Source organism: Nicotiana sylvestris, chromosome 2 (assembly GCF_000393655.2).
Source record: "Nicotiana sylvestris chromosome 2, ASM39365v2, whole genome shotgun sequence".
NCBI lineage: Eukaryota > Viridiplantae > Streptophyta > Magnoliopsida > Solanales > Solanaceae > Nicotiana > Nicotiana sylvestris.
The window spans coordinates 10969606-11041694 of record NC_091058.1 but is presented as its reverse complement, the minus strand read 5'-3'; the positions used below and the strand labels follow the sequence as shown (position 1 = coordinate 11041694).

Sequence of the window (72089 nt, the reverse complement as noted above, 5' to 3'; positions counted from 1 at the left end):
TCTCAATTGGGAGAAATGCCACTTTATGGTGGAAGAGGGCATAGTTCTTGGGCATAAAATTTCAAAGCATGGTATTGAGGTGGACAAAACAAAAATTGACGTGATTTCAAGGCTCCCTCCCCTACCTCTGTCAATGGAGTTTGAAGTTTTCTTGGGCATGCGGGGTTCTACCAGAGATTTATCAAAGATTTTTCGAAGGTAATGAATATTTTATGCAAGCTATTGGAAAAATATGCCAAGTTCATGTTTGATGAAAAATGTATGCAAGCCTTCGAACTTCTCAAGCATAAGTTGACCACCACTCCTATCATTACCGCACCTAATTGGAGCCTTCCCTTTGAGCTCATGTGTGATGCGAGCAATGTTGTGGTTGGGGCAGTTTTGGGTCAAAGAGTGAACAAAATGTTTCATCCGATGTACTATGCAAGCAAGACAATGAATGATGCTCAAGTGAACTGCACGATGACCAAGAAAGAACTTTTAGCTATTGTGTTCACAATGGAGAAATTCCGGCCGTGTCTCATTGGTGCCAAGGTCATAATCCATACCGACCATGCTGCACTCCAGTACTTAGTGACGAAGAAGGATTCCAAAGCTAGACTGATGCGATGGGTTTTGTTACTTCAAGAGTTTGATTTGGAGATTGTGGACCGGAAGGGTATTGAAAACCAAGTAGGAGACCACTTGTATTGTTTGGAGGAGGAGGGGAGGCCTCATGATGGCCTAGAGATCAATGATTCATTTTCCAACGAACAACTCCTTTCGGTGTCGGTGAATGGTATGCCATGGTTTGCGGATGTTGCTAATTTTCTTGTGACTGGTATAATCCCGTTTGAGCTCTCTTCTAACCAAAGGAAGAAGCTTAAACGGGATAGTTTGGATTTCTATTGGGATGAGCCGTACTTGTTCAAGATTTGCACGGATGGTGTGATCCGAAGGTGTGTCCTAGAGGAAGAGCAATTGAGTATCTTGGAGGCTAGTCATTCCTCTCCCTATGGTGGCCATCATGGCGGGGCGAGGACGACTTCCAAAGTTCTTAGTTGTGGGTTTTATTGGACAGCTTTGTACAAAGATGCAAGTGAACTAGTAAAGAGGTGTGATGAATGTCAAAGAGCGGGTGAAATTTCGAAGAAAGATGAGATGCCTCTCAATACCATTCTTGAGGTTGATATTTTTGATGTATGGGGCATTGATTTTATGGGCCCGTTTGTTAGCTCGTATGGGAACACATACATTCTTGTGGCGGTGGACTATGTTTCAAAGTGGGTTGAAGTTGTGGCTTTCCCAACAATGAGGTCCGGAGTGTTGTTGCATTTCTCAAGAAGAGCATTTTTACAAGGTTTGGTACTCCTCGTGCAATCATAAGTGATGGGGGTTCTCATTCTTGCAATAGAGTTTTTGACACTTTGCTTGCAAAGTATGGGGTCAACCACAAAGTTTCTACTCCCTATTATCCTTAAGCAAGTGGTCAAGTTGAAGTCTCCAATAGGGAAATCAAGAGCATATAGTCAAAGACGGTCAATGCAAATAGGACCGATTGGTCAAAGAAGTTGGATGGCGCTGTATGGGCTTATAGGACTGCTTACAAGACTCTAATTGGTATGTCTCCGTATCGGTTGGTATTTGGGAAAGCTTTCCATCTACCGGTTAAGTTAGAGCACAAGGCCATGTGGGCTTTGAGGAAGCTGAATCTTGAATGGGATGTGGCAGCAAATCTTCGTATGGAGCAGCTTAATGAACTTGATGAATTCTGATTCCATGCCTACTCCAGTTCTTCCTTGTACAAGGACAAGATAAAGTACCTTCATGATAAATATGCTCGTAGCAAGGAGTTCAAAGTGGCTGATTTGTTTCTCTTGTTCAACTCTCGATTACATCTGTTTCCGGGGAAGCTTAAGTCAAAATGGAGTGGACCTTTTGAAGTGGTGTTTGCGACCCCGTTTGGTGCACTTGATTTAAAGAACAAAAATGGGGAAGTTTTCAGAGTGAATGGGCATAGGGTCAAGCACTACTTGGGAAAAATTGATGACAGCCACGTGGTGGCGCTTCTTCATCTCAAATGATTGATGGTAACTTGCGTCGTGCCGCGACATTAAATCAGGCGCTTCTTGGGAGTCAACCCATGTGTTTTTCTTCTAGTTTTTCTTTGATTTTTATTGTAGTGTAGGATTTACTTTTGCACTGACTGGTTGTGAGATGCTGTAGGATTGTGCAGATGCAGTGCAGGAAAAAGTTGGAAAATGACTACTCTCTAAAGATTGTCAATGCAGGCCGCACTGCCATTTTGTGCGGCCATAAAGACCTCAATACGGGGGCAAGAAATCAATGCGGACCGCACTGATGAATGAGCAAACTTGGAGGTTCTCTGAAGTTTACCACTGCAACCGCATTGCATTTGTGCGGTCCGCGGTGGTCCACTGCGGCTGCATTGCATTTTGTGCGGACTGCAATATTTGCCTTGTCTGAGTCCTATGACTTCGAGCAATGCGGACTGCGGTGCCATTTTGTGCGGTCCGCGGTGAGTAGGTGAGATGGGCCCCAGGACCTTTTTCTATAAATAGGACCCGAGGCCCTACATTTGAACTTTTCGAAATCTTTAATCTTAGAACTAAGAAAATACATTGTTCATCTTCCTTCTTGCTCGTAATTAGCTGCTAAGATTCGTTTATCTTCAGGACTTCTCACATATGGTAAATCTAACTTCTTCTTAATTACTTAATTTTGTTATTTTCTTTTACTTTTTCTATTTTTCTTTGTTCTTCTTAGTAGCTTTCGCGTAGTTCTTTCAAGATGGTATATTAGGTTAGTTAATCGTTGTTTAAAATTAGTTTAGGTAGTTAAATGATTGTATCTACACTTAGGGACCCTTCAGCAGGTGAAAAATGGACTTCAATTGAACATCCCATAAACCCTAGGTTGGTGCTGCTTTTTGGTACTCAGTGCGGACCGCGGTGGAATTTATGCGGTCCACGGTACACTAGTGCGGCCCGTAATGCCATTTGATGCGGACCACGATGAACTGATAGGACCAAACCTATTGTTGTATGTGAAAGTAGACAAAACAAAAGAAAGAAAAATCAAAAAGATATGAAAATATGATGCAAGCGCTTACATCGACATTCTTGTGATGTAAGCGCTTACCTCAGCAGGACATTCAAATGCCTATAAATAGGGGTCTACATTTTCATTTGTAGAACATCCCAAAACTTTTTCTTTCTCTCTTCAATTAATAAAGAGCTATTCTTTGTGTGGCCGTGGAGTAGGCAAAAATTGCCGAACCACGTAAATCTTGTCTTGTCTTGTCTTGTGAAATTTATTGTTTCTCTCCTAAATATCATTTTCCTTCTATTATCTTGAAACGCTTCCTCAACAACTGGTATCAGAGCACATATAGTGTAATTCAGGTAGAAAAGTACAGTATTGGTGCATGTACTATTCACAAGAATAGTGCAACACTATTGATCATCGTTACTATTCACAAGCACTATTCACATAAATTATTTTTGTGAAAAATGACATAGGAAGAAGGGAAGGTTAAGATTGACAAGTTCAATAGCAAAGATTTTGGATTTTGGAAAATGCAAATAGAGGACTATTTGTACCAGAAAAATTACACTTACCTCTGACCGAGGTGAAACCGGAGACTATGTCCAAAGCGGATTGGGATCTATTAGATCGCCAGGCTCTTGGTGTGATTCGTTTGACGCTAACACGAAATGTGGTGTTTAACATCATTAACGAGAAGAGCACTACAGGCCTAATGAAGGCGTTATCAAATATGTATGAGAAGCCATCTGCTTCAAATAAAGTCTATTTGATGCGTCGATTGTTCAACTTAAAAATGACAGAAGGTGGATCAGTCACGGAACATATCAATGAGTTTAATACAATAATAACTCAGTTGAGTTCTGTTAATATAACAATTGATGACGAAATCAGGGCGTTGATTCAACTATCATCTCTACCGGAGAGTTAGTCTGCAATAGTAACTGCAATTAGCAGTTCATCAGGAAGTACCAAACTCAAATTGAATGATATTAGAGACTTGGTTCTAAGCGAAGATATTCCCCGAAGAGAATCAAATGATTCCCTAGGATCTGCTTTTAGTACCTAAAGCAGGGGAAGAATCAACCAAAAAGGACAGAGTTATGGTCGTGGCAGATCAAAGTCAAGGAGAAGAGGACAATCCAAAAATTGCAAGGACATTACTTGTTGGAATTGCGATAAAAAAGGTCACTACAGTAGCCAGTGTAGAGAACCAAAGAAGAAGAAGGAAGAAAATTTAGCAAATGTAATTGCTGAACAAGTCGGTGATGCACTAATTTGTTGTGCAGACAGTCGAGTCGAATCTTGGATTCTGGACTCAGGTGCATCCTTTCACTCTACATCATGCAAGGAATTATTGCATAATTATATTGCTGGTAAATTTGGAAAAGTTTATCTAGCAGACGGTGAACCTCTCGACATTGCCGGAAAAGGTGAAGTTCATATAAAGACTTCACAAGGCACGCTATGGAAATTGCAAAATGTACGACATGTTCCTGGCCTCAAGAAAAATCTAATATCTATGGGTCAGATTGACGATGAAGGATATACAACAACATTCGGCAACGGATCGTGGAAGATAACCAAAGGAAATTTGGTTGTGGCACGAGGCTTCAAAAGGGGAACACTATATGCAACTGCAATAGAAAGAGATACAATAGCAACAGTTGATCATGGTCGTGATACAACATTGTGGCACCGGAGGCTCGGGCATATGAGTGAGAAGGGAATGAAGCTTTTGGCATCCAAAAAGAAGTCGTCAAACCTAAAACATGTTGAATTAGGTTTGTGCAAAGATTGCATTTACGGGAAACAAAAGAGAGTTAGTTTCTCAAAGGTGGGAAGGACGCCAAAGAAAGAGAAGCTGGAACTAGTGCATACAGATGTGTGGGGACCAGCTCCTGTAACTTCTCTAGGAGGCTCACGCTATTATGTCACCTTTATTGATGATTCCACAAGAAAGTTATGGGTTTATTTTCTGAAAAATAAATCTGATGTGTTTGTTACCTTTAAAAGATGGAAAGCTGAAGTTGAAAATCAGACAAGTCTAACGTTAAAATGTCTGAAGTCTGACAATGGAGAAGAGTATGATAGCCAAGAGTTCAAAGCATTTTGCTCGGAGAATGAGATCAGAATGATCAAGACAGTTCCTGGAACACCGAAACAAAATGGTATTGCTGAGAGGATGAACAGAACCCTGAATGAACGAGCCAGAAGTATGAGAATACATTCTAGATTGCCAAAGTATTTTTGGGCTGAGCCTGTTAACACAGCAGCTTACCTCATAAATAGGGGACCCTCTATACCGCTGAATTTTGAAATTCCTGAGGAGGTATGGACAGTAAAGGAGGTAACTCTCTCACATCTAAAATTTTTTGGTTGTGTTGCTTATGTGCATGTAAACTCTAATGATAGAGATAAGCTTGATCCTAAAGCAAAGAAATATTTCTTTATTGGCTATGGTGATGATAATTTTGGTTATCGGTTTTGGGATGATCAGAATAGAAAGATCCTAAGACACAAGAATGTCACATTTAATGAAAATGTGATGTACAAGGACAATCTTGAAGTAGAACCAACCAACACCAGCAAACAGACAATGTCTGAAACAGTTGAGTTAGAAGAAATCTCAGAAAATGAAATGGCTAGAGGGATTACAACTGATTCTGAAATTGAAGATGAAGAACCAAAAGCCGAATTTGAAGAAGAACTAGAAGGCGAACCTAAATCAGAACCAGAACCGGAACCAGAGATAGCATCAAATGCAGAATCAAATATGGAATCAGGACCTGGATCAAATTCGGATTCTGTTACTCATGAACTTACATTGAGGAGATCTAAAAGAGTCACGAATGCTCCAGATAGGTTAACTCTCTCTCTTCACTTTTACTTCTTACCGATGCTGGAGAACCGGATCATTTTGTTGAAGCAATACAGGTGATAGACTCTGATAAGTGGAAGCTAACCATGAAAGAAGAGATGAATTCTCTTCAAAAGAATAAAACATGGATACTTACGGAGTTACCAAAAGGAAAGAAGGCATTGCAGAACAATGGGTGTACAGAGTCAAGAAAGAGCATGATGGTAAGAAGAGATACAAAGCACGATTAGTAGTAAAAGGCTTTCAGCAGAAGGAAAGAATTGACTACACCGAGATCTTCTCTCCTGTAGTCAAATTAACTACTATCAGGTTGGTGCTAAGTATTGTAGCTGCATAAAATTTGCATTTGGAGTAGCTAGATGTTAAAATTGCTTTCTCGCATGGTGACCATGAAGAAGACATCTACATGAAGCAACCTAAAGGTTTTCAAGTTTCTGGTAAAGAAAACCTTGTGTGTAAGTTGAAGAAGAGTTTGTATGATTTGAAACAAGCTCCCCGACAATGGTACAAAAAATTTGATGGATTCATGCATAAAAATGGTTTCACACGATGTGAGATGGACCATTGTTGTTATATCAAAAATCTTGATGAATCCTATATCATTTTATTGTTGTACATTGATGATATGCTAATTGCAAGATCTAGCATAAATGAGATCAACTTGGTTAAGAAACAACTGGCGGAGGAGTTTGAAATGAAAGACTTAGGACCAGCTAAGCAAATGCTTGGGATGAGGATTAGCAGAAACAGTCGGAAGGAACCTTAAAGTTGTCTCAAGAAAAGCACATACAGAAGGTACTAAGCAGGTTCAGTCTTCATGATGCAAAGACCAGAAGCACTCCACTTGGAAGCCATCTAAATCTGTCAAAGGACCAATCACCTAAGACAAACGAAGAAAGGAAGTACATGTTCAAAGTTCCGTATGCTTCAGCAGTAGGAAGTTTGATGTATGATATGGTTTGCACTAGACCTGGCATAGCCCATGCTATTGGAGTTGTCAGTAGATACATGTCAGATACAGGAAAGGAGCATTGGGAAGGTGTAAAATGGATATTGCGATATCTCAAAGTCACCTCAGGTATGGCACTTTGTTTTAAAAAGAGCAATATTATCTTACAAGGTTTTGCTGATGCAAATTTAGGCGGCGATCTGGATAGTCGAAAAAGTACCACAGGCTACATGTTCACCTTGGGTGGTACTGCTGTTAGTTGGATGTCCAAACTTCAGAAAAGTGTTGCTCTATCTACCACTGAAGCAGAGTACATGGCAATCTCAGAAGCTAGAAAAGAGATGATTTGGCTTAAGTATTTTCTAAAAGATCTAGGTAAAGAGCAGGATAATTATGAGCTTTTCAGCGATAGCCAGAGTGTAATTCATCTTGCAAAGAATCCAGTGTTTCATGCAAGATCGAAGCATATCCAGTTGAGGTATCATCATATCCGAGAGTTGATAAATGAAGGAACTCTTTCCCTACAAAAGATACCAGGATCAAAGAACCCGTCATACATGTTGACCAAAGTTATCAGTGTTGATAAACTGAGGCTGTGCACTGCCTCAGTTAGCCTTCAAGACTGATAGAGTGAAGGCGCCACTAGAGAATAGCAAATATTTCTTTATTTTCTTTCTTGATGTAACATAGGTTTGAGGGGGAGATTGATAGGACCAAACCTATTGTTGTATGTGAAAGTAGACAAAACAAAAGAAAGAAAAATCAAAAAGAGATGAAGATATGATGCAAGCGCTTACATCGACATTCTTGTGATGTAAGCGTTTACCTCAGCATTCTTATGATGTAAGCGCTTACATCGGCATTCTTATGATGTAAGCACTTACCTCGGCAGGGCATTCAAATGCCTATAAATAAGGGTCTACATTTTCATTTTTAGAACATTCCAAAACTTCTTCTTTCTCTCTTCAATTAATAAAGAACTATTCTTTGTGTGGCTGTAGAGTAGGCAAAAATTGCCGAACCACGTAAATCTTGTCTTGTCTTGTCTTGTGCAATTTATTATTTCTCTCCTAAATATCCTTTTCCTTCTATTATCTTGAAATTCTTCCTCAACATGAACAATGTTCTGCATTTTGATAAGTGAGGATCGCAGCTGCATTGCATTTTGTGTAGTTCGCGGTGCCTCAATGCAGGCAGCAATGGCATTTTGTGCAGTCTGCGGTGCATTTATTCAGAGAGTGGGTAGTCTAAACCCCACCTCTGTGCGGACCGCGGTGCCATTTTGTGCGGTCCGCATTGGCCTCTTTGCGGTCGCACTGCATTTTGTGCAGTCCACACCCTGCTAGTTTAAAAAACTGTCTACAACATTTCTTTTGCAACTGTGAATTACAATGTCTTCTGGATACTAACAAGCATGACTGGATTTGTTTGCAGACAATAGTGAAATCAAGAGGCAATGGTGGTAAACAACCAGATAGAGGGGAGTCCTCCCAGGGTGGGAAATAAAAGATGATAAAGTTGACTCCCCAGGCCCGTCAAAACATAAATAACACAAGGAAACTCATCAGAGCTACTGATAAGGCTATTGATAAGTCAAGGAGTGAGTACGAGCCCTCTCGGGAGGCATCATCAAACTCCGTGCTAGAGTACATTACTGACTGGCCGGAGAGAAACAGACTGAGAGACACACCCCCAGTATCCCCCACTGCCCAAGCTTTGGTTCATGTATCTTTTGAGTCATCTAAGGGCTCAGCTGAAGGCATTGGAGATGAGTACTCCACCTCTCCCACAGCTTCATTATCCGGAGATGATGTCGTACTGGCGGAGGGGGAATAAGCACAAAGGGGTGAGCCCCAAGTTGGCGGAGTTGAGCGGACTAGGAACCCGGAGGCATGGGAGGACCGGTTCATCAGTGAGATTGCCTATCACAAGTTCAGAGAGTGGTGGCCAGAGAAGAGCTTGATTCCGGAGAGAAAAATCATTACCCGGGATCTTTTGCCTCACAATCCAAATGTGTTGAGGCAATTCAATGATAGAGCTAGATGGGAATACTTTATCGGGCAAGTGGATGATGCAAATGAGCATTTGGTGAAAGAATTCTACACCAACGTGGCCCACATCAAAAAACGTACCACAATCACCAAAGTACGGAACTTGAAAGTGAAGTTTGATGGCAAGACCATAAATGATTATTTGGGCTTCATAGAGGAGGATGAGTCCCTGTACCTTGACAAGAATAAATTGGGTGAAGAAACCCGTCCGTGGTTGGCGGAGTACCTGGCAATCCCAGGTACCACTTCCGATTGGCTGACTGCGGGGGTAAAAATATTGAGGAAGACACTGAATTTTGAGGCAAAGGGGTAGGAGACATTCATGTGTAGCAGGCTAGATCCTACCACCCATGACAACTCACTCCCACTTCACCGGGCAATCTTAGTTGCATAAATCATGGCAGGATACCCGATCAATGTCGGGAATGTTATGTCCCTGGTTATTTCACGGGTGGTGAGTGAGGGTGACAGGTCCTACCCATTCCCCAACTTCTTGACAATGTACTTCGAGGACCTCGAAGTGGAGAAGCGGGGATTTGATGTGAAGGTGCAAGCAAAGGCACCCTTCTCATGGTATAGCCTGCAGGGTGATGACAACCCTAAGGGCAAGGGCTCCAAAGGAAAATCCACTACTTTAGCTGGCCAGTCTGAAGAGCCAGTAGTAATGGTGACTACTCAACAGCCTCCCTCTACTTCAACAGACTTGCCCCCAGGTCCATCCACCTCCGCAGATCCTGACATTATCTCTACCACTGCCTATCCATTGACAGCCCACCGTTTGAACCAGGCCCTCACTAGCATCAACAACTGGATGCAAACAACTACTTTCAAGCTGTCTGTGTTATCTTCTACCATGGCAGCTCAGTCGGCACCTCTGCCTTCACAGGTCCCACAGTCTATTGAGGACGCTCTCAAGGATATTCTGGACAACCAGAAGAAAATCCTTGAGACTCAGAAATTGCTTACGGACGCTGTAGATTCACATGGGAAGGCTCTCAAGGAGCTTTTTAGGGAGGCCAAGACAATGAGGAAAACTCGGGCTTCCAAGGAGTCCGTAAAAGAGTTGCCGGTTGAGGTTGACAGGTTGAAGGAAGATCACCTGCCTTTGGATTTATTGCTACATGACCCGGTGCCAGCAGCCTATCCCCAGCCAGTGCAGTCAAAGAGGCCTCCCAAGAGGAAGATGATGATTCCCAGTTGAGATGATTCGGTTATCCAGTTGGCAAACCCACCGGAGACTTCCTCCAGTCAGCCACATGATGTTACCCAAGAGTTTGTCCAGGTCAAGGTCCAGGTCCCAGCAACAGAGCCACATGTCACAGAGAGCCAGTCTCGGGTTCCCGAGCATATTGAGGACCCATGGACCATTTAGGGCCCCATGCATACAGACGACCCATAGGGAGGTTCTGTATCCTTTTTCCTCTATTTTTGGTGCTTATTTTGTTTAGTTGGCATTGAGTACAATGCCAGTTTTCATTTGAGAAGGTTTGATGACTGTATATATATGACAGATTTTATTTCCTTCTTTTTTTTTCGTCTTAGGTATGTATATAATTTTAGCACTTCATTACGTTTTTCGCACTTTTACTTTGGGTCTGTATATAAAAGTTATGTTACATTGTATATATTCATCTTCCTTATTGTATATTCGATTAAACCCCCCTCTTGTAAATATTCATTTTACTTTTCGCAATTTCTCTTTCTTAGCTTCTTATTTGTGTTCATAGCTTCTTGTTTTGGATTTTTGCAATAAACCTTTGGTTTTCTTAATGCCACGATTTTTTCCAAAGGTGAAATTTTCTTTCTGTTTGCTTTCTAGTAGTTAGTGGTAAGGGTGCCTCAAGCAAAGCTTCACTTGGGCCTAGCACATTTGCCTTTGATCTTATGGTCAAAAATAAATCATTGTGTATAGGATGGTGAAAGTTGTGACCTTGAGACTCTTGTGTTGGACGATAATCATCAAGTGGTTTCTCGAGACCATTGTGTACTCAATATCTAAGGTTGTTGTGGGTCCTCGACTTTGTGTCTTTAGAGATCCCATAGCTTGTGTGGTGAGAAATTGCATTGCAAGTCCAAGTCCCGAGCCATTGGTCTTGAACTTGCCCTGAATGTTTGTCGAGGCAAAATCCTAAGTGAAATTTGACTTGAGACATGATTATAAACTCTCATTGATCCAAATGATAGCTTGAACACTTCCATAGCCTAACAATAATAAAATTCCTAGTCAACCCTTTTGAGCCTTAGACCTTTTTCCTTCATGAACCATAATACAAGTCTTTACCCGTTCTAAAATATAACCTCTCTTGGCACCCGATCTTTCCTTAGCACATGGAAAAAATATAAGTTTGGGGGGAGAGACGAGGATTGCAACAAAGTGGTAAAAAGGCACGAAATGAAGAAAAGGAAAAGCAATGAAAAATAAAGAAAAGCAAAAAGACAAAAAGAATGTTCAATATAGAAATGAATAAAGGGATTCAAGAAAAGCAAAGAATGAAAGGTGTGGAGAGTTGAGAAAGGAGAAAAGATTTGAAATGAACAAGAAATAGTGACAGTGAGTCTCTCTAACTCTTTATAAAGAAGTGAATGACTTAAAAAGTCAAGTGAATGTGTGCCAAAATGAAACAAAAGAAGTGCTTAGGAGAAGATGGAACCTACTTAGACCAAACATTTCCTATCCTGAACCAAAAGCCTTCACTATGACTCCACAAAAGCCCTATATGATGTCTAGTTAAATGAAGCTTACATTAGTGGTGACTCATATAAGGGGCAAACATATGGTACTTAGAGCCGGACTTGTGACTTTTCCTTGAAAGAGATGAGTGTATTTTCATTAACCTCGTTTTGAGTGCCATTATCCTAAAGGTGAGGTTTGCTTAGGGAGAGTTGAGGATGTGTGAGTTTGAGTTCCACAATGACCAAAGTAATAGAAAGGGTTCTTTGATGTATTGAGTTAACCCTTGATGCTCTTGTGTCGCACTTAATCCATAGTGTTTAAAAGAGTAAATGTTGTTAATGATTCATTTGTATTGAGGACAATTGTTAGTCCCAATTGATGCTAAATGAGGTTACTTTAGGACGACTGAATTTTCTTAGATTTTCTCTTAAGAGGTGGGTCTTATTTTGTTTGTTTGAGTACGAGCAAAAGCTTAAGTTTGGGGGAGTTGATAACTAGGGAATATGATGCATTCTACACTCCTTCTTACTCAAATTTTGATTAGAGTTGTGTACAAAATAGTCCCAAAGGCTCACAAGTTGTGCTTGATTGCAGGTTTAATCAACAAGGTGTCAAAACCCAACTCAAAAAGGAGTGAAATTTGCACAAGTACCAAGACAATACAAAGCTCAGTCAAACAGGGCCAGTGCGGCCGCACACCATTCTGTGCGGTCCGCACGAGTGAAGTTCAGAGAAGTTGCTTTTTAGGCCAAAAGGCAATGCGGTCACAAAGGGTTTTGTGTGATCCGTATTGAGTTCACCGCTAAAGCCAATGTTCAGAGAGGTGGTGTTTTGGAGGATAAAGTTCAATGCGGCCCGCGTTCCTTTTTGTGTGGACTACAATAGTAGCCACTGCGGCCGCACTCGACTTTGTGCGGTCCGCATTGCCCAAGTTCAGAGAGCTGATTATTCAAGCCCAGAGCCCTACTGCGGCTACACTCGATTTTGTGCGGTCCACACTAGCCTTGCAAGGGTATTTTTGTCCAATATTTTCAATCTAGTATAAATAGATTTTTTTCCCATTTTTAGGTCATCAGATAGTTTTGTATCAAGAGCTGCGCTCGTGACTTCGTTCCTGTTAGCTATTTCGAGTAATTTTAGCGTGATTTCAACATTAAATCTTTAAGTTTAATTTAGCAATTAATTATTATGAGTTTATCTTCATCTATTTCTTTGTTTTCTTCTCTAATTATGAGTAGCTAGACCCATAAGCTAGGGTTGTGGCTCAACCCTAGTATGGGTAATTGATGGGTCTTTTGTTTTGATGCTTAATTGTCTATGGGTGTTTGATATTTGAGCTAATTTAGGGTTTTAATTGTGAATTAGTGGTTGCAAACACTAGTTTATGCCTAGTAGACTTTGGCTCTTCTTGAGAAAGAGAGCCTAAGTCTATAAAATTAGTCCAACAAGGAATTGGGGCGTACTCAAGAGATTAATAGCCCTAATTAAAGGGTTAAACCTAGAAATAGTAATACCCGACTTGAACCTTGATTGCTTGTGCAAATTTGCATACCCAATTGGTCATGAGAAAGTCAATTCAGGCAAAATCACTCGAACTAGCGAGAGGTATAGAGTGAGTAGAATCGTGCAATGGTTATATCATACTCCCCAAATGTGACAATCTAACTTTAGACTCAAGAATCCGTCAATTGACCACCTAGGCAAAAGTCGCTACCTTAGTGCCTTTTAATCATTTGAACAACTCGCAATAGTTTAACCTTAGTCTTATTTAACTTAATTTACCATTGTAGCATTATAAAACTAGAATCAGAATCAAAACCAAAAATGTGTAGAAGTGCAATTAAGAGCAAATGCGCAACTCCACTTTAGATTGACACTCAACTCCAATATCTAGCTCCCTGTGGAAATCGATCCCGACATCATCGGGTAAAAGCTGCTTCGACCTCTCTCGCTACTCAATAGTAGTGCAGGGTTGGCCTTGATCAAAGACCCGTCTACACCCAATTCTTTTATAACTTTCTGGCAATTCAACAAGATCCTATACTTTATTGTATTTCATGGATTTTAACTCTTCCTTCATGGTATCAATTAATTTGTCAGACTCATTACTTTCTATGGCTTGTGAAAATGAAACCATATCCTTATTAAGACCAATATCAAAATTTGACTCTTGCAAATAAACCACGTAATCATCCGAAATAACCGATTTTCTAACTCTTTGAGATTTTCTTAATGGCATTTCTTGTGGTTCATTTGTGTCAGATATTTATGAATTAGTTTCTTCATAAAGTGTTTCACCCAAATTTTGCTCGGTGTTGTCAAAGTGTTCTTCAATAACTGGAATAATATTTGGTATTTCTGTGGAAGCAGGCACATTCCTGGGCAATAGAAGATTGACCCTCACCTCTTTAATTTCCACACTTTGCTTTTAAACACTCCCACTAACTTCACCATTCTCAATGAATCTTGCATTACCGGTTTCAATAATTCTCGAACTATGGTTTGGACAGTAAAACACATACCCTTTAGATTTCTCTAGGTAACCAATAAAGTAACCACTTACTGTTCGAGAATCTAATTTCTTTTCTTGTGAGTTATAAACTCTAACTTCCGCTGGGCAACCCCAAACATGCAGGTGCCTTAAACTAGATTTTCTTCATGTCCACAGTTCAAAAGGGGTCTTTGGAACTGCCTTACTAGGAACCCTATTTAATAAATATATAGCAGTTTTAAGAGCATACATCCATAATGATTTGGGTATTGAGGAATTACTCATCATGCTCCTAACCATATCCATAAGCATTCGATTGCGCCTTTCTGCAAACACCATTTTGGTGAGGTGTTCTTGGCATAGTATATTGTGTACATATGCCATGTTCCTCGAGGAACTTTGCAAATGGACCTGGACATTGTCTTGATTCATTATATTTTTCATAATATTCACCACCTCTATCTGACTAATATTTTCACCTTTTTATCTAATTGCCTTTCAACCTCATTAACAAATACCTTGAGAACATATGTTGCTTGAGATTTTTCTTTCAGCAAATAGATGTATCCGTAACGTGAAAAGTCATCAATAAAAATGATAAAATATTTTTCTCCCCCAAAAGATGGAACATCAAAGAGTCCACAAATATCGGTGTGTATAATTTCAAGAAGCTGGGTGCTTCTTGTGGCACCTTTCTTACTATGCTTGGTTTGCTTTCCCTTAATGCAATCCAAACATATAGTAAGATCAGTAAAATTTAGATTCGGAAGAATATCATTCTTTACTAATCTTTCTAACCTTTCTTTGGATATATGACCCCAAACGCCTATGCCACAAGTAAACAAAACTTTCATCTAGTGAACTACGTTTAATTCCAACATTATGTTGAACAGTAAGAAAGGATTCAGAAAAACCAATATCGAGTTTCAGCTTATATAAACCATCACTAAGAAAACCAGAACCATAAAAATAACATTCTTATATAAATTGAAACATCCATTTTCAAACTTTAAATCAAATCAAGAAACATCAAGTCTTGAAAGAGAAATTAAATTCCTAGAAACTGAGGGTACATAAAGAGTCTGTAATAGATCAAGGTGACGCCCAGTCTCCATGATCAAACAATAAGTCCATATGCCTTTAATTGGAGCCTTCAAACGATTTCCCATGAACAAAAATCCTTATTTGGATTTGTAGTTTAGATCGTAAAGAATCCCTGCAACGTAGTAGATGCATGAGCAGTTGTACCATATTCAAGCCACCAAGTATTATTAGGAACTTCTATTAAGTTTGATTCGAAACATACAAAAGCACTAATTGTACCTTTCTTTTCGAACGAAGCTTTACGTTTCAAGAAATCTTTCTGATAGTGTCCTTTCTTGTTACAGAAATGACACATATCTGCCTTATGTTCCTTCTTAGCACCCTGTGGAGCTTTAGTAGGTGTTTTCTTATTCTTGAACTTGTTGGGTTCACTTTAAGTCCTTTACCAGCTCCTTGACCCATGAGGTTAATTGAATGACTCCCTTATTTCTTAAGTCTTGACTCCTCCTGAGTAAACATACTGGACAATTCACTAACATTCCACTTATCCTTAATAGTGTTATAGTTCATTTTAAAAGGTCCATACTCAGGAGGCAACGAGTTTAGAATAAACTGAACCAAGAAGGAATCATCCACTTTCATCCCTAAGGCCTGAAGTCTTGCTGCAATGTTAGTCATCTCGATAATATGGTTTTGCATACTACGCGACCCATCAAATTTCATGGTCATGAGTTCAGCCATTAGTGTACCAGCGAGAGACTTATCTGCAGAACGAAAACATGCTTCCACAAACTTTAGGTATTCCCTGGCACTTTCTGTTTGTCGAATGGTACTCTTAATGTTTTTGGCAATATTCATTCGTATAAACATAAGGCTTAGCCTGTTAGAATGTTCTCATACTTTATGTAAAGACTTCTCATCTGCACTGCTCGAATCAGTAATAGCAACGGGCTTATCATTCAGCAGAGCCAAGTCAAGATCCATCACACCTAAGTGGAACTGGACTTATTCATGCCATTTAGAGAAGTTCAATCTATTGAACACAATAACAAACGAAGCAAGCGAAAGAAAAAGAATAGCTGCAAAATAGATAATACATGCTCACAAATCAATATGGATTCAACAAAACAATTAAAGCATATCGCAATTCTCCTTTGGGTAAATACTACGACACATTATTATAATTTAAGTATCATCTAGTCTTTAATAGGTAATTAAATATTTTTAACCAAATATATACGCCATCTTTGGACAGACAATATATATTTGACTAAGAATATTAATTTACCTCATCATATTCACTATTCATAGAATAATTGATTCACCTTTGGGTAAATCCTTAAGTTCTAGCAATAGTGAAAATTAATTTATCTACTAATTTTTAATTATAGGCATTTCATTAATTTCATGAATAAATTATAATTTTATGTATGCATATTTTTCATGAATATACTAGTTTGGCCACTTTGGTAACTAACAAACCATATAAATATAAATGCACACATAAAATAAGCACCAGGAAATTTTATGCATTGAATATTTTAAACAATATAGTTTGATCACTTTGGTGACTAACAAGCTGTATAAACATAATCACATACATAAGATAAATAATAAGTGACTTTATCAGTTAATCGCCAACAACATATTATTTTGTGGCCCAAGAAATTAATATCTAAAATAGTCCAATAGAACGGACTATTAATGTAATAATGTGGCCTAAGTTCATGTTTCTTAAAGAAGCTTTGCTCAATCCAGTATAGGAAAATAGCGTAATACTTAAATCGGCAAAGGGCTAAATATACATCTCTACTTTCAAGTATTATTTACATGTACCCCTCGTTATACTATTGGGCTATCTATACCCTTACCGTCATACTATTGGGTTATCTATACCCCTACTATCATACTTTAAAACAAAAATACCCCCATTTTAGATGGAGTGCCACGTGGCAACACCAGATTAAAACGATCCATTTCTTTTTTTACCCGAACCGTTTTTAAAAAAACCCACAACTCGACCCCTATTTTCATTTTTTTCAATTTTTTTTAAAAAATTTCAGTTTTTAAAAAACAAAAATATTTTGTTAAAAAACAAAAAAAAAAAATCTGTTTTTACAAATTTGTTTTTCCAGTTTTTACAAAACAAAATTCTATTAAAAAAAATGAAAAAAATATCTTTCAAAACGAAAATATTTTGTTGAAAATAATTTTTTCAGTTTTTAAAAAACGAAAATATTTTGTTAAAAAATAATTTTTTTTTCTGTTTTTACAAAAACAAATTCAGTTTATACAAATTTGTTTTTTCAGTTTTTACAAAAAGAAAATCTTTAAAAAAACATATTTCAAAAACGAAAATATTTTGTTGGAAATATTTTTTCAGTTTTGAAAAACGAAAATATTTTGTTAAAAACTGATTTTTTTTTTTCAGTTTTTACAAATATGTTTTTACAGTTTTTACAAAAAAATATTTTGTTAAATTTTTTTTTCTTCTAGTTTTTACAATTTGTTTTGCAAAATATTTTCACTATCTACTCAGTTTAAAAAACGAAAATATTTTACAATTTTTTTTTAAGTTTTACAAAAAGAAAATTCTTTAAAAAAACTGAAAAATGAAAATATGATTTGGGTTATGGGTTTTTTCTAAAATGGTTGGGCAAAAAAAAAAACGAAATGAGTCATTTTAATCTAGTGCTGCCACATGACATTTCATCCAAAATAGAGGTATTTTTGTTCCAAAGTATGACAATAAAAGTATGAATAGCCCAAAGTTTAACGAAGGGTATAGATAAACCATATCTGAAAGTAGATGGGTATATTTGGCCCTTTATGTACTTAAATTAGACAAATCTTCAAGGATAAAATTAGTTTCCCGTGTGGAGGAGCAGGAGCATACAGTGGGCTTAAGGATACAAAACTATTTTATCCTATAGGATTTCACGTGAAATCCTAATGTGAGATTCCGTCGGATTGTAATTCGAAACTATATGATTCCATCGGATTTTAATACAAAACTATATGATTTTATGTGAAATCCTAATTCGAAAGTAGTATAGATGGTAACGGCGATTTTGAAGCAATTCGATAATTCCGTCGGAACTGTTATATATACATAATAATTAATCTTGTCTTTCTTTCACGAAAATTATCAGTTCAAATATCTAGGCTCATGACACGTGTCAACATAAACTTTAATCGCATATCAGGATCTTGAACATGATAATCTTACACAAAATCGTTATAGAAAACATACATGAATCATAAGCCATTATCACCAAAGGCGGATGTAGTCATATAGCAACGGGTTCAATTGAACCCATAACTTTTGACACGGAGTACAAATTTATATGCAAAAATTCATAGAAATTAAAATAAATGGTGGATATAAACCCATAACTTTCGGTCTATATTGAATTCAATACTAAGAACTTTAAAGGCTGAACCCATAGAGTTTAAATCCTAGATCCGCCTCTGATTATCACGAAGCGGAAGCGTTAGTTGTAATTGGTTTCTCGCCTCTTGCCCTAGCTTTCGTTACCCCGTCTTAACAATGGAAAAGAGAAATAAAATACGGTAACCCTAATGGGTGGGGAGAGGACCAATTTATAGAGGTTCTCACTTAATCCGGTACGTCCATCAAGTAACACGGATGAGATTTGATCATTAATTAAATATTAATTATGTGCTTTAAACCTATTGGGCCACATACACGTAGAAAAAATAACTTACAAGTAATTGTATTATTAGCGGCCGATGTTAAAATATCAGTTTATGGTTTTAGGATAGTGTATTATATAGTTCATTATAAAAATATTAATTTTGTGCCAAACTTATCTATTTTCAGGACTATGGTTTGTGATAACAATAATGAATGACATCGATGAAGGTTCTGCATATGCAAGATTAGCACGTTTGTTTGTTTGGTTTTGTTGGGTATTTTTGATAGTTTTTAGAACTTATAGGTATAAGTCAAATTTCATGTTTTTCCACACAAAAAAAAAAAAGTAAAATATGTGTTAAAAAATTATGTCCAAACAAATTTTCGTCTACAAACCAAACTTACTCAAATCAGATTTTTTAAAATAAATTTGAAAATCTATGGCAAAATGCTAGCTTCAAAACTTCATGGGTAGCTATCCTTCAAAAACTTTGCGATTAATGGCTATCCATTGACTAACGCTCTAAAAAGTGGCTACTTAAAGTTTCATCATTAATAATTATTCGTTCGATTTGCAAAATTAAATTGTCTTGCATCTCACTCAAAGGCCATTTTCCCCTTTTCAGGTTGTGCCCACCACACCACATGTAGATCGATTACCTGATTCTTTGATTTTAAGCTTACTTTCCCGTAATTTGTGTTTAAATAGTAAACTGAAAGCATATTATGTAGTGTGCAAATTTATTATTTATGTTTTTTTTACTTTTTTATTTTGAGCCGAGGGTCTTTTGAAAATAGCCTCTCTATTTCTTCGGGTAGGGAAAAGGTCTGCATACACATTACCCCCAGATCCCACTTGTGGGATTTTACTGGGTTGTTGTTATTGTTGTTGTTGTTGTTGTTGTTGATGATGATGTATTTTATTTCTTTTTAACTCCTATGCAACTGAATATTTATTTATATTCCCTATTGAAAGCAGTGATGGTTTCACATCCATAGAAATTTCTAAAATTACAATTTCGTTTATTTGTTTAAATTTAAAATTTTAAAAAGATGTTGAACAACCGACTTAACAAGAAAGTTTAAACGGCACTAAGAATGAATCCAACATGATACATTGTGTATCAAATTAATTAATTTTCTTATAAATATTTTAATATTTTCTATTGTTGTTGTTAATATAACTTTTTATATTTCATGTGTCGTCCAATTATATCACAAAATTTATAGATGATGCAATTAGTAGCAATATTTTGTTAAGAAAGACAAAGGCCAACAGAAAGAAAACAAAAACAATATCCCACAAAATCGAACTAATATTTCCTAACTTGATCACCTAATTTGGAGCACATCCAATATAAAAGTTGAGTCGTTCGAAAATATTCCGAATTAGTAGGTCAAAGAGGAATCAAATTTTACGACAAAAATAAACATTTAAAAAACTAAAATGGTCAATAGAATATTCCTTATTCGACTTCACTTTTTTGTATTATTTATGCCTGGTTTATTATTTTTATGATTTACTCAAAGTTTTCTCAAAAAATGTAAAATTGATGAATTCATGAAATAAAAAGGTAGATTACAGTAGTATGGTAGATCCCATCCTATATTAACCATTCATGCGTATGGAACTAAAATGGTCGGTCTATGCTCTCGTAAACAGGATCACACAATAAAAGTTTAAATATTTAATGTTGGTCTTGTGAAATTAATGCTTACTTCTTACTCCATTGATTCATTGAAACTTGATTCTAAAGGAGAGTTTTGTAACATGTACATTTACCTTTAACAAATAAGGAGAAAATTTCACCGAGGTTTGTTTGGTTTATTGTATTAGTATAAATAATTTCATATAAAATTTATATAATTAAATGATGTAATTCGTGTATAGATTCAGATGAGATGAAGATAATAGAATGAAGAAGATAACTCACATAGAGAAGGAAGAAGAGAAAACATAATTAGCTAAGTATATTTTTTGTTATTCCATTAATGAGCTATATACATGTATTTATATTATCTACATATGTGTGTATTTGTAACTAATTAACTAATCATCCTACCAACTATTAAGACGTTAATAACTGAATAAGCTGAAAAGACTATTCTACCCTTATATCATTTAACACTCCCCCTCAAACTAGGTGGTGGAAAAATATTGATCACACCTAGTTTGGATTTTAAATATTCATGCTATACTTTGGTTAATCCCTTTGTAAGAATGTCAGCAGATTGATATGTTGTTGCAATATACTTTGTGATGACAAGTCCTTGTTGAATTCTCTCTCTTACGAAGTGACAATCGATTTCAATATGCTTGGTTCTTTCGTGGTAGACTGGGTTTGCAGCTATTTGTATAGCTGCTTTACTGTCACTATAGATATTGATAGGTAACTGTGGCTTTGTATCAACCTTTGTTAATAAGCCATATAGCCAAATAAGTTCAGCTACTGTTGTGGCTAAACTTCTGTATTCTGCTTCTGCAGAGTTTTGAGATACAGTAGCATGTTTCTTAGATTTTCATGAGACCAATGAGTCACCAAGTTTAACTAAGAAGCCTGTAACTGATTTTTTGGTCAGGGGACATGCAGCCCATATCCTTTTATCTTATCAAATACTTCTTGACACTCATCAGTCCATTTGACCGCATCATCCTTCTTCAGCAATTTGAAAATAGGCTTACAAGTTGTCGTGAGCTGAGCAATAAACTTGTTGATGTAGTTCAACCTCCATAACAGACTCATCACTTCAGTCTTGTTCCTCGGAGGTGGCAATTCTTGGATGGCTTTGATTTTTGATGGGTCCAACTCGATGCCTCGCAGGCTGACTATGAATCCCAACAGCTTTCCGGATGGAACACCAAATGTGCACTTGGCAGGGTTAAGCTTGAGGTTGTACCTGCGAAGTCTCAGGAAGAATTTCCTCAAATCCCCAACGTGGTCTGCCTGATGCTTTGATTTTATGATGACATCATCCACGTATACCTCGCTAGGATTATGGTAGCACCTTCAGTTGTTTTCCTAATGAATAGAGAGTGATCATGCTGGCTTTGTTTGAATTTGAACCTCAGCAATGCTTCACACAGTTTTGCATTCCATTGTCTATGTGCTTGTTTGAGCCCATACAGGGATTTAACAAGTCTACACACATTGTTTTCCCCCTGACTTTTAAATCCCTGTGGTAGATCCATATAAATCACCCTGCAAAAAAGCATTATATACATCCATTTGATGTATATGCCACTTCCTTGAAGCTACTAAGGCAAGAATAGTTCTTACTGTGACCATTTTCACCACTGGTGAAAATGTTTCTTGATAATCAATACCTTCTTTTTGACTATAGCCTTTGGCTATTAATCTAGCTTTGAACCTTTCAATTTCTCCTAAAGCTTTGTATTTGATTTTGTAAATCCATTTGCATCCTATAGGTTTTTTCCTTCTGGTAGAGTTACAATATCCCAAGTATGATTATTCTCAAGAGCGTTTATCTCTTCATTCATTGCTTGTATCCATCTAGGATCCAAAATAGCTTCAGAATAGTTAGTTGGTTTAGTAACTGATGGAGTTGTAGCTAAATAGGCCTGATATTTAGAGGAGAGATGTTCATAGCTAATATACTTGTTTAGAGCATATGATACATTTTGATGGGTATTGATACATGTATTTATATTATCTACATATGTGTATATTTATAACTAATTAACTAATCATCCTAGCAACTATTAAAACGTTTGTAAGCACGTGATTTTTGCCCTATGAAAGAATCACTCCAAAAAAAATCAAAAAAAAAAATGATTTTCCTTTGTGTGCACTTTTGAGAATTTTTGTGGCATTTTAGGATAATTATTTGTATCTGTCCATGCATGATTATTTGTTAAGTTAATAAAAAATACAAAAAATATGTCGCATTAGCATTTAGGATTTAATCCTACAATTATGAGTAATTAAGTTTGTTTTACAAGAATAAAAATTACAAAAATATGCATCGTTTGCATTTTTAGCATTCAATGTCAAAATTGTGCAATTTTGTTTTAATTGGTGTTTAATTATGTATGATAAATGTTGCTAGGAATTAGTTAGTATTTTTGATAAGTTAATTTAGTTTATAACTTAATTTAGAATTTTAATTTTAGAAAAGTAAAAGAAAAGAAAGCAAAAAATAAAGGAAATCGGAATTGGGCCACCCTAGTTGGACCCAAATCCAGGCCCAAAACAACCCCCCCCCCAGATCTGGTCCAATTTGGTCAAGCTTTGAGATGCCTCAAACGGCGTCGTATTGGCCCTTTTAATCGAAGCCGTTGGATTAAATCAATCCAACGGCCAGGATTTCATCTCCCTACCCATTCCAAACCCGACCCATTACCCGGTTCGAACCGACCCCCCAACCAAGGCCAAACGGCACCGTTCCATTAAGTGAAAGATCCTGGCCATCGATCTCACTTCATCCAACGGCCAGGATCAAACCACCCCTTACGTATATAAGCCTAACCCCTTCACCCCACGCCCCCAAACCAAACCCCCCCTCACCTACTGTTCACCATCGTCTCAGAGACGAACCTAACATCCCGTTCCAAACCCTAGCCGCCACCCTGCACTCTCACCGTAAACCCGGCAACCACGACGCCGGTGACCACCAAAATAACACCCCTGATGCACCCAACCACCCTGAACACGAATCTGTTAGCATCTTGCCTCGAATCATTCCCCATCGTCTCGAATCTTCGTTTGAAGGTTCGAGCAAAACCCCGATCTACACCAACCCACCCCAGATTCACACCAGTCACTGCCCTGGCCTCACTCGTGACCAAACCAAGTTTGGTTTGGTCCGAATCTACCCAGAAACCCTCAAGCCCCAAATCAGACCGTGTAAACCCTAGAACACAAAACTTTGGGAATTCGGCCAGTTTAAACGGAGGGTTGGGGTCTAATAGACCTTAATCGAGGTGTTCTCGGTTGAGAACACTTCGATTAAAGCCCGTTCGACCTCAAATGATCAAATCCAGTTCCAGCCTTGGTCGTTTGTTGTTAAGCTTACAAAGTAAGTTTTCTTTTTCCTTTCTGTCTTTGTTTGAATGCGGTTTGTGTTTGTTAAAATGTTTAGTTGGTTTGTTGATTTTTCTGATATTTTCTTTCAATCTTCTCCATCTTCGTTAGACCTTTTTATCTGGTCGACTATTTTTCTGTCCATAGTCAAATACGTGTGGTAAGATACGTACTTGATTTGATTAATATCGTCGAGTGTTTCATTCATGTTGTTCCCCTGTTTTGTGCAAAGCTGCTTGAAGTCATTTGGTGCCATGTTCGTTTTATTTGTTTATCGACTGATTGTTCTATGTTACACCTAGTATAATCGATTGGATAAACGTCGTCGATTAGTTTTATAGGTTTGAATGTTCTGATAGCCTCACATGATTGATCGAACCATTGTAATTTAGCTGATTGTTTGAATTTATCTGTGAATGGTTTGTAGTTGCAGTGCAATTAGGAAAATAGCTAGAACTCAGTATGGGGCAGTTGTTGAGTATGAACTTCCATAAATTCAAATTTCAGTTTGCTGAAGCTTAGGGTAAAACAGTAGTACACAGGGGTTAAAGGGGTAGTTTGGGGTTTGAAAAGATCAGAAAGTGGTTAGTTTAAGTGGGCTGACAGTAGGGTATTAAAATACCATCAAACTAATATATTGTTTAAGGATAGTGGGGAACAAGATTTAATGGCATGGGGAGGTTGATTAAAATAAGTAAAACACCCATAACTTTGATTAAAAAGAGAAAAACATGCGGTATGGGGAGTCTGTCAGGAATGTCATGGGCATTTCTATATAGTTCTAAAGGGGTATGGGCAAAGTGAAAGAAGGCAGCTGGTGCTTGCCCTTTTTTTGGCTATAAATAGGCTCATTTAGAACAATAGAGGGGACTGATTTTGAAGGACAGAAAACTGATTTTTGAGGTTAAGGACTGATTTTGAGAGGAGTGAACACTAAGATTTCAGAATTCTAAAAAAGCTCTTAGCTGCTGGTTTTTTCTGAACCTTCATAAGTCAGAAGATATTGAGTTGAAATAGGCTGAAAGTTGAGCTAATTTTCCAGAGTTAAAAGAGTTAGTTTGAGGGATAAAAGAGGTCTCTTCTGTTGCACCTTCGAACATCAGGCGAACATCAGGACTGCAGCTAGTGCTGTTTTATTGGGTCTTCTGAGGTTTTTTTTACTGATTCTGTTGGAGTCTTGTTAGTACTCAAGGTCTGCACTGGTTATTGGTTACTGTTAACACTGGTTTGTTGCCGTTTGGTTTTCTGAAAGTCTGTTGGTCTATCTCTTTTTGCAAACTCAAGTTTGGTCATATTGTGGTGGTTTATATTGCTGTTTGGGTATTGGGGTTGCCTTCTGGGATTTTCTGGTGTATTTGGTGTTGCTGCATGGTATTTTCTGGAGCTGCTGTTGGGTCTTAATCTATTGCTGGACTATTTTTGCTACTGCTGTGTTGCTAAATCTGCTGTTGTGCTACTGCTACTGCTGCTGACTTCTTTTCTACTCTGTTTCTGTTCTTCTACCAGGTACACAACTTTACCATGGCTGTTGTAAGTCTTAAAATTTGAAGCATGAATATGAGATGAAGAACTGAAATCTTAAACGTTTAGCTTTGTATATTCTGAAATTTTAAGTTGTGTAAAAGGTTAGTTAGTTTCATTTGTTAGAAGCATGTAGTAGCTTTGCTATGTACAATTGAGTATCGAGTAGTAATAGTGGATAGAATATTCTACAAGAACCAATAATGTAATGACAGCATTCTGTTATTTCGGTTTATTTCTTTGCAAAGCATGTTTCAAATACGTATAAAGGCTTTAGGCTAATTAACCAGTAGTTTAAACTGTTTAGTTAGCATGTTTACTTAGAGTCATAAAAGGAGTTTTGTAGTAGTTGATTCCATTTCCGCCTTATTGTGAAAACTAAAAAGGTAAAAGTAAGCAGCAGGCCGAACGTAAAAACAAAAAATGGCCCAGGTCCAGTTCCACGCCCGGTATGCTGGGCCTGGGCCCACACTATGCTGCCTCATGTTCTCGTCTATCTTCGGTGTTGATTATTTAGGTTCGAAATTTTTTTATATAATAACTCGCAAGCATGTAAATAAATTAGGTATTTTTTTCTCTTATTCTAGAGACAAAACGAAAAATTAGAAACGTAGTGGCTTTAGGATACCCTTAAAAACAAATGAGCCGCGCCTCGCCGAAATAAATCACAAATTGCGGGGCCCTCAATAAATGTACATTTTTACTATTTAGGCTTCGGGATGAGCCGTTTAGCAAACTTCGAGGTCGTCCCCAAAATAAGAACGCGATAGGCTCTTTAGGTGCGTATTTAACAATCTCACCTTCTTAAATTCGGGTGTGCATTTCATGCAACCCAAATCCAAATCCCAAAACGTCGAATCGGATGTGTTCAGGATTGCGGGTTCATTTCATGCGGCGCAATCCAAAGACATGTCTCAGACGACGTTCAATTTTCTTTAATAAATTGAATAAAAGCGGTTGAAAGTTAAAATCGGCACATAAGTTACAACATGTAAAAGATCAGATAAATAAGCTAAATATGACAGTTGAGCGATTGTGCTAGAACCACGGAACTCGGGAATGCCTAACACCTTCTCCCGGGTTAACATAATTCCTTATCCGGATTTCTAGTTCGCAGACTGTTAAACAGAGTCATTCTTTTTCCTCGATTCGGGATTAAATCGGTGACTTGGGACACCCTAAATCTCCCAAGTGGCGACTCTGAAATAAATAAACAAATTCCGTTTCGATTGTCCTTTAATTGAAAAAACTCTCTTTCACCCCTTGTTGGGGCGGAAAAAGGAGGTGTGACAACGTTAATAACTGAATAAGCTGAAAAGACTATTCTACCCTTATATCATTTAACACCCCCCCTCAAACTAGGTAGTGGAAAAATATTGATCACACCTAGTTTGGATTTTAAATATTCATGTTGTACTTTGGTTAATCCCTTTGTAAGAATGTCAGCAGGTTGATATGTTGTTGCAATATACTTTGTGATGACAAGTCCTTGTTGAATTCTCTCTCTTACAAAGTGACAATCAATTTCAATATGCTTGGTTCTTTCGTGGTAGACTGGGTTTGCAGCTATTTGTATAGCTGTTTTACTGTCACTATAGATATTGATAGGTAACTGTGGCTTTGTATCAACCTCTGTGAATAAGCCATATAGCCAAATAAGTTCAGCTACTGTTGTGGCTAAACTTATGTATTCTGCTTCTGCAGAGCTTCGAGATACAGTAGTATGTTTCTTAGATTTCCATGAGACCAATGAGTCACCAACTTTAACCAAGAAGCATGTAACTGATTTTCTGGTCAGGGGACATGCAGCCCAATCTACATCACAAAAAGCTGTGATTGTGTTGTTCTGAGAGCTTGATAATAAAATCCCTTGACCTGGCTAATTTTTCACATATCTTACTATTCTTAAGGCAACTTCCATGTGTGATCTTTTAGGTTGTTGACGAAATTGGCTAAGAGTTTGTACTCCAAATGCTAGGTCTGGTCTTGTTACAGTCAAGTATAGTAGTTTTCCTATTAGTTTTTGATAGGAAGTTTGATCAACTAACCTGTCTTTTTTTTTCTGAGCCTTCTGCCTTACCAATGTGATCATCATTTTGTTTAGAGGTTAATTTGATGTTGACATCAATTGGAGTTATTGCTGGTTTGGCTGTAGTTAATCCAGCATCTGAAATTAATTCCAAAGCATATTTTCTCTGATGCATAGTTATTCCTTGATTGGACCTAGCAAACTCAATTCCTAAGAAGTATTTTAGTTCCCCCATATCTTTCATTTTGAATGCATTGTGCGGTAGGTTCTTTGTTTCCTCAATCAAATACAGATTGTCACATGTGATTAACATATCATCTACATATACTAGGATTATGGTAGCACCTTCAGTTGTTTTCCTAATGAATAGAGAGTGATCGTGCTGGCTTGTTTGAATTTGAACCTCAGCAATGCTTCACACAATTTTGCATTCCATTGTCTAGGTGCTTGTTTGAGCCCATACAGGGGTTTAACAAGTCTACTCACATTGTTCTCCCATGACTTTTAAATCCCTGTGGTAGATCCATATAAATCTCATCAAATAAATCACCCTGCAGAAAAGCATTATATACATCCATTTGATGTATATGCCACTTTCTTGAAGCTGCTAAGGCAAGAATAGTTCTTACTGTGACCATTTTCACCACTGGTGAAAATGTTTCTAGATAATCAATACCTTCTTTTTTACTATAGCCTTTGGCTACTAATCTAGCTTTGAACTTTTCAATTTCTCCTGAAGCTTTGTATTTGATTTTGTAAATCCATTTGCATCCTATAGGCTTTTTTCCTTCTGGCTAGAGTTACAATATCCCATGTATGATTATTCTCAGGAGCTTTTATCTCTTCATTCATTGCTTGTATCCATCTAGGATCCAAAATAGCTTCAAAATAGTTAGTTGGTTCAGTAACTGATTGAGTTGTAGCTAAATATGACTGATATTTAGAGGAGAGATGCTCATAGCTAATATACTTGTTTAGAGCATATGGTACATTTTGATGGATATTGAGGGGGAAAAAATCCTTCATCCATACTGGAGGATGTTTGTCTTTGCAGGATTTCCTAACTTCAGGCAAAGGCTGATTTTGTATTTCAGTAGTGTCAGATGGCATTTGTGATGTACTAGTATCAGAATAAGTAGGCTATGAGTAGAAGTCTATGTCTGCATGTTCTGTAACTGCATCTGTATAGTTTTCTTCTGTGTTGTGTTGCATACCTGTTTCACTATGTTCTGTGTTGCTATCTTCATTAGTATTTGTAGCTGTTGTTCTATTCTGATATAGTATTGTAGAATCATGTAGTTGTATTCCCAAACTTGGTGTTGTATCAATAAATATTTGTTGACACTTGTTATCTTTCTTTATGAAAGGAAATACATCTTCTCTAAATATGACATTTCTGCTTATGAAGAATGTCTTAGTAGTAGGATCATATAAAATGTATCCTTTTTGGACTTCTAAGTACCCCATGTGTATAGAAAACTTTGCTCTAGGAATTGGCTTATCATGTTCTTGTACAATTTTAGCAAAGCACAGACATCCTAGTATTCTAAGATGCAAGAGAGAAGGCTTCCTTTTATGTAGCCTTTCAAAAGGAGATATGTTGTCAATGACAACACTGGGCATTCTGTTTATTAGATGGACAATAGCTAATATACAATGACTCTAGAATTTAATTGGTATTTGAGCTTGAAATCTGATAGCTATTATGACTTCTGATATGTGTCTGTGTTTCCTCTCAGCTACCCCATTCTGCTGAGGGGTGTATACACATGTTCTTTGATGTATAACTCCCAAATCTTTGAATAGTTGTTCACACACAAAATTCACAAATTCTGAACCATTATCAGTTCTTATTGTCTTCACTGTTACATCAAATTGAGTTCTGACATATTTGAAGAAATGTTGAATTGAAACACATGCATCAGACTTTTGCTTTAGTAAAAATACCCAAGTCATTCTTGAAAAATCATCTACAATAGTCAAAAAATACTTGTTTCCATCCAATGTAGCAACTCTATAAGGTCCCCACAAGTCTACATGTATTAGATCAAAACATCTACTACTCTGAATACTACTTGTAGAAAATGGTAATCTAGTCTGTTTGGCATAAGGACATACTGTGCATTTGTTTATTCTATTCTTAATAGTATCACTATCTACAGATAGTATTTTCCTAAGAATCAGAGTAGACACATGACCACATCTTATGTGCCAGAGTACCACATCTGATTATTTAACCTCAGTTGCCTCATTTCCTCTTGCAATTAGAGCAATCATTCTGTTCCTTTCAGCTGTATTAGTGTATAAAAGGTATAAGCCACCATCTTCTTTACCAAATCCCCTTCACCTTCCCAGTGAAGAGTTCCTGAAATACACAAAAATCAGGAAAGAATGTTGTTGAGCATTGCAACTCTTTGGTTAGCTTAGACACTGATAATAGATTGTACTTGAATTGAGGAACATAAAACACATTTGTTATTGTGCTATTTTCTAATATAGAACTTGCTCTTGTATGAGTAACAGTTGTAATATCACCATTTGGTAACAATACTTTCTTTGGATTGTTTGTTTCAATTACTGTTTTCTCATCTAGTAAGGTTTTGTCAGACACCATATGGTTTATTACTCCTGTATCTATAATCCACCAACTAAGGCAATTAGAAACTAATAGAGTTGTATCAATACCTGCCACATTAGCTGCTGAAGTCGAACTTGACACATTGGTTTTATTCAACATTTGCAGAATCTGTTCATACTGTGTTTTTGTGAGAACATAGTTCTCAAGACATGTATTCTCTATATTTAGATTAGAGCCTTGAGTTTGAGTACTACTTTCATTTTTCACCTGATCCTGCACATTTGTATTCTGCCCATAATTCAATACAGGTGGTTGCTGATCATTAGAGTGATCAGTCTTTGTCATTAGATTCCCATTGTAGGCTGTATTTGTACCAGCATTTCCTTTTCTTTTGTTCTTAAAATCTGCAGGATATCCCACAATCTTATAGCAATTTTCTTTACTATGTCCCTTCATTTTGCAAAAATCACAGCACATTATAATTCCTTCTAAATCTCTGATTCTGATTTCCTCCAGCTTTCGAGTACATAGCAATCTCATAGTTTCCTACCTGACTTGCAGGATTAGACCCCAAAATTTCTGAGGCTGCAGCAACCGAATTTTGTCTTTCATCACTTACAATTAATGCATAAGCTTGATTGCCGGTAGGAATGGGACTTCTCATCAAGATTTGGATCCTTGCTTGAGAATATGAATCATTTAACCCCATCAAGAATTGATATAACTTCAACTTCTGCAAATACACCACAAATTCTCTTGATTTTGGGCAGTCACAGCTAGGTGCTGGCACTAAAGCCTCAAATTCTTCCCACAAGTCCTTCAACCTTGAAAAATAGACCGATACAGAAACTGTGCCTTGTGACAATGTTGCAATTTCCTTATGTAGATTGTAGGTTCTTGACCCATCAACTTTGTTGTATCTTTCTGAAAGATCATCCTAAACTAATTGAGCACTTAATGCGTACATATTCCTCCAAGCAGTCCTTTTGCCACTTAATTCATAATCCAAGACAACACAATCGCATTGACTCTTTCCCAATGATTCCGCATCGATTCTGGAAAGTTTTCTTTCTTGCATGTATATCGACCATACCCAACTTGTTTCTACTTAGCAGGGCTACTTGCATGGACCTAAACCAGATGGAATAATTCTCAATCCCAGTCAATTGAAACAAAATTATTTTAATACCACTTACATCTGCAGGAGATACAAAAAAGTGGATGATTATAGTCAATCCCAGTTGCTTGATTCCTAACATTTTGATTCAATTGATCACCATCAATTTGAACTCCTGGTGTCTGACCCAATTGCTCATTTGGAATCGCCATTTTCTTGCAGATTCAAGTACTCAAGAACTTGCTAATTGCAACTCTTCACAGAAAAAAAAACAGAAATGACAGAGATGGAGTAGAGTCTGGAAATAGGATCGAATTGAAGTTAAGTTTTTGAGCTTCTATGCTTTGATACCATGATATAATTCGTGTATAGATTCGGATGAGATGAAGATGATAGAATGAAGAAGACAACTCTAATAGAGAAGGAAGAGGAGAAAACAAAATTAGCTAAGAAAGTATATTTTCTGTTATTCCATAAATGAGTAGTATACATGTATTTATATTATCTATATATGTGTGTATTTGTAACTAATTAACTAATCATCCTAACAACTATTAAGACGTTAATAACTGAATAAGCTGAAAAGACTATTCTACCCTTATATCATTTAACATTAAACAGTCTTTGGTTGGTCATATAAGAAAAAATAATCTTTGTATAAGTTAATACAATATTTGGTTGATCTTACCAAACTCCGAATATGTGATACCCTTATAAGTTATGCATGAAATTTGTTATTTTATGCGGGACGAGTGTGAAATATGACTATACGTATATTATTAATACATGGATAAAAATAACTAAAAGCAAAGAAAATCGTTAAAGTAAGCATTCATTGGCATTTCATGTATTATTATTTATTGTATAACGATACATAGTAAATTATTAATTACTGTATAAACAATAGTCCCCGTACCAAACCATCCCTGAATATTTCGGAGCTCTAATTAAGTACCATACAACAACAACAATAATCCAGTATAATTTCACTAGTGGGGTCTGGGGAGGGTAGTGTGTACGCAGACCTTATTCCTACCCTGGGATAGAGATGTTGTTTCCAAATAGACCCCCAGCATCCTTCCCTCCAAAAACTCCCCACCTTGCTCTTGGGGTGACTCGAACTTACGACCTCTTAGTTGGAAGTGGAGATTGGTTAATTAAGTACCATAATGAGATGAAAGTTAGCTGAGTATCACAAGTCACACTAACGTTTTTCCGCCGCACAACTAAAAATGAAAATAAGCAAGAAATGTTTCAACCGGGATTTATTTGCTATTGGAGTTTGTAATACGCAATGTCAATTGTAATCTCTAGACCGAGTCAACTTGGTAATTAATATTCATTTGAATTTGAATAAGAAAAAAAAACAAGCAAAAGTGTCAGTATGTGGAATGAAATTAGGCAATTCAAGGGTTGGATTCTGAAACCATATTGGTCCATAGAATTGGTTCACACAGGATTGGTGCTGCACCTTTCCTGGAAGGGCAACGCCACCGGCCGCCGTTTTGATTTGACAGTGGTGCGTGAACCGTCAAAACGCGTGGGAAAATATACCCATCTCTGCTGGCTTCCAGCTCAAACTATTCCGCCTTCCTCAGTTCTGATTCTTTTATTCTTTCCAATTGACATTTTCCCTACCGATTATTTTAAGGATTCAAACTACTAGGAGTATAATTTATGTAACTTTCATACCATTAGAAATAAATATGTATATATACTCAATTTCAACTATGTCAAACAACATACCACTCAAATTCTACAAGTACGGTCCGAGAAAGGTAGAGTCATGCATACTTCACCCTTATCTTGTGAAGATAAGAAACTATTTTCGATAGATCATCGGCACAAGAAAAACGAAATTTTTTATTACTCTATTTGATTTAATATGACAGTATCTACTTATTTGTGTGGTAAGAAAAAGAACAATACATTGATCGTTTATATATTCAGAAATGATTTAATTTAATTTTTTTATTTTATGTACAATTACATGATTTTATAACCACAAAAAATCTCATGACAAGTTTATAACCACAAATGAAAATACTTTTATTTCTTGAATTTGTATCTAAATCAAATATTATCACAAAGTGAAATAACAGAGTATTTAAAATTTTATAAAATGTGGAGTAATATTTAAATATAAAACTAGATGTTTTTTTAGCAAGATAATTAGATGTGAAAGTGAAGGGCGTTTTGGACAATTGATCCGCAACTGACGAATACTTTGTTCGCTTTACGTGTGGAGGCATGTCGTTGATCCCTCCACATCAGTGCTGAAAACGTGAAAAAGTAGGAATATTTATTTTAAGTTTTTCCTCAAAGTTCCCTTATTAAAGACTCCTCACTCCGCCTATAGATCTTAGATCTGCTACCACTATATAAAGGAGGTCCCCCGCCCTCTTCTCTTTCAGATCCATCTCCTTCTCGTAAATTCATCATATCTGCGATCTCAACAGGTACGAATTTGCGGAATTGCCTTTCTTATTTTCACCTATATTTACACGGTTCCTTGTGTCACATCGAATGCATTTATGATTCAGCTTTGCTATATTTTATTCGATTTCATAGATCAAAAAGTGTGAATTTTGTGGTGTATTTAAGGTTAATTTGAGGGAAAAAGCTGTAGTTTTCTTCTTTTCCGATTTAATTATGAAAATGCTAGAGTTTGATTAGATCTAGTGGTTGCTCAGATCATTCATTGATGGATCTGAAATATGAATATTAATAGACGATCTGAGTGCCTTTGTTTTAGATCTGGTCAAGATCATGCCTGCTAATTCTCATTGCCTTTGGCATTTATTAATTTCTGTGTCGAATTAGTGAAATTCGCTCTATTTTCAGTTGTTTTATATCCCCTATGTTCCAAAATGAATGACACTCTTTTCTTTTTCGGAAAGAATGATACTTTTCTAAATTTTGATATAATTTAACTTGAATTTCCCTTTAAAATCTTAATGACAAGCTTTTATAGTTACACAAATATAATGTTTAAGATCACAAGTTTCAAAAGTTTGATGTACCCAAATATTATGGCATATTTAAGACCTCAAGTTTCAAAGGTTTCTTATCTTTCTTAAATTTTCTGCCCTGTCAAATGAAGCTATATAATGGAGGGAGTATAATATATCAGGTTGAATGCCGGAATTGCATGTTAGCAGTAGTGTATGCGATAGATAGTTTGAATTAATGTCATCCTTTAAGTGTTGTTTATTTTGACTTGATTTTTACGGTGTTACTCTAAACCAACTCTAGATTTTCGTCTTTTCTGTGTTACTGTAATCCTTGTGCGTCTCCAGTTTCGATTGTATCCTTGTCTTAGCAGCATATCCTTCTTATGCATTCTCAGCTTGTTTCCTCTGCAATAAGAAATGTATAAAACAGTAGTCTTTTATGTTACATGTTACATTTGAGAGTTAAAAATCTGGTGGTAAGTATAGGGCAGACAGTGTGCTCGTGGTGTGTGTTCCAATCATTATTTTCATTACGAATATCATGACAGGACCTAAAATTATTAGCTGAAGAAGTTAAATGTTATAAACATGTTTAAGCTTTTAGTTTATTGGTTATGCATGTTCTCTATTGTGCTCCTTATTGTGTTCCTTACATTATGGATTTTGCTTTGCCGTGAGAAGTTTAGCCTCAGAAATGCGAACTTTTGTCTGTTGTAGAATTAATAAAGAAGAAAGGAAAATGGTGAAGATTTGCTGCATAGGAGCTGGATATGTTGGTGGCCCCACCATGGCCGTCATTGCACTCAAATGCCCTAACATTGAAGTGGCCGTTGTTGATATCTCTGTGCCTCGCATCACTGCCTGGAATAGTGACCAGCTCCCCATCTATGAGCCAGGCCTTGACGATGTAGTTAAGCAGTGCCGAGGCAAGAACCTCTTTTTCAGCACAGATGTGGAGAAACATGTACGTGAGGCTGATATAGTTTTTGTTTCTGTCAACACCCCTACCAAGACCAGGGGTCTTGGAGCAGGCAAGGCTGCAGACCTTACGTACTGGGAGAGTGCAGCCCGTATGATTGCCGATGTCTCGAAATCTGACAAAATTGTTGTTGAGAAATCAACTGTTCCAGTCAAAACTGCTGAGGCAATTGAAAAAATTTTGACCCACAACAGCAAGGGAATTAACTTCCAGATCCTCTCAAACCCTGAATTTCTTGCAGAGGGTACCGCAATTGAAGACCTCTTTAAACCTGACAGGGTCCTAATTGGAGGCCGGGAAACTCCAGGAGGCCAGAAGGCTATCCAGACATTGAAGGATGTTTATGCTCATTGGGTTCCTGAAGACTGTATTATTACCACCAACTTGTGGTCCGCTGAGCTCTCAAAGTTGGCTGCCAATGCATTCTTGGCACAAAGAATCTCTTCTGTGAATGCCATGTCAGCTCTATGCGAGGCTACTGGAGCGAATGTTTCACAGGTGTCATATGCTGTTGGTAAGGACTCAAGGATTGGTCCCAAGTTCCTCAACGCTAGTGTTGGTTTTGGTGGATCTTGCTTCCAGAAGGATATTCTGAACCTGGTTTACATTTGTGAGTGCAATGGTCTGCCTGAGGTTGCTGAATACTGGAAACAAGTTATCAAGATCAATGACTATCAGAAGAATCGTTTTGTCAACCGCGTTGTAGCCTCTATGTTCAACACAGTCTCAAACAAGAAAGTTGCAATCCTAGGTTTTGCTTTCAAGAAAGACACTGGTGATACCCGAGAGACCCCTGCTATTGATGTATGCAAGGGACTGTTGGGGGATAAGGCTAGGTTGAGCATATATGATCCTCAGGTGCAAGAGGACCAAATCCAGAGAGACCTCTCGATGAACAAGTTTGACTGGGATCATCCCCTTCACCTCCAGCCAATGAGTCCCACAACCAAGAAACTAGTCAGTGTTACTTGGGATGCCTACGAGGCAACAAAGGATGCCCATGCTGTCTGCATTCTCACAGAGTGGGACGAGTTCAAGACCCTTGATTACCAGAGGATATATGAAAACATGCAAAAACCCGCTTTCATTTTTGATGGCAGGAATGTTGTGAACGTTGACAAGCTAAGAGAGATTGGCTTTATTGTCTACTCAATTGGTAAGCCGCTCGATGCCTGGCTTAAGGACATGCCTGCTGTCGCTTAGGAGCATTACTTTGTTCGAACTGCTTGTTTTGGTATTAACGATATTAGTTATCAGCGAGTCAGCTGGGATTCTTTACTATTTTTTTTACCACTTCAATTTCTGCTTCATTTTGTCCCTTGTAGTCATAAAACCATCATTGATATGAGTCGTATGTAAGATGTTCTTATGTTTTTTTTTGTATTGATGAAACTTACTTTTTATCATTTACTTGTCCTGTCGGAGGATTTATTTGTTCGATTATAAAGGGTACTTAAGTTTTGGACCAGATTCTGTTTTTTCTCTAAAGCAAATTTGTATTATTACAGAAACATTTTTGTTTAAACAAATCAGCTCCCCACCATAAGAAAAAGAAAATGAATGTACAGGGAAGTAAAAGACTTAAAAAAAGTTAATGAAATGAAAGATCGATGTAGCCATATTCCATCAAACCTCATCTGTCCTGCATGTTGATCAGCATCATTTCCTGGTTAGTACAAGATTCAGTACTACAGACTGGCTTTAGTATTCCGACTTGAAATGACACTCTTGCAATCAACATGAATCCAACCAAGAGGGGTTTCTCCGATGGTAAGTAACCTCCAGTTCCAACCAAGAGGTTGTGAGTTCGAGTCACCCCAAGAGCAAGGTGGGGAGTTCTTGGAGGGAAGGAAGCCGAGTTTCTATTGGAAACATTGTTTGTTGTACTTATAACTTATACCTGGATAAAGCACCAAAAGGATAAAACTACTTTAGGCGTGAGAACTCATTACCTTTTAGTTTTAAAAAATAAATAGTTACTAATTTTAAATTATATCTTGTATTTTCAATTTTAGTGCACTGCACCAAACCTGCACCCAACAAAAAATAATTTATATGCTATTAATCCCTTTATAATTAATCCCTACATAACTAAGACTTAAAATCTTGAATTTGTCTCAATCTAGAAAATGTAAGAATTCTTCTTAAGACCTAAATATGCCTCTGGAAATAAGAAGATGAAGCTCGTCTGGTTTGCTGTTTTGAAGTTTGTTTGACCAAAAAGTGTTAAACTAATTAATAAGGAAATAGAGAGTGAATCCTAGTTAAACATAATAAATTCTAGATCTAAAATTGGAAAATATCAGTGGGATGAGATCGTGTTCAAGAATAATAAATATCGAGTATATGACCAATGATTGTCAATGAATGTAGTAATAGATGCATACAATAAATGTAGATAATGACAATGAACGCAATAAGAAGGAATTTTCACCCAAATGTTAGGTGACTTGGACGATTTCCTCCCTGACAACAATGTGGGGTGATAGGAAATGAAGATGGATAAGGAAACTTTGGATCTTGTGAATGAACAACGTAAATCGAACAATATAATAGTGAACAAGCTTTTGTATATTCTCCTCAGTCAACCCTTTACAAAGTGTTCTTATCAAAAGATGAAGATCCCCTTTTTGTTTTTTATCTCTTCCTATTTATAGGGGATATTCTTGAGAAATCCTAAAAAAGTACAACAAAAAGGATATTCAATGGAATATTCCTTCTTTCTATCTAACTTATCCTATCGTTATTTTCATACCCCTTTGCTCGGTTTCGGCACTAATCTTTCTTAAGACGACTTTTCGCCTTCATGCCGTGGTTGACTTAATTCTCGACCATGTCCATTTACAGCTATTAAGTCCAATCCAAATTTTGACCAATACAAAGTTGACTTGTACATTTCCTAATTTCTTGAGCCTCTTCATTTCCGCTTTTTTTTTTTAGCTGGTTCCAAGTGTGACAATTTATTACATTTAATTATAGTGAATTTAGACCAAATCCGTCGGATACGAGCTCACTCTAAATAGAGCAATAGTGATACGGGAATTTAACTAATTTAATGCGGACTTGGTTGATTGACATTTGACAGTTAATCTGAGTTATTATCTAACTTTTTTTTTTCATTAATGGACAGCATTTGCCCTTTGTTAATCCCACTTCTTTTACATTGTTGACTGGTGATAAAAAAACTCAATATTTGATCTTAGGAACTTAAACATAATATTAAATTTATTTAAGCTACCAACAAGGGCTATGGTGGAGTGGTAGGTACTCTTTAATCATTAACCAGAAGTTTTGGATTCGAGGCCCTAGGTATGGAGTCGTCTTTGGTAGGAAACGTTTTATCCCAATGCGGGTCTTCCCGGCGCGAAAACCAAAAAAAAATAAAATTATTTAAGCTGCCTAGACAGTTTAGGGGTCGTTTGGTTTGAATACGGCTTATGCTGGGTTTAGTTATCTTGGTATTATTTTTTATCCACTATTTGGTATGTTGTATTAAAAATGACAATGAGATTAGTTATCTTGGTATTGTTTTTAATCCACTGTTTGGTATATTGTATTAAAAATGACAATTGCATAATTTTTAAGGAGAAGATATAAGTTATCCCGGTACTAATTACCCCACCCCCTACAAGGTATAAGTTATCTCTATGGCTGCTTATCGGGCGGATTGTGCGGTTATTTACTCTTAACGGTTTGACTTATCAGTTATCGACTTTTAAATGTATTAATCCGTTAGTCACCCGTTAAGATATCAGGCGGATTGATATCGGTTTAGATCTTATCGGACGATTATCGGGCGGTTTATCGGCCTAATTCAATCAAAATAAAATAAAATTTAGTCTCTGTATATTTAAATAGGTGGTCGACGTACTAAGAGAGACAAAGCAGACGAGACACCGTGATGGGTAAATTATCTGTCTAGAATCTTATTTATGTTTATGCACCAGGGCTAGGTATATATCGGGTAAAACCGATAACCCGAACCGTCAATTTTTTATTGGGTTATCGATATCAGGTTATTGGGTTAACGGTTCGGTAACGGTTTAAAATTTTTTTGCTATTGGGTTATCGGTTTGGGCCTCGGTTTGCCAATTTTGTTAATGGGTTAACTGATAACCCAATAAGAATTAATAAAATTACGACTTTATCCTTAAGTATATATAAATGCTAGGGTTTCAGTTCATTCTCTCCTATTCTTTCTCAACCCCACTCTTCAGTTGCTTCATCTTCATTCTTCATAGACCTTACTAGTTACTCCTAGCGTAAGTCTTTACTATGCTATATGTTAATTCTTCTCCTTTTTACTTAACTCTGGTGAATTGTCTTTTCTTTTTTGCTTAACTCTTGATTGAGTTATCTTATCGGGTAAACCGATAACCGAACCGATAATGATCGATAACCAATTAACCGATACCCGATAACCGATATCTTATCGGTCGGTTATTGGTTTATCAAATTTGTAAACCGATAACCGATATGCTAAACCGATAATATTCATAACCAAATCGAACCGACCGATGCCCACCCCTATTATGCACATTGGCCTTAGTCCATGTGAAAGATTTTCAATTGGCCGTTGTTAAAATAAATGTTCGTCATGCTTAGAATTCTAGGATGCTTTAAAACCCAGGCAAAGTTGATGAAGAAGTGGTGTAGCTGGTGTTGTTATCTTGTTTCAGATAATAAATTACGTCTTTTGTCACAATTAGATGTATTTGGCTTTCTTTTATTCTAATTCACTTTGATAGAGTACCGGAGGAAGAAGGGTTTTTGATTATTTAATATATACTAGTAGTCGTACTCGTTCGATGCGCGGTCAATATTAAAAAAAATATTAATTAAATTAAATTATGACCAGGCTTGTTTGATCCTATTAGATCGTATTGCTTTAATAAAATTCAATTGTCATCTTGTTTGTCAATACGATATACCCAATAATGAAATTTCTATTAAATCAAACGTACTTATATAGTCAATGAATAACTTTTTTGTTCTATTTTTCTTTATTATATTAAACAATATTTAGTATTCGCTTTCTTTTTGTAATATATGAGAAGATATATAATTTATTACTATTGATTTTTTTTTATTTTAAATTTTATTATGTTGTTCTTAATAATATTATCTAAATTTTAGTGAATAAAATCTATGTTAAACTAACGGGACTTATACAGGCAGCGCATCGAATAACGTTTTTGTTATGTATTTTTCTTTATTATATCTTTCAATATTTAATACTATTACTTTGTTAATAGAAAGTTTCATTAGCATATTACGTTATTTAATATTTCTCTGAAGTTTTTTTTATTACTTTATTTTTGTTTTTTTTATTTTTAAATAATTTTAAAACTCCAACTTAAAACTACTCCCCAATTTGAATTGGTAATTTATTATTTTTTTAATTTTGTTTTTTATATTAAAATTATATTAAAACTCCAACTTGAACTACTCCCCAATTTGAATGGGTAGTTTTTTTCTCTTTTTTTCGTTTTTTATAGCTTTTTTATTTTAAAATAATTTAAAAACTCCAACTTGAAACTACTCCCACCCAATTTGAATGGGATGTTACTTTTTTATATATTTATATTTTCATTTTCTAATTATAGTTAATTATAAGATATCTATTTTTATTTTAAAATTATTTTAAAACTCCAACTTGAAACTACTCCCAGATTTGAATGGGTAGTTATTTTTTTATAGATTTTTTTTTGCTTTTTATTTTAAATAATTTAAAAACTCCAACTTGAAACTACTTCCACCCAATTTGAATGGGTAGTTTTTTTTATATTTATATTTTCGTTTTTTATATAGTTAATTATAAGATATCTATATTTATTAATTCAAATAAAGTAATCAATTAATATATATATATATATATATATATATATATATATATTCATATATATGGTAGTTTTATATTTTTTTATTATTTTCATTTATATATATATATTTAAATTCAAAAAGAATAACCAATAATTAATTATTAACTAAATAATAAATTTAGTTATTAAATAATTAATTTATATTTTCATTTTTTATTATAGTTAATTATAAGATATCTTTTTTTATTTTAATTATTTTAAAACTCCAACTTGAAACTATTCCCCGATTTGAATGGGTAGTTTTTCTTTTGTTTTTTTCCGTTTTTATAGCTTTATTTATTTTTTGCTTTTTGATTTTAAAATAATTTAAAAATTCCAACTTGAAACTACTCCCACCCAATTTGAATGGGTAGTTATTTTTTATATATATATTATTTTTATTTTTTCATTATAGTTAATTATTAATATAGATATAGATAAGAAATCTATATTTATTAATTAAATTAAAATAACCAATTAATATATATATAACCAATTATATATATACATATATATATATATACATATATATGGTAGTTTTTTTTAATTATTTTCATTTTTTAGATATATTTAAATTAAAAAGAATAACCAATAACTAATTTAATAACTAATTATGCCATGTGTCATTCTATTGTTCTTCCATTTGGCTTCATGAGGTGCTTTTTTTCTTCTGCTTTTATATTTTTAAATAATTTTAAAACTCCAACTTAAAACTACTCCCCAATTTGAATTGCTAATTTATTATTTTTTTAATTTTGTTTTTTATATTAAAATTATATTAGAACTCCAACTTGAACTACTCCCCAATTTGAATGGATAGTTTTTTTTCTATTTTTTTTGTTTTTTATAGCTTTTTTATTTTAAAATAATTTAAAAACTCCAACTTGAAACTACTCTCACTCAATTTGAACGGGTAGTTACTTTTTTTTATATTTATATTTTTATTTTCTAATTATAGTTAATTATAAGATATCTATTTTTATTTTAAAATTATTTTAAAACTCCAACTTGAAACTACTCCCCGAATTGAATGGGTAGTTTTTTTTTGTTTTTTTTTTATAGATTTTTTTTTTGAGTTTTTATTTTAAAATAATTTAAAAACTCCAACTTGAAACTACTTCCACCCAATTTGAATGGGTAGTTTTTTTTATATTTATATATTTGTTTTTTATATAGTTAATTATAAGATATCTATATTTATTAATTCAAATAAAGTAATCAATTAATATATATATATATATATATATATATATATATATATATATATATGGTAGTTTTATATTTTTTTATTATTTTCATTTTTTATATATATTTAAATTCAAAAAGAATAACGTAATAGTTAATTATTAACTAAATAATAAATTTAGTAACTAAATAATTAATTTATATTTTCATTTTTTATTATAGTTAATTATAAGATATCTTTTTTTATTTTAATTATTTTAAAACTCCAACTTGAAACTATTCCCCGATTTGAATGGGTAGTTTTTCTTCTGTTTTTTTTTCATTTTTTATAGCTTTATTTTTTTTTTGCTTTTTGATTTTAAAATTATTTAAAAATTTCAACTTGAAGCTACTCCCACCCAATTTGTATATATTTTCATTTTTATATATATTTAAATTCAAAAAGAATAACGTAATACTTAATTATTAACTAAATAATAATTTAGTAACTAAATAATTAATTTATATTTTCATTTTTTATTATAGTTAATTATAAGATATCTTTTTTTATTTTAATTATTTTAAAACTCCAACTTGAAACTATTCCCCGATTTGAATGGGTAGTTTTTCTTCTGTTTTTTTTTTCCATTTTTTATAGCTTTATTTTTTTTTTGCTTTTTGATTTTAAAATAATTTAAAAATTCCAACTTGAAACTACTCCCACCCAATTTGAATGGGTAAGTTATTTTTTTATATATTTTATTTTTATTTTTTTATTATAGTTAATTATTAATATAGATATAGATAAGAAATCTATATTTATTAATTAAATTAAAATAACCAATTAATATATATATATATATATATATATATATATATATATATATGGTAGTTTTTTTAATTATTTTCATTTTTTAGATATATTTAAATTAAAAAGAATAACCAATAACTAATTTAATAACTAATTATGCCATGTGTCATTCTATTGTTCTGCCATTTGGCTTCATGAGGTGCTTTTGTCTTCTGCTTTTAATTATAGATAGATATGGATAAGAATAAATTATAAATATATTCTTAACGGGTTAACAGATTATCCGTTAGGAAAATTGAACAATCCGTCCCCAAACCGATAAACCGTTAATAAAAAAATTTCAATCTGTTCCCCGTCTGTTAAACCATTAACCCAATTCCATTAAACTTCAGTTTCGGTTCGGTTTTCGGTTTCGGCTCAGTTTTGAACACCCCTAATTAGCTCGATACTAATTTTAATCCAGTGATAACTTATACCAGGTTTGCTAACCAAACAAAGTATTAAGGTGGTATTAAATTTTTATACCAACACTATATCTACTTATACCTCATACCAAACGACCCCTTAAAGTTTAATTATTCTTTTTGTCCTTTTTTTGTTTAATTTTGCACAAATAAAAGGATCACGTGTCAAATATTTGCTATTGCACGCAAGTTTTTCTCCTCTATTAGATAGTCCTATAGATATAAAGACTGAAAGTCGCCCCAAAGTTTCAAGAATTCAAAAGTCAAGAATCCCGTTTTCAGCTCACTCTTTAATTGGTTAGTTTCCGAGTATATAAAACCCCCAAAAAACCAACCCCAGTAACAACCCATCTTCTCCATTGATTTAGTTAGAGTCAAGCTCTAGACATAGTTTTATGCTTTGTGGCAAATGGAGAGGCCGACTTAAAAGGGTTTTCTTAGTTCCATAATATCTGAATTTTACTTCTGAATACACAATTCCCATTACTCTTTTCTTGATTCTGCAATTTTTTTTTTTACCTTGAGTGCACCATTGTTCTTTCAACATTTTCTACTGATCATTCTAATTCTCATTCAGTTCAGATTCTTTTCCGAACCAAAATGGAAGAAACACCAGAACAGAAGCATAGATGCAGGTTTTGTAACCAGAGTTGCAGTAGTGGGAGGTCATTGGGAGGTCACATGCGGGTTCATTTAGACTTGATTTCAGCAGAAAAGAAACAGAAAATTGAAGCTGAAAACAAGATGGGTTCTGAAGAAGAAGAAGAAGGTGATAATCATTTCGATAATTTGAGCATTTCAGAGCAATCTGACTGTAGCATGAGTCAAGAAAAGGGCAATAATATCAGCACTAACGATGTTGATGATATTGACTCAGTTGGTTATGGTTTAAGAGAAAATCCAAGAAAATCTTGGAGGGTTTCTGAGTTAAAGCTTAGCTCTATGAAAACGAAAAACCTCTGTAAAGAATGTGGCAAAGAATTTTCCTCTACACAAGCTCTATCAGGTCATTTAAGGACTCATTCGAAAAAAGGAACAACTGAAAAAAGTCATATTTGTGAGAAATGTGGTAAAGGTTTTGCTTCAACGAGAGCTCTTTATGGTCATATGAAAGTTCACGTGAAAAGATCAAGGGATGATCAAGAATCTGAATCATCAAAACAAAGTTTGTCTGATTTTGAGACTGTGTGTCCAATTCGGAAGAAGAGATCAAAGATAAAGTACAAGACTGATGCAAACCCTGAATCCTCTTATGCAATTAGTGAAGTTGAAGAAACGGAAGAGGCTGCTAAGACTTTGATGATGCTTTCTTGTGGTGTGAGAGACTGGGATGAATACCTTTCAATTTCAAAGCCTCTTAAAAATGAAAATGTCTCAATTCCTGAGACTAAGGCTGGCTGTTCTGATTCTGGCTGTGTTGATGGTTATGAAAAGAAGTGTGAAAATGAGGTAATAAATGATGAATTTTCAGGCAAGTTGATGATGATCAACACTGAGATTACAAGGGTCTGTTACTCTACTACCATACTGGGATTGGATAATGATCCAAGGTCGGATCTTGCTTTTCTGAATTCTTGTTCAGTCAAGAATGCAGGGGTTGATTTTCAGGTGCTGAATCCAGAGAAAAACTTTGTATCTGATATGGTCAATTCCCAGCTTGAAAGAATTGATAATAGTCCAGTTGAATTGGGAACAATTGGAGTAATGAGGACAAGTCCTGAGCCTATCAAAAGCAAGGATCACAAATGTCCAATATGTTTCAAGATTTTTCCATCAGGCCAATCTTTGGGAGGCCACAAAAGGGCTCATTATACTGGATTCAATGAAAGCAAAACTAAAGAGACTATGGTGAAAAAATTGGAGGATCTTACTGATAATCATAGAAGTTTTGATTTGAATAATCCTGTAAATGTTGTGGATGGAGGGGAAAAAGATGTTGTTGAGCTCAACCTTTGGTGGGTTGGTGGAAGTAGTTGAGATAATTCATTCTGATTTTCTGTTGAAGAGGTTTTAGAATTAGATAATTCATGATTCTTTTGCATGTTTGAAATTCATCATTGTAAAGATAGTTCTATAATTCTGTAATAACACAGGAAAGATTTTGAATATCCTGTTTGCTGTATAAAGCGATAAACCATAATGAGAATGAGGCAAACAAATTAGTACAAACATTACTGTTTACTTTTGCATTCTTGCATTGAATTACTACATCTTTTCACAGGCCACAGTAAACCTATGAATGTCTTTATCACTTTTAACTCTTGGGAGTACTTCTGGTTTTTGGCTACTGTGCAGTCTAGGGTTGGATTTGATTTGTTGAATTGGAGAGAAACATGTTTAGATGAAATTTCCTGGATTAAATATAAGATTAATGAAAAAGTAGCATCTGGTCTTTGCAGCGGATTATTGAATGACCTAAGGTATATACAAGTTACATCAATTAGCCAATATGATGTACTTGATCTGAGCTCTAATTCCTCCCCCCCCCCCCCCACACACACACCACACACACACCAATATGGGAAAAATCTTTGACCCTCTTATGAATTATAATGTTCTAAATTAAGAATAATACATCCCTGTGCCTTCAAAATGGGCTGAAAAAGAGCAGTCCGGTGCACTAAGTTTTCGCTATGCGCAAGGTTCGGAGAATGGCCGAATTACAAGAGTCTACTTTACGTAACCTTATTCTGCATTTTTGCAAGAAGCTGTTTTCACGGCTTGAACCCCTGACCTCCTGGTCACACGGTAATAACTTTCTTTTTTTAAACTTTCAAATGCCTCCTCCTAAATCAAAACAATAAAAATGACCTTTCTTTTTTACAAACTTGGTGCCAATTTTCAGTCAACAACAGTCATAAGATGGGAAATGCAGTTCTGTGCCAGCTTGGTGTGCTCACTGTCCCTTTGCACGTGCTTGAGAAAAGAATATTTTTTCTATTTTTTTATGGGAATAAAGTTTCTAGGCTTTAACCACAGTCACATAGCACTCAAAATAGAACAGTACAGTAAAAATTTTATTAGACGATCTTATCAACGTCTCTCTAACTTAACCAAATGTCTATTTACCCAAAAAAACGTTGAGCCAAACACTGTCTTTCACTTTTTCCCAAATATTCGTTTTCGGAAAATGGCTTCTCACCATCACTACCACCACCACCCCACGGTGGCCGCCACCAACCCCACCCCTATCTCCGCCGTCTGTTACTGCTATTCTTGTTACCCCACCCCATCCCCGTACCCTCATCCTCCACCAACAAATCCACCACACTCCACTCCCCCTTATACCCACTACCCCACTCCACAGACTCACTTCTGTGCTTCCCATCTAACCTCACCCCCACCACCCTACAACCCTCCTACCCAGTGTCAATGCCAACCCCTTAACCAAAATCATCAATATTTTCAAGAAGTCGATCATCGAGTCAACAAAATACCAGAACAGCAAACTCAACGCATTGTTACATCTCTTCTCCGTCGGATCGCCGCCTTAGAATCTTCCCTCCGCCGCAGCTCTTCTATTTCTCCTCGTTCTCGTCAGTCCCTACGCGATGCTGCAGCGCGTACTATTCAAACGCACTTCAGAGCCTTCCTTGCTCGTAGATCGAGAACCCTCCGGCAGCTAAAACAGCTGGCTTCCATCAAAACAACTCTCAATATTCTCAAATCGTCAGTTTCTGGTAAACCCCATTTTGATACTCAAGCTGTTTCTCACAGAGCTATGGATTTACTTGTTAAACTTGATTCTATTCAGGTAATTAATTATGCTCTAATTGCAATTTTGCACATTTGATTTATACACTTATCACAATCCTATGTGAATAGCTTCTGGTGGAATCACTACCCTCTGGACGAAAAACTATAATGTGTATACAGGTCAAATCTTAATTTTTAGTACATATATATATTAAATCTTAAATACCTTATGGAAATTCCTGGATTCGTGACTGAATACCTCAAAAGTGTTGAAAAAGGGGTTCTTTCTTGCAGGGGGATGATCAATTAATTAGAGATGGTAAAAGGTCGATAAACAACGAACTGACTAGATTTATGAAGGTAATTAATGGGGTTTCGGTATTTTCAAGTAGAGTAGTGAAGAATGTGAGGAGTGGCAACAAATCTAGGGTTTTTAACAGTGACCGTGAAGTGGAACTTGGCACAAATCTTAACGAAGCCATCGATAAGTTTGTTGCTACGGTAAATGAATCTGAAGAGGAAGAGGAAGAGGAGGAGCACCTAAAAAATCCTAGAGTTTCTGAAGCTAGAAAATCTGGGGTTTTAAGACGAAATAGGGATGAAGGTGGGCTTAAACCAAAACAAAAGAAATCTGTGAGCTTTGCAGAAAATGTTGATGGGCAAGAATCATTTGATGCTGATGAGATAGAGCTGATGAAAAACCTTAGCAGAAGAGTTGAAAAAATTGGAGCTTTATCCAAGGATGACGCTGAAGTTGATGAGGAAGAAGATGGAGGCCGGTATAGTGGAAGTAGTGATAATGAAATAATGGATCCAAATTACTACATTTCAAGAAAAGATGATGGTTATAATGAAAGGAATGTGAGAGATGAGGATGAGAATGAAACTGAGAGTTTCTTGTTCTCAGCACCATTGCCTGTGAAGATGGAAGCTAGAGCTGCAGCTGATTATATCAACAACAGGAAAAAGGGTGTCAAGATAGTTGACAATTGAATAGTAAGTCCCCAACAAGATGTCAAGATTTGAACTTTGGTGAGCTTGACAATTAGGTGGAAGTTTGAGCTTCTGCAATTCTTGGGAATTATTTGTAACTGTTAGTGATGATAGTGATCTTGATGACTACTGTTAGGTTTGATTATGGAAAGTTCATGTGTGTTGGAGTTTTGGATTTTGGCTGTTTTCTTCTCTGCCATTGTGGTAGGAATGGGAGATCTTTTGGATGTAATATGGCCTTGTTCTGTATGTCTTAATGATGATTGTTGAAGAGTTTAGAAGTCACATTTTGTTCAAAGATGAATCAACAGGTGGCTATTTCCTGTGGAGTTGTTTTAACTTTTAAAAAGGTTCTTTCTCCCTGATTGTTGCTGAATTCAATGGTCAATTTGGACGATCAGTAGTAGTGGACAGTGTCATTGTAACTGTAACTTATAAAGAAAAATCAAACCTCTTATAGTCAAAGCCTCCCTAATTTCATTCCAAACTGAAGGAAAAAATCCATTCCAATCTTGTCTTCCTGAAAGCTAAAGTACATTTTATGCCTGTCTTTTGTTGTGAAAAGAATGTTGAGGATGCATATTCAAGTGTGGTCAACTTATTAACAAAGCCTAAACACTTACAGGTGATCAGCTCAAGATAAGTCAAAAGGTTTATAAGAGAGTCGAAGAGCCTAAACCCTCACAAATCTATATATATATATAAGGTAGGGAATGGAAAAGTTGATGTGGCACATCTCTTTGGCTTGAATAGCCATTTATCTTTTTTCACAATTTTTTGAGATTTCTTTCCTATTTTAACCATTACTTCAATAATAATTAACTAAGAAAAAACGAATCGTTTACGTTGAAAAAGCACCATCTCACTTATAAAAGAAGTCTAACAGTATCTTCTTCCATCTTGATAATGGAGAAGCCGTTAAGTTTACCTCCTTTTACATGTTTTGATCTTATTTTTTTCTCTTTCTCACCTTAAAGTTTATCCTTTCTTTCCGTTTTGCTGAATAATACATCATTATGATCCATAAATGTAATTTCTGGTTATTATTTCCATTCGTTCCGTTTTACAGAAGTATTTAATGTACATTATTATGATTCATGAATGGTAGTACCCTTTATATATTACTGTATTCCATGGGCTTTGGAAATCAAGTAAATGGAAAAATATTCATAGGTCCGTGAAGCAAATTATTGAGTGAAGAGCAAAGATATCTTATTTTCCGATTCTCCAACTATCATTTCTCGAGAGAGAGATATAGAAACATACAACAATTACCATCCAATCTCCCTATTGCCTTTTTTTTTCTTTTAAATCGGTAGAAATTTATTGTTGCTCTCTTTTATATATTTCTCTAATTTAGTGGATGTAATTTTATTTACCCAATTTTATTTTTTGGTGATTCATTGATGTATTATTTTTGGCTGATTATTATGGTTTTTAACTGGTATTGCTCTCTTCTTTCTTTGGGACCTAGAAGCGTAACTTCTTATTTTGATCTCAATAGTATGAGTTTTGTTAATGTGAAAGCAGGTTTGTCAAGGTATTGCAATTTCTTTGTCATTTGTTGTGTAAGCATATTTGCTAATTAGTTGGTAATATTAAGGACTATATCAATAATAGTAAGTTTAGATTTATTTTAACATAAGCTTTGTCAGATAATTTACATATTTTTGGTGTCCTTATCTTATAGAGGGGCTGAACAAGTCTACCTCCCTTTACAAAAATTGTGAAATTCAGTGGCAGGATACTTTATTCCGATATCTCCCCCCGAAAAATGAATTAAATGATATTTTGTTTTATTTTATATGTTTTTTATCTCGTTATTTTGTACAATTCAAAATTGTAGTAGATGAAATAACGCAAAGTTATAGTATAGAATTCAATAATTATATATCTTCTTTCTTTCTATAAATTGGTTGTGTCTCTTTACTCGAACTTACTCCATTGTCTTTGTTATCTTTTGGATTAGCTGTACAGAAGGAGAGGAAAGAAAAAAATGAAGAGGAAAAGATTAAAATAAATGCAATACCAAAGTAGGATAGAAAAGAGGGTAAAGGAGGATAAAGAGGAAGTCGGCAATAGGGTTCATTTAGATGGTAGAGGGAGATTAATGAATAGAAAAAGTTAGAAAAAGAAGAATAATGAAAGAAAAATAATGTAAAAAAGGAGAGCGAACACAAAAACTTATTTCCCCGCTATTTTGGTTTATTTTTACTTTGTTTCTTTTAATTTTAATTGAATAGAAGAAAGTTCATCAAATAAAAAATTTACTATCTAATGATAGCAACAACAAAAAAAGTTCTTAGATACATATATTTCAATTATATTAGAGTAAGGTGTATAAATCTCCCCATACACACAAAATGTATGAAAATATATCGTTCATTTAAGATCTAATTCTACTAAGAGTATCCATATATTGATTTTATCTGTATGTAAACTTAATTTTCTTATTCAAATAGTTGAAAATTTTATTTCATCTGACTAAATATATATAATTTCTAAGTTTAATGATGTTTTATCATAACCGCGCGAAGCGCGGCAAATTCCCTAGTTTAATAATAATGCTAATATGCGAAATCTACGTCCATTGGATAACCAAAAAATACTTCCCATTATTTCTCATATTTTACTTATCAATGATCAAATAATATGAACTTTGACAAATGTTTCGACCTAAAACTTTTTTGGTAAGTTGCAGCAACAATAACAACAGACCCAGTATATTTCCAATAGTGTGGGGTATGAGGAGGGTAGTCTGTATGCAGACCTTACCTCTACCTAATGAAGATTGAGAGACTATTTCCAATAGACCCTCGGCTCGGAAAGGGTGAGAAGAAGAAGGAGGAGGAAGAGAAAAGCAAGAAAGGAAGAGAGAAGAAAAAAAGGGAGCTAAAGGATAAGTAGTACCAACTAATAACAACAGAGAACACAATACCTGAGGCGAACAAAACCACATAACGCTATAAAGATCTAAGAATATGAAGGGACATGCGTGTTACTAAGACTAACAGTTTTCAACTTCCTACTAACCTTCTACCATAATCCTCGATCTTTTAACCCTCTTATCAAAAGTCATGTCCTCAGTGAGATGAAACAGTGTCATGTCCTGCCTGTTCACCCCTCCCCCGTGCTTCTTAGGCCTACCTCGACCTCTTCTCAAACTCGCCATGGCCAACCTCTCACACCTCCTAACGGGAGCATCAATGCTTCTCCCCTTAATGTGTTTGAACCATCTCAACCTCAACTATATTGGATTTTATTTTGAAAGAAGGAGTTAATTTATGTCATTTATGTTAAATTGGTTATGAGCTACTAGTTTAACCGACGAGCTGACCTACCATAAACCGAAGATTAAACCAAAACAAGAAAAGAGGTCATAGAAACTGAGGAATTAGCCAGACAGCGCCAGTAGCCGAGACAATGGTGAATTGCTCGTAGCGCAGAAAGAGTACCTTTTCTAATTCATGAATGGCCCATCTAAGCCACTGTCCAAGAAATTGACGAACCTTAAACGAGTCGTTGAAACAACTGCCACAGCAGCAGAGCAATGCAAGTCTCTCCTAGACCATTGCGCCAAAACCAAATCTTTAAGAAGCACCAAAGGAGTCCATGGCTATACCATTACCCTCGGCCTCCTTCAATCCCTCAGCTCCACCCATTTGCTTTCTCTGCTGACAGCAGCATATGCAATCTGTGGTCACACTTCGTACGCTCGTAAAGTGTTCGATGAATTGCCTCAACGAACCTTACTGGCATACAGGTCCATGATTAGGATGTACACCGAGAAGGGGTTGCCTAACGTTGCGCTCAAACTCTTTGGGGAAATGCTGCGATCTGATAAACACAAGCCTGACAGACATACTTTTCCGTATGTGATTAGGGCATGCAGTGACTTGTTCTTACTTCAGCAGGGTGTTGTTATTCATGGGTTGACTGTTATAAGTGGGTTTATGTGGGACACTTTTGTGGGAAATTCACTTTTGACCATGTATATGAGTTGTGGAGATAAGAAGGGCGCTAGGAGGGTCTTTGATGCAATGCAGGCTCGAACCATTGTGACCTGGAACACTATGATCAGTGGGTATTGCCGAAATGATAGTCCCAAGGAGGCCCTAATGACTTTCAAGAGAATGGAAGATGCTGGTGTTGACGCTGATTGTGCCACTGTGCTTTCCCTATTGCCTGCGTGTGGGCGTCTGAAGGATTTTGAGATGGGTAGAGAGGTTCACTCACTGGTCGAAGAATTAAGTTTTTGGGACAATTTGTCTGTTAGGAATGCTGTCGTTGATATGTACGTTAAGTGCAGTAGAATGGATGAGGCAAGGTTGGTTTTTGAGAAGATGATTGATAGAGACGTGGTGACTTGGACTACAATGATCCATGGGTTCATTTCAGATGGTGACATAAAAAATGCGCTGTGGTTTTCTCAAAGGATGCAGCTTGAAGGTGTAAAGCCGAATGCGGTAACTCTGTCATCACTTCTTGCTGCATGCGCCAGTTTGCCTCATTTGAGGCTTGGTAAATGCTTGCATGCTTGGGCTATAAGGCAGGACCTTCAGTCTGATGTTAATGTAGAAACTGGCCTTATTGACATGTATGCTAAATGCAATTGTTTTAGACTTGGCTATCAGGTGTTTGCAAAGACTAGCAAGAAGAGGACTGTCCCATGGAATGCAATTTTGTCTGGGTGCCTTCATAATGAGCTTGCAAGAGAAGCGATAGAGCTTTTCAAGCTAATGTTATCAGAAGCTGTCAAACCAAATGATGCAACCCTGAAAAGTGTACTTCCTGCATTTGCAATTGAAGCTGATCTCAGGCAAGCGTTGAGCATACACAGCTATCTTGTAAGATCCGGATTTGTTACAAGAACTGAGGTAGCTACTGGTTTAGTTGATATATACTCAAAATGTGGAAACTTAGATAATAGTCACAAGATCTTCAATGGGATACCCAAGAAAGAAAGAGACATAATTTTGTGGAGTACGTTAATAGCTGGTTATGGGATGCATGGGCACGGCGAGACGTCTCTGTCACTGTTTAATCAGATGGTGCAATCTGGGATCAAACCTAACGAAGTCACTTTCACCTCGGTTTTGCATGCTTGTGCTCATGCTGGTTTGGTGGATGACGGTCTTTGTTTGTTTAATTTCATGCTTAGAAATCACTCTGATAGTCTTAGAACAGATCATTATACCTGTATGGTTGATCTTCTAGGTCGAGCCGGACGACTTGAGGAAGCATATGAACTTATAAAAACTATGATTCTCGAACCAAGTCATGCCATCTGGGGTGCACTGCTAGGGGCCTGTGTGATACATGAAAATGTGGAACTGGGAGAATTGGCTGCAAGGTGGCTATTTAAGCTGGAGCCAGAGAACACAGGAAATTATGTACTGTTGGGAAAGATCTATTCTGCAGTTGGAAGATGGAAAGATGCAGAGAATGTGAGAGTTTTGATGGATGAAATCGGACTAGTAAAGACTCCAGCTCAAAGTGTCATTGGGGCGACAAGTAGGTGATTTCTTTTGCTTTCTTTGTCCTTGTAGCTGAAAGCCGTTTTCTGATGCAAATAGATCCAAACGAGAGCTTAAGCTGATGGAAACTTCTGAGGAATATGCGATAAAAGGATGAGAGCTAGCCCTCTTAGTCCCTCTGTGTCACCAATACAATTGTGACATTGGGTCAGCTATTGCTTGGGCTGAGGATCAGCTTATGTTAAGGCCCAGTGCAATTTCTGCAGTATTGAGCCCATTAATTAATTACCTCTCTCTTGTTAGTTTATATTCCCTCAAACGGCTATAAGCCCAATCAAGGACAAGTGTCCAATAATTATAGTACTAGTTTGTTAGGAAGACAGCTGTAGCTAGCTGAATATCCTTATTTATCCTGATATGTATTTGGAGGAATCTATCAATGAAATCAGAATTTGCTTAATTTTCTTCCTTTATGTTTTTCTTTCTCCCAACAATCCAAATTGGCAGCCCAGGTGCTACATTTGGTATCAGAGCATCGATCCAATGGTGGATCCACAACATGAAATTACTGACGAAAAAAGAACTCTGACTCTCGAGCTTCAACTTCAGTCATTCATGGAGGCTTCGACGAAACGGATGGAACAAATGGAAACGATGGTGAAGGATTTAAATCGGCGAGAAGATTCACGAGCAGCTGCACGCTCGTTCATGGAGACAGTTCAGGGAGGCTCCTATGTTGAATCTGGTCAGTCATCTGTAGGGGGATTATTTCGCCCAGCATCAGCACCGACGACTCCCGTTTCCTCCTCTTCGGCGACGGTAACCCCTAGCTTCTCAAACATGAGTCGTGGTCTAGTTTTGAGTACCCCTCATCCCATGGTTCCTCGTGTAAGCTCTATTCCGAGTTCCTATTTTTCTCATACCCTTCACTCTACTCTAAATTCCACTATTCCTGTTTCCCTCAGTGCTTCACAACCCTTCACAAGTTTTTCAGTTTCCAGTGGGCTACTGCTTCTTAACCATTATCAAGCCATCCTTTAACCTTTGGTACTTATGTGGGTACCCAAACACCTCCTATATCTCACCCTTCAGTTCTTTCTTCAGCCCAATTACCACCTTATATGTCTACTGTTCCATTGTCAACAACCACACGACACAAATGCCCATTTTCACCACACAAGCACCCATGTCTATGTCCCAATTACCCCTCACTTTGATTTCACACTTCCAACCCTGTTTTCCCACTCTGACCTTACGGCCCATAACTTGCGATTTCTAAAAGCTAAGTTGGATTTCCTAGAATTTGATGAAAATAATGTCAGGGGATGGATACGTCGTTGCCAGTACTATTTTGACTACTATCAAGTCCTAGAGACTGCCAAAATGACATATGTAGCAGTGAGTGTCAAGGACAAGTTTGATAGCTGGTTTGATTCGTACGTCATTGATCATGGAGGGCAGGTGTTTTGGAACCAATTTTGTGTGGATTTGTGTGCACGTTATGATGGAATTGGGCCGCTAGATGCGGTCACTGTTTTAAATAGGCTACACCAATGGGCCGACGTAACAAGCTACCAAAAACGTTTTGAGGATCTACGCTGCCGAGTCCAAGTAGTTAGACCTCATTTCGATGAGCTCTATTTTATAACATGTTTTGTGGGGGGCCTCAAAGAGGAGATTGGGCCATTGGTGAAAGTCGCAAATCCACAAACATTGTTGGCAGACTACAATATGGCAAAACTCTATGAGCAGTCCTAATATGCCCAAGCAAAGAATTCCTCTGCCAAATTTTCTAAGCTACACATATAACCATTCCTACAAAACTACCACCCAAACCCCATTCCCAATAACCAAAGGCCCAAATCCTATATTACCCAACAAACCCATAGCCCAAAAGGTCCCAAATCTCCAAACACTTCGTGAACAAAATCTATGTTACAAGTGCCACGACAAGTATTTCCCGGGACACCAGTGCAAACCAAAAGTATTAAATGCTATAGAAGGGCAGGAGGAGAAGGCAGTAGGAGATGGGGAGGAACCAGTAGAGGTGGTTGAAAGAATGGAAGAGGTGGACCAGACTGTGATTTCTTTAAATGTATTACTTGGCCTCAATCATGCCCCTTCCACAATCAGAATCAGAAGATGGGTCAAGAAGCATCCAATTACAGTTTTGATTGATAGCGGGTCTACGCATAGCTTTGTAGACCCAACCATTGTGAAGCAACTCAAATGAAGAACAGAGCCCATGGCTAAGCCCATGAAAGTATGGGTAGCTAATGGACAAATTATGAGTTGTACTCAATTGTGCCCTATTTTCAAATGGAAAATGAATGAGGAAGTGTTGACTTGAGACTCTTAAAGGCTGGGGAGCGGATATTATATTGGGCATGGATTGGGTGGATACGATGACCCCAATTGTTCTACACACTAAGCCACACAACATTTCTTTTTTCAGGGGGGACAAAATCATCACCTTGATAGGTTGTGATAATTCTGGGTCGAGTGAATCTTGTGATGAAAAGGTTATTCAGAAGTTGTTAAGGATGGGCCAATGTATCATTTCCGCCCAACTGACAAAACTAGATGCCTTACCCAAAGATGACAGACCACCAGAACCAGTCCAAAACTTATTGTCTAGATTTGTGGACATATTCCAAAAGCGTAAAAACCTTCCCCCAAATAGGACTTGTGATCATGCAGTCGAGCTGCTACCAGGGTCTAAGCCTGTTAACATTCTCCCTTATAGATACTCATTTGAGCTGAAAAATACCATCGAAAAAATGGTCAGAGAGATGATGAAAGCTCAAACAATTTCACCTAACACTTCTTCTTTTGCATCCCCAGTCATATTGGTTAAGAAGAAGGATGTTGCGTGGAGATTTTGTGTGGATTATCGTAGGTTGAATGACATAACGATAAAAAACAAGTATCCAATCCCATTTGTGGAAGATCTTTTGGATGAACTCCATGGGGCTAAAATATTCTCCAAATTGGACTTAAGGTCGGGCTATCACCAAATAAGAATGAGGCCGGGGGATGAGTTCAAAATTGCTTTTCGGACTCACCATGGACTTTGAGAATTCAAAGTAATGCCCTTTGGGCTTACCAACGCCCCTGCCACCTTTCAAGCTCTGATGCACGAAGTTTTCAGCCCTTACTTGCGTAAATTTGTCCTAGTTTTCTTCGACGACATCCTGATCTATAGTGCTAATCTGAATGATCATGTCCAACATCTAGAAGTGGTTTTTAAAGTGTTGAAAGCAAATCAGTTGTTCGCCAAAATATCCCAATGCAGTTTTGCCAAGGCCCAGGTCGAGTACTTAGGGCACATTATTTTAGGGCATGGAGTAAGTACTGATCCAACCAAAATTGAGGCAATGGTTAGTTGGCCCTATCCTGTCACCACTAAGGAGTTGCGTGGGTTTCTGGGACTCACTGGATACTACAGGCGTTTCATCAAAGGATTTGCTATCATTAGCAAGCCACTGACTGAATTGTTAAAGAAATGGGCATTCAACTGGAACGAAAAGGCTGCAGAGGCCTTTGATGAACTGAAAAATGCCATGGTCCAAGCTCCAGTACTAGCCTTACCTGACTTCTCAATACCATTCATCGTGGAGGTAGATGCGAGTGGTACGGGAGTGGGGGCTGTTCTGATGCAAAATAGCAGGGCAATCGCCTTCATGAGTCAAGCCCTTAGTCAAAAGCATTTGGGCCTCTCTACATATGAGAAAGAATTGATTGCCTTGTTTCTAGTAGTGGAAAAGTGGCGGCACTATCTTCAACCCCACCATTTCATCATTCGTACCGACCATTTCAGCCTCAAATTCTTGAGAGACCAAAGAATCACCACAGCTCTTCAACACAAGGGAATCACAAAATTAATGGGGCTGAGCTACTGAATACAGTATCGAAAAGGGGCAGATAATGTAGTTGCTGATGCTTTGTCACGCAGGTTCGAGTCTACTGAAGAATACAATGGGCTTTCAACTGTGCAACCAAAATGGGCCACTGAAATAATGGAAAGCTATGAAGGGGACCCTGAAGCTCAACACATTCTAACACAACTAGCAGTCGATAGCAATGCCCTACCCAACACTACCTTACAAAACGGATTGATTAGAATAGATGGCAAGATATTTGTAGGGAGTAAGGGTCAATTACGAGAGAAACTTATTGAACAAATGTATTCCACACCCTGGGGAGGACATTCGGGAATTTTGGGCACCCAACAGAGGTTAAGGGCCTTGTTCTTTTGGCCAGGACTACTGACTGAGGTGAAAGAGAAGGTCAAGAGTTACGAGGTTTGTCCACGCAACAAGGCAGAACATGTTCCTTATCCCGGACTTTTGCAACCTCTTCCAATCCCTTCAAGAGCTTGGGAACACCTAACCATGGATTTCATCAAAGGACTACCAAGGTCATTTGGAAAGGATACTATTCTGGTAGTCATTGACAGGTACACCAAGTATGCACACCTATTTACATTGACTCATCCTTACAACGCAACTCAAGTAGCTCAGTTATTTTTGGATCACATTTGCAAGCTTCATGGAGTCCCTAGCTCAATTCTGTTAGACCGTGATCCCATCTTCATAAGTTTGGTAGGTGAGATTTGCACTTTTGGTCCCTATCTCAAAACTATAAATACCCCCTTCCATTTCATTGTATAACACACCAAAAAAAATATATCAAAACTTAAGAAGAAAGAGTTTGAGAGGGAGAGAGATGTATTTCCTTTAGGAATGTTTCCTAACAGGGGAGTGACAAAATAGTGAGTAGAAATACTAGTCGGGTATTTTTCGGGAAACACTTTTGTGTGCGCCACTATTTTGGGTAGAGCTCAGGAATTGTTGTACCTCCAAATTATTGGGGAAGTCTCTCTTTGTATGCCTGCTAAATGTTTTAGTGGAAGTTGGTGTCGGATTTGTGGACGTAGCCTAAACGTTTTAGGTGAACCACGTTAAATATTGTGTCATTTATTTTTGGTTTCGTTGATCATTTATTTTATTCCGCTGTGCAGTAGTGTTTAGTGCCACCGGGTCCTAACAAGTGGCATCAGAGCTTTGGTTAGAGTACTATTCATACGTACGGTACTATTCATACGTACGAGTACTATTCATCCATACGGGCACTATTCATATCCACGGTTACTATTCACCGTCGGAATTTTTTTTAGATTGCAGAAGTCTGTCAAATTCTGATCTAAATGGAGGCGAGGACAAGCAAGATGGTCAACCTGAATGGCACAAATTATCACTTATGGAGAAACAAGATGAAGGATCTCCTGTTCGTGACAAAGATGCACCTGCCGGTGTTCAGTTCTCAGAAACCTGAAGATAAGTCAGACGAGGACTGGGAATTTGAGCACAACCAAGTGTGCGGCTACATACGGCAATTTGTTGAAGACAATGTGTACAACCACATTTCTGGTGTGACACATGCAAGGTCGTTATGGGACAAGCTCGAAGAGTTGTATGCCTCTAAAACAGGTAACAACAAATTATTTTACTTGACAAAATTAATGCAAGTAAAATATGTAGAAGGGACAACTGTGGCAGATCACCTTAATGAAATACAAGGGATTGTCGACCAGTTGTCGGGAATGGGCATAAAGTTCGATGACGAGGTACTTGCTCTTATGGTGCTGGCAACACTCCCAGAGTCATGGGAAACCTTGAAGGTTTCAATCACCAATTCTGCACCCAACGGTGTGGTAAACATGGAGACAGTCAAGAGTGGCATTCTGAATGAAGAAATGAGACGCCGATCACAAGGAACATCTTCTTCACAGTCAGAGGTGTTGGCTGTTACGACCAGGGGGAGAAGTCAAAATAAGAGCCAGAGTAACAGAGATAAGAGCAGAGGTAAATCCAACAAATTTGCAAATGTTGAGTGCCATTACTGCAAAAAGAAGGGGCATATCAAAAGATTTTGCCGACAGTTCCAGAATGACCAGAAGAAGAACAAAGGCAAAAAGGTGAAGCCCGAAGAAAGCAGTGATGATGAAACGAACTCCTTTGGTGAGTTCAACGTTGTCTACGATGACGACATTATCAATCTGACAACCCAAGAGATGACCTGGGTGATTGATAGTGGGGCTACCATTCATGCGACGCCACGGAGAGAACTCTTCTCATCTTACACACCTGGAGACTTTGGTCGTGTAAAGATGGGAAATGCCAATTTCTCAACAGTTGTAGGCAAAGGTGATGTTTGCCTAGAGACCATGAATGGGATGAAGCTACTTTTAAGAGATGTCAGGCATGTTCCAGATATGCGCCTGAATCTGATCTCCGTAGACAAGCTCGATGAGGAAGGTTACTGCAATACCTTCCATAATGGCCAATGGAAGCTCACGAAGGGCTCATTGGTGGTGGCGCGGGGCACGAAGCAGTCAAAGTTGTACGTGACCCAGGCGAGCATCTCCCAACAAGTTATAAATGTTGCGGAGAATGATAGCAATATCAAGTTGTGGCATAGACGTCTTGGCCACATGAGTGAGAAGTCAATGGCGCGTTTGGTAAAGAAGAACGCCTTACCAGGTCTAAACCAGATCCAGTTGAAGAAGTGTGCTGACTGTTTAGCTGGGAAACAAAACAGAGTTTCGTTCAAAAGATTCCCTCCTTCCAGAAGGCAAAATGTGTTGGATCTGGTACACTCAGATGTATGTGGACCTTTCAAGAAGTCCCTCGGTGGTGCCCGATATTTCGTGACCTTTATTGATGATCATTCACGAAAGACATGGGTATACACGCTGAAGACCAAGGATCAAGTGTTTCAAGTTTTCAAACAGTTTCTGACCTTGGTGGAAAGAGAGACTGGTAAGAAGTTGAAGTGCATCCGGACAGACAATGGCGGTGAATACCAGGGTCAATTTGATGCTTACTGTAAAGAGCATGGTATTCGACATCAGTTCACACCTCCTAAAACTCCCCAGTTGAATGGCTTGGCTGAGAGGATGAACAGAACTTTGATCGAGAGAACCAGATGTTTACTCTCTCATTCAAAGTTACCAAAGGCTTTCTGGGGTGAAGCTCTAGTTACAGCAGCCTATGTGCTGAACCATTCACCCTGTGTCCCTCTTCAGTACGAGGCTCCAGAAAAGATTTGGTCAGGAAGAGATATCTCTTATGATCAATTACGGGTATTTGGCTGCAAAGCCTATGTCCATGTTCCGAAAGATGAAAGGAGCAAACTTGATGTCAAGACAAGGGAGTGTGTATTCATCGGCTATGGTCAAGACATGCTTGGCTATAAGTTCTATGATCCGGTGCAGAAAGAAGCTCGTCAGGAGTCGAGATGTCGTGTTCGTTGAGGACCAAACAATTGAAGACATTGACAAAGTAGAGAAGTCCACTGATGATTCTGCTGAGTTTGAGTTGCCTCCAACAGTGGTGCCGAGACAAGTTGGAGATGATGTTCAGGATAATCAACCTGAAGCCCCTGATCTTCCTAATGAAGATGAACCAGCAGATACTGAAGGTAACGAGGACAATGGTGATGATGATGCAGACGAGGAGGATCAACCTCAACCACCAATCCTCAATAACCCTCCTTATCACACAAGATCTGGAAGAGTTGTGCAACAGTCTACCAGATATTCTCCACATGAGTATGTGTTACTCACTGACGGGGGAGAACCCGACAGCTTTGAAGAAGCTATTGATGATGAACATAAGGAGAAGTGGATAGAAGCCATGCAAGACGAGATGAAATCCTTGCATGAGAACAAGACGTTTGAGCTGGTGAAGTTGCCGAAAGGCAAGAGAGCTTTGAAGAATAAGTGGGTGTTCAAGATGAAGCATGATGAACACAATTCCCTTCCGAGATTCAAAGCAAGATTGGTCGTCAAAGGTTTCAATCAAAGGAAAGGCATTGACTTTGATGAAATATTCTCACCAGTTGTGAAAATGACCTCAATACGCACGGTGCTGGGATTAGCAGCAAGCCTCAACCTGGAGGTTGAGCAGATGGATGTAAAAACCGCCTTCCTACATGGTGATTTGGAAGAGGAGATATACATGGAGCAACCAGACGGTTTCCAGCAAAAGGGGAAAGAGGACTGCGTTTGTAGATTGAGGAAAAGCCTCTATGGCTTAAAACAGGCACCAAGGCAGTGGTACAAGAAGTTCGAGTCGGTGATGGGGCAACACGGCTACAAGAAGACAACTTCAGACCATTGTGTGTTCGCTCAGAAGTTTTCTGACGATGATTTCATCATCCTATTGCTCTATGTGGATGATATGTTGATTGTTGGCCGGAATGTTTCCAGAATTAATAGCTTAAAAGAACAGCTAAGCAAGTTCTTCGCCATGAAAGACTTGGGGCCAGCAAAACAGATCCTTGGGATGAGGATTATGCGAGACCGAGAAGCCAAGAAGTTATGGTTGTCTCAGGAGAAGTACATCGAGAAGGTACTTCAACGGTTCAACATGGAGAAAACTAAAGCAGTTAGCTGTCCTCTTGCTAACCACTTTAGATTGAGCACCAAGCAAAGCCCGTCAACAGATGATGAGAGAAGAAAGATGGAGCGGATTCCATATGCTTCAGCAGTAGGAAGTTTGATGTATGCCATGGTTTGTACACGGCCAGATATCGCTCACGCTGTAGGAGTGGTAAGTAGATTTCTTTCTAATCCAGGTAAGGAACATTGGGATGCTGTTAAGTGGATTCTCAGGTATCTTCGAGGAACCTCCAAACTATGCTTATGTTTTGGAGAAGACAACCCTGTGTTGGTTGGCTATACTGATGCAGATATGGCCGGAGATGTTGATTCTAGAAAATCAACTTCAGGATACTTGATTAACTTTTCAGGGGGAGCTGTGTCATGGCAATCAAAGTTGCAAAAATGTGTTGCATTATCAACTACTGAAGCTGAATTCATCGCAGCAACGGAGGCTTGCAAAGAATTGATATGGATGAAGAAGTTCTTAACTGAACTTGGATTTTCGCAAGACGGTTATCAGTTATTTTGTGATAGTCAAAGTGCTATCCACCTTGCGAAGAATGCCTCATTCCATTCCAGATCCAAACATATTGATGTGAGATATAATTGGATCAGGGATGTGTTGGAGAAGAGGATGTTGCGGCTTGAAAAGATCCATACAGACGAAAATGGATCGGACATGTTGACCAAGACTTTACCGAAAGGGAAGTTTGAGTTCTGTAGAGAAGCTGCAGGGATAGTGGATCCACCATATAGTTGGAAGGGGGAGAATTGTTAGTTTTTCCAACAATTATGGTGATGTATGGGAGAGGTAAGCAATGATGCAACTCTCCTTAGTGAGATAAGCAATGATGCAATGAGTGGTAGGTGAGATGGGAATATTGCAAATTGATCCTTCTTGGTAGGTGAGATTTGCACTTTTGGTCCCTATCTCAAAACTATAAATACCCCCTTCCATTTCTTTGTATAACACACCAAAAAAAAAATATATCAAAACTTAAGAAGAAAGAGTTTGAGAGGGAGAGAGATGTATTTCCTTTAGGAATGTTTCCTAACAGGGGAGTGACAAAATAGTGAGTAGAAATACTAGTCGGGTATTTTTCGGGAAACACTTTTGTGTGCGCCACTATTTTGGGTAGAGCTCAGGAATTGTTGTACCTCCAAATTATTGGGGAAGTCTCTCTTTGTATGCCTGCTAAATGTTTTAGTGGAAGTTGGTGTCGGATTTGTGGACGTAGCCTAAACGTTTTAGGTGAACCACGTTAAATATTGTGTCATTTATTTTTGGTTTCGTTGATCATTTATTTTATTCCGCTGTGCAGTAGTGTTTAGTGCCACCGGGTCCTAACACAAGTGTCCAATAATTATAGTACTAGTTTGTTAGGAAGACAGTTGTAGCTAGCTGAACATCCTTATTTATCCTGATAAATGTATTTGGAGGAATCTATCAATGAAATCAGAATTTGCTTAATTTTCTTCGTTTATATTTTTCTTTCTCCCAACAATCCAAATTGGTAGCCCAGGTGCTACACTCTGCTGCTTATGACCTCCTCGATTTTGCTATTTTAATTAAAAATCTGCAGTGCTCCTCGTATCAGCTCGATGTTTAATTGTTAGGTTGATTGGTTTTATACAATCTGTCAATCACTGTTCATGCTGAGTTTGAAGCTGGTTGAAATCACCATTTAACTTTAAGAATTCACATAGCTCGAGTCACTAATCACTATGGCAAGAAAAGGTTGAATCTATTGAGTGAGATTGTGATACCTGTTGGAGCAGAATCGGAAGTCCAAGAATTTGTATATTCATTTATTTTTAATGTATGATCCTTGCTTTTGTTTTATATAAGAAAAAAAGTGTGCTACATGTAAGACAGGCCATGCTTAGGCTTTTTTCTGATTTTTTGGTGCTGATTCAACCGTGCTTAGGTGACCTCGAAGAAGTATTCTTGGCCGTAACCATGCTACTTTAGAGCCCGAAAATAGAGCAGCAACATCTCTGCATCAGCATGAATAGACAAAGTAATCGACTTTTTTCATAACTTTGTGTCACTAGCATCCTTGTGGAAGAACCATGTGCCTGTCATTATTTAACACAATAATGGGATTATTCTGTTTATGCTGTTCCCACATGTTACTATGCCGTAGTGGGAGGAGTTCAAAGACACTTCCATGTTAGGAATTAATGGATGGTTTAGAGAGAGGCGGAGGCAAAGTAGCCGCACCGTGTTCATCTTAACTCATGATTTTAAAAATATAACGGATTCAATGTTAAGAATTTTAAAGATTGAATCAATAAAAGTTTAAATTCTGGATCCGCTTTTGGTTGCAGATGTTTTTAAACAATTGTTCCTATTAACGTTAAAGAAAGCTTGCTTATTGCTACTGCTTTTTTACTATTCACAAAATATCCATAATCACGAGCAGTGCTACCTAATAAAGTAGACAAAGTTAACTCTATGCAAGCTTAGATTTTGCATTTAGATCGCAAAAACTAAACCTATGACAAGAATTTGCTTGTCAGAATAGGTGTTGACTCGCTATTTGTCCATGTTTTGTGGATTGTTCTACTTTTAAGTTTCCCCTTTTAGGACCATGTTTATAGCATGTGGATAAGTGGGACTTGTTGGTCCTCTACTTATGTTAATGTTGCACTTGTCTTGTAGCTTTTCGTCAAGTAGTTGTGATCCTAAGTTATGCAACAAGGGCTAAGCAGCAGAAGAAACAAAACAGTTTAACCAATCAATGTTTTGCGCTTGCCATATACTGTAATTACAGAAATAAATATTACACGAAAATAATAATTATTTAATCTTTAACCATGATTGTTATAACATTTGTAAATTACAGACGAACCTATATTCTATTGTGTACACTCGAGGGCGGAGCTATATAAAGTGCCGAGAGCGATTTGGTCGAACCTAGTAGTTTTGATTTGAATCTTGTATTTGTTTTAATTTTTTTATTGAATATGTATACAGGGGCGGATCCAGAGAAAAGGATATGGGTTCCCGTGAACCCAGTAACTTTTGCATAAACCATGTATTTGTACTAAAAATTTATTAAAAGTATAAGAATATTTAGGTTGGAACCCAGTTCGTTGGTCCAGCTATCATGTAGATTAACTTGAGATTGTTGTAGGAACCCATAAGCTTAAAATTCTAGATCCGCCTCTATATATATAAATTAGTAATTTAAAACCCAACAACTTAATTTTATAAAATATTTTTACATTAGTCATAAGTTAGAAAATGATAAAAGATCCTCAAGATGCCGCTTAGCGCTGCATTATTGACATAAAGATTGCCGACACAAAAATTCAATGGCATGAGTCCTATTAATGCATCGTGCCTTACACGACTAATTCTTCTTCTACGTTCAAGGTTGCATCCCTGATTAGTATAGAATGGACAAATGACATATAAATATATTTAAATATAATTGTCCTAAGAATAATTAAAAAAAAATAATCTAGATATATTCGTGATAAACGTAATGCTCTATTTTATATGACTATTATATGATCATTTTTCTTTATTTGCATATTTAATTTTGATGTGTGTGATCACTTGATTCTTAGCAACTGTTGTTTAAATACTTCAATTTCGTTGTTATTTTATATTTACAAGCCAAGATTTATTTATCCTCATATAGCTTTTCAGATTTTGAGATATTGTATTATCGACAATTCTTAAACAATAAACGAAACAGACCTTTGTTTAATTAAGTTTTTTCTTGAGTTCCCGTCTATAATAATGATTTTTTTTAGAAGTTATTTGCCTATTCTGTTTAGTTATAGAGATTTTGATTTAGGCTTGAAATAGTACATGAATTTAAGTTAGATAAAAGAAAGGTAATAAATTGCATGTACAATTGGAGAGATTCTTTCATGTTAAAATAATTCAATAGATCAAAATTGAATTGTCCGTCCTCTCAATTCTTGCTAGACATGCATTGATCTTATGGAAAGTTTATCCGTAATTCTAGTAGCTAGATTGCAGTTATATATTTACTATGGGCGGAGTCGGTCCTTCAATTCGGCTGAACCCATTAGCTTTGGTTCAACACTTACATTTGTCTTAAGAAATTTATTGAATGTGTATAAATTATTAATTTAGAATACGGTAATTTAAAATAATAAAATTTCGAACCCATAAACCTCAAACTCTGACTCCGCCTCTAAATTATTTACATGCCAATAATTTTTTAAAAGAAAATTCACGAAAACAAAAAGAGCGAACAATTAAAAAAAATTAAAAAACTGATTTAGTTTCGATTTTCAAGAAAATTAAATTAAACCGAAATATAAACACCCCATCAATTGAAAAGTAAATACGAGTATAGGCATTCGAGAAAAGAAAAAGAATAATAATTAACATATACTCGATGTACGTAGAATTTAGTATGCTTTGCCAATCATTTCCTTAGCTTAGTGCCTCGTATTATTCAGATCCACATGAAAAAAGCGAAAAAGCGAGCACCAGTACTAATAAAAAGGTTAATAGGCCCCATCTGAGCAAAACTCACTTATTGTGTTAGTACGATAACTTTTTTTTTGTGTATCGTACAATTTACACTAGTTATATGTTTTTTTTTTTGTTTCACAAATTTGTGGATCTTAATCTTACACTTCTGAGCCCACAAAAATTTGAGTTTACAAAACTGTGAGACAAAAAAGTTGTATCAATACAATTAGTGTCAGTTGTATGAGACACAAAACAAATTTTTTAGTGTTACTACTATTATCGTAGAGACTAGAGACGATAGTAGTTACTACTAGTTAACTTGTTGCATATTTGTTAAATCAGTAGAGACTATATTGATTTACCAATTTTTTTAAAACGTATATTTATAGTAATAACGGAAAATGGCCAAATATACCTCTGTACTATTAGAAAAGGTTTAAAGTATCTTTCGTTATACTTTAAGTCAAATATGCCCCTATCGTCCTATTATTTGTTCAAATATACTCCTTTTCCGTTAAATTTGTCTAAATGAATATTTATTCTTACGTGCATAATATTTAATGAGTTGGATGTCATATTGCTTGTCACCTCAGCGCCCCTAACCCAGTTTACCCTCTCCCCCTTCTATTTTTGCCACCACTAAAATTTTCTTCCCTTCACAATTGGCACTATCATGAAAAATATTATATTTCAAATTATAGTCTTTTATATATAGATTAGGAGTGCTGAAGTCATCTCATCAAATATCAGTGTCACGCAGGATTTGATGTCCACTCTGGATAAACTTAATAAAAGATGTGTATATTTGAACAAATAATATTACGACATGAATATATTTGAACCCAAAGTATAACGAATTAAATCATATTATAAAAAAAAATTAAAGTGATCATAATATACTCCATCCCATAATTTTAGGACAAGTCCATTTAAACACCATCAGCAACCCAATGCTACTCTCTCTCTCTCTCTCTCTCTCCAGCTCAGCATATTCTCTATCTTAGATTTTCACTCAGCATTTTCTCTCTCTAGCCCACACGGTTTTGACTCAAAATATACACGTTATTTCCAATTTTTATTCTCACTTTTTTGTTACTCACTAAATTCGAGTCACTATTTCATTTTCTCAGCTGAAAAATTGAATTAATAATAATAATAATAATAATAATAATAATAATCAATTTTAGAAAGGAAGAACATATGCAACACAACACACGTACTCTTTCTCTCTCTTTGTGTAAAAGCTTTTCCATTTATTTTTTTCTCTCTCTATATTCAATCTTCCGATCTCAGGAAGAGAATACCAAATCCTCTTCCTTCAACGTTACAACAATTTCCCAAACCCAAATTTGTTTTAAATTTATTTCATTCGATTGATTAATTGATTCCATACAAAAAAAAAATTAATAGATACATACCTTAACATATCCAGATTCATTGCACGCACATTCATACACACACATTTGTGTAGTTTTGTGGGAGTTTGGAGGCAGAGCTGAAATTTTGATAATATCCAAATGCATTGGTCTCGGAAGAGACCAGTTTCGATATCATTTGATTGCTGTGTTGTTGGATCTGATGGTGAGAAAAAGAATTTTTTATTTAGATTGTTTAGGAATTTCCAAAGAGAATAATATTAAAAATTTTAATCCAACAAGCCCTAGGGGGGGCAGAGTTTTGGTGGATTGGAATTGGGATTGGGTAGTGAGGGGTGCAGAGAAAGTTACGGTGGAGAAGCAGGGAGGGAGGAAGAGATGCAGCTGCACTTCTCACCTAGCATGAGAAGTATAACAATATCGAGCAGCAGCAATAGTGGAAATGGAGGGTATGTTGGGGATTTGATGAAGATCAAGGTCGCAGCTCGCCACTTCTCCTACCGAACGCTTTTTCATACCATTCTTATCTTAGCTTTCTTGTTGCCCTTTGTCTTCATTCTCACTGCTCTTGTTACCCTTGAAGGTGTCAACAAGTGCTCCTCTTTTGGTACGTTTTTTCTCTTCCCTTTATTTTCATTTAATTATTAATCTATAAGATACTTCCCGGATCCTGATGTGTTTCTATGCAATTACTTAATTCTTTTGCTTGATGTTGCAATGTTGGTGGTTTGTTTTGCGGAATGATATTGGTTATCTTAGATGTTTTTTGAATTGAATTGGAATTTATTATTTTTCGCTCTAATTAGAAATGTCATTGGAGTTGTTTTTATATCTAGGATTGGGTGGGATTAGGGGAAAGTTAAAGCTGAACTTACTTTTTTTTTTCATTAACTTGCTCAAGGATTTGAATTTGTTGACAAATACTCCTTGAAAAGGAGAAGGGATAGATCGATACATGATTTTGCAATGGTTACATATTAGTTTAATTTTACTCTACCCTGCTCCACCATTCATATTAAGGAGTCGTTTATGCACTTTTGGTCCACATTAGGAAGCAAAGTGTGGATTGAGTCCGGACTGTAGATGTCTGAGTGCATGGTGTTTTATGGGAGGGGGAGGGGGATGAAATTGCTTAGTGTTGTTTCTAGTAATTTGCACGTATGGTAATTAGTAAGTGCTTCTCATTTATGTAGCTTACTACTATTTATCTTAAGTATGTAACCAATGCGTATACTCGAGTCTGGTTAACGTTTGTTTCTTATGCGTGTTGCATTAAGTATCCTGAATAACAAGTTCCAGTTGGATCACGTGTTATGATCACATCTGTGAGTTGTTATTGGATGCCTTCTAATGTTATTTTTTTGTTCCACGGAATGAAAAGGAAGCTTTTCTTGGCGGGACCTTTTACGATTTGTGGGTGGGGGAATTTTTGAAGTACCAGTGTGCCAAGAACCCTGTTTGGCAGTGTTGGTCTTGGTTATGATGCTCCTAGTTAATGTTTCCTTTTGTCACCCAATCTTACTTCAAATGGTTATGAGGGTTCCATTTCAATATTTTTTATCCTTCCATTTTTCTTGCACAATATCATTTCATTTTCTTCTCCTTGGTATTCAGATTGTTTAGGTAGAAGATTAGGACCAAAGCTTCTTGGACGAACTGATGATTCAGGAGTAAGTAAATTTCATTCTACATTGTTTGTTGCTGTTGTTGCATTCCAATCTGTTGCAAAGTTTTTACGTGGAATTCTGTTTCTTAACCCAACTCTATGTCATTGCTTCTCTGTTGCTCTTTAAGCAGAGGCTGGTCAAGGATTTTGTTAAGATCCTCAATCAAGTGAACTCTGAGGAAGTGCCTGCTGGTTTGAAACTCCCAGAGTCATTTAATCAACTTGTTGTTGAAATGAAAAACAACAAGTACAGCACAAAAGAATTTGCTTTGATGCTAAAGGGAATGGTATGTACCCGTAAATCTTCTCTAGCTTTCTTTCAAGACATATTTACTTGGTGTGTGCATGTCCACTAGCCTTATTTTGCTCTTGCCTTTCTGTTGGGCATTCTACACTCGCGCCAGGGATTAGGTTGAGTTACTTCCTGACCCCCACTTTGGTTGTTAGTGTGCACAGGCGCAGAAAGATATAGTCCTTCTTAGCTCAACTTTGTGTTGAATTTGCTATTTTGCAGATGGAGAAATCTGAAAGGGATATTAGGGAATCAAAATTTGCAGAGCTGATGAATAAACACTTTGCTGCAAGTGCAATTCCTAAAGGCATTCACTGTCTTTCGCTGCGGTTGACTGATGAGTACTCCTCAAATGCTCATGCACGCAGACAGTTGCCGTCACCAGAGCTACTCCCTCTACTATCTGACAATTCATTGCATCACTTTGTAGTGTCCACTGATAACATCTTGGCTGCCTCAGTTGTTGTTAATTCTGCTCTGCAGTCATCTCTGAAGCCTGAAAAGATTGTTTTCCATGTTATCACTGATAAGAAAACATATGCTGGCATGCACTCATGGTTTGCTTTGAATCCTGTCACTCCTGCTCTTGTGGAGGTTAAAGGTGTTCATCAGTTTGACTGGTTGACAAGAGAAAATGTTCCAGTGCTTGAAGCAGTTGAGAGCCATCATGGTATTCGGAAATACTACCATGGAAATCATGTTACGGGTGCCAATCTCAGTGACACAACTCCGCGATCTTTTGCTTCCAAATTGCAGGCTCGAAGTCCAAAGTATATATCTTTGCTCAATCATCTTCGCATATATTTGCCTGAGGTACCTCTTTCTCATATCCTGTAAACTGTCTTCTGTTTCTCTTAAGTATGTTTTGGAGGGTGCAATTCCAATGTCTTTTCTACTTCCATTCCTCTCTCAGGCACATGGACATTCTTGTAGTCTATTGAAGTAATGCCTGGCGAGAAAAAGTTTCCATTATATAAATAGAGTCAATCAGTAGGGTTAAGCATGTGAATGAGAAACTTTGGATAGCTTAAGGAACATGCACAAGGCCTAGTTTAGTGAATGTTCTTATGCATTACTGTTCTAAACCTAAAATAAGTTGATCAAATTTCTCATGATATGAAATTTTGCCAATTTTATATGACATCGAGACTTCTTGCTTAAAATGTTGTGTAGGCATATATATAAGCAGAGCCTATAGGTTTGAGTGTTCCAATGCTTATGCAGATAGTATTTCTTCATTTTGCTAAAGCCTAAGATTTTTTTTCCGCTCCAGAGATCATTTGCTTTACACATAACAAGTTGCTCATAGTCCCCGGGATTGTTCTGGGGTGGGAGATTGTAGTAATCTTGGTTCTCCAAGAATCTTATTCGCTGATAGATTTCAGCCTCATTCTCTAAGAGAAAAACTTTAATTCTCGACAGGGAAGCCCTATAAAATTCTTCTTTGTTGTTGTTGTCATAAAATATCATTCTTCGTTCCGTCGTCGATCTTCCAATTTCTTCCGGTATGCTGCTCCGTCAGCAAGGAGCGAAAGAACCAAGTTTTCTGTGGTGATGTCAGAATTTGCACCTATAAATGGAATAGCCAACTCTTCTTTGTGACTGTCCTGAACCACATTGGCCAGTCAAAGTTCCAATATCATCTTTCCATCCAAGACGAGACCCTAGCAACCCAGATTCTTATATAGTTCTCTAATTACTCTTTATGGAGAGTGAATCACAATTTTAATCAGATTTTGCTTTTGTTATTATCTTCTTCTTGTTCTGATAATATTGAAATGCCAAACTCGCCAATACTCCGAGTTTGGCATCCCCAAGCACTTCTTTCTTTTCAGTAAGAATTTATGCAACAATACTTTTTGGTTTCCTTTTCTTTACTCCCAACAATACTTGGAGCAACACTAAAGTTATCTCCATGTGACCTACATGCCACGGGTTCGAGTCGTGGAATCAGCCGTTGATACTTGTATCAGGGTAGGCTGCCTGCCCCTTGGGGTGCGGCTCTTTCTCGGACCCTGCGTGGATGCGGGATGCTTTGTGCACTGAACTGCCTTTTTTTTGTTTGTAGTTTTCCCCTTTAGATCTTACATGTAATTCGCTCCCCTGTCCTGCAATTGTGTGGATATCCACTCACTTTTTCAAATAGCAATGTGAGATTTCTCTGGTGTTGTACTTTGCAGCTCTTCCCAAACCTTGACAAAGTGGTTTTCTTAGATGATGATGTTGTAATTCAGCAAGATTTATCTCCCTTGTGGGACATTGACCTACATGGTAAGGTCAATGGAGCAGTTGAGACTTGTAAAGGTGAAGATAAGTGGGTGATGTCTAAGCGATTCAGAAATTACTTCAATTTTTCTCATCC

The 72089-nt window shown here is 36.8% G+C and overlaps 6 protein-coding genes across 6 annotated transcripts in view; 5 read left to right on the top strand and 1 right to left on the bottom strand.

Moving 5' to 3' along the window:
* Window positions 1–15618: 15618 nt before the first annotated feature.
* On the bottom strand, window positions 15619–15993 carry LOC104210429 (uncharacterized). Its single transcript, XM_009759329.1, has one exon. The coding sequence runs from the start codon at window positions 15991–15993 to the stop codon at window positions 15619–15621; it is 375 nt and encodes a 124-aa protein (XP_009757631.1).
* A 17341-nt stretch (window positions 15994–33334) lies between these two features.
* LOC104210395 (UDP-glucose 6-dehydrogenase 3) lies at window positions 33335–36481 on the top strand. Its single transcript, XM_009759293.2, has 2 exons — window positions 33335–33539; window positions 34752–36481. Exon 2 carries the CDS (start codon window positions 34774–34776, stop codon window positions 36214–36216), a length of 1443 nt encoding a protein of 480 aa, XP_009757595.1. The 5' UTR covers window positions 33335–33539; window positions 34752–34773; the 3' UTR covers window positions 36217–36481.
* Window positions 36482–43626: 7145 nt separating this feature from the next.
* Window positions 43627–45458, top strand: LOC104210404 (zinc finger protein ZAT9-like). Its single transcript, XM_009759305.2, has one exon. It carries the CDS (start codon window positions 43914–43916, stop codon window positions 45288–45290), a length of 1377 nt encoding a protein of 458 aa, XP_009757607.1. The 5' UTR covers window positions 43627–43913; the 3' UTR covers window positions 45291–45458.
* Window positions 45459–46298: 840 nt separating this feature from the next.
* Window positions 46299–48306, top strand: LOC104210411 (BAG family molecular chaperone regulator 8, chloroplastic). Its single transcript, XM_009759315.2, has 2 exons — window positions 46299–47067; window positions 47304–48306. Exons 1-2 carry the CDS (start codon window positions 46444–46446, stop codon window positions 48000–48002), a joined length of 1323 nt encoding a protein of 440 aa, XP_009757617.1. The 5' UTR covers window positions 46299–46443; the 3' UTR covers window positions 48003–48306.
* Window positions 48307–50965: 2659 nt separating this feature from the next.
* Window positions 50966–53957, top strand: LOC104230561 (pentatricopeptide repeat-containing protein At5g39350). Its single transcript, XM_009783400.2, has one exon. The coding sequence runs from the start codon at window positions 51470–51472 to the stop codon at window positions 53522–53524; it is 2055 nt and encodes a 684-aa protein (XP_009781702.1). The 5' UTR covers window positions 50966–51469; the 3' UTR covers window positions 53525–53957.
* Window positions 53958–67597: 13640 nt separating this feature from the next.
* The window catches only part of LOC104234591 (probable galacturonosyltransferase 13), a 6042-nt gene continuing 1550 nt past the window's right edge, over window positions 67598–72089 (top strand). The window contains exons 1-5 of the mRNA XM_009788191.2: window positions 67598–68376; window positions 69384–69439; window positions 69567–69722; window positions 69950–70540; window positions 71908–72089. The exon at window positions 71908–72089 is cut by the window's right edge and continues 121 nt beyond it. Of these exons, the coding sequence (XP_009786493.1) occupies window positions 68148–68376; window positions 69384–69439; window positions 69567–69722; window positions 69950–70540; window positions 71908–72089 (1214 nt within the window). The 5' untranslated portion in view covers window positions 67598–68147. The remainder of the gene's footprint in view (window positions 68377–69383; window positions 69440–69566; window positions 69723–69949; window positions 70541–71907) is intronic.

Bases quoted from the DNA above. Each gene is read 5' to 3' on its own strand.
- LOC104210404 (XM_009759305.2), top strand. From the start codon at position 43,914: ATGGAAGAAACACCAGAACAGAAGCATAGATGCAGGTTTTGTAACCAG.
- LOC104210411 (XM_009759315.2), top strand. From the start codon at position 46,444: ATGGCTTCTCACCATCACTACCACCACCACCCCACGGTGGCCGCCACC. The intron at 47,068-47,303 runs GTAATTAATTAT...TCTTTCTTGCAG, and splicing joins TTAAACTTGATTCTATTCAG to GGGGATGATCAATTAATTAG.
- LOC104210429 (XM_009759329.1), bottom strand. From the start codon at position 15,993: ATGAATATTGCCAAAAACATTAAGAGTACCATTCGACAAACAGAAAGT.
- LOC104230561 (XM_009783400.2), top strand. From the start codon at position 51,470: ATGAATGGCCCATCTAAGCCACTGTCCAAGAAATTGACGAACCTTAAA.
- LOC104210395 (XM_009759293.2), top strand. From the start codon at position 34,774: ATGGTGAAGATTTGCTGCATAGGAGCTGGATATGTTGGTGGCCCCACC.